The 72,089-nt window shown below is 43.3% G+C and overlaps 1 long non-coding RNA gene across 1 annotated transcript; it reads right to left on the bottom strand.

Moving 5' to 3' along the window:
• Nucleotides 1–43,224: 43,224 nt before the first annotated feature.
• On the bottom strand, nt 43,225–50,789 carry LOC122464802. The gene is made up of 3 exons (XR_006289191.1): nt 50,777–50,789; nt 47,461–47,462; nt 43,225–43,494 (listed from the first exon to the last, which is right to left on the bottom strand). It is a non-coding gene; the product is annotated as an uncharacterized LOC122464802 (long non-coding RNA).
• Nucleotides 50,790–72,089: the final 21,300 nt, after the last annotated feature.

Raw genomic sequence — 72,089 nt, 5'->3', positions numbered from 1 at the left:
ATAAGGCCTGAGACCTTGAACTTCACTACATATTTTATGGGAAGCCACTTTAGAGAGTGGAGGTCTGGTCTGATCTACTCCTGCTAGTGTGTGTGGCTGAGGAGACTTGCTGTAGCCTTCTGTACTAGTTAGCGTTTCATACACACAGAAGGCTTCTTGCTCAGGTGTATTATGTTGCTGCAGGCCAGATGGGTGGTGACAAAGTGTGAATTACTGAGGCCAAGTCAGCTAGTCTCCTAGCCAACTTGGTATGGTAAAAAGTATTATGGCAGATACGTAAAAATATGTTTAGCATGACAGCAAAAGTTTAATGTCTTTGTAACAATATGTTCACCTGAAGCATACAGTACAAACTCCTCAACTGCACTTCCTCTGTAGTTGAATTGTACACTAGATGCAATGTGTATGTAAAGATAATATTTATACCAAATCTGTGGCCATATTTATGCTTAATAAAACCTGATATAAATGTGAGTGTGGTCTCATATTCTTACTGTACACCAATACAAGTGACATCACTATTTCCATGGTAACTGATGAACTTCAAAGAGGGAAAACAGAGAGACTTTTTTAAAAAAAAGTCCCAAAGCAAATAAGACAAATATGTGGCATAAACAAAACATGTACAGAGGGGTTGCTATAAAGATTTTATAGCCACTTATTTGGGACAACTGCAGCACTCAACAGCCATTATATACCATAGGAGAGAAGCATGCAGCAGTTCTGCAGGAGTACCCAAACAAGTGGCAATAGAAACCTCATAGCACCTCATACCATCTCCTATTCTCTGTCTGTGGTCCTGCTCTTGAGAGGTACTGAAGTTGACAGCAATTGCGGGTGGGAGGCACTTCTCAGGATCTTGGCTGATATCCATGCAGTGGGCAACTGTAGTGAGTTCTACACATCAGAAGATGATAAATAGCATAAAAGGCACTACTGAATTATAGTAAAGGGTGGCTGGTTGATTCATTGAATAATAAGTACTTTTCAGATTTATTCTGAAGGCCTTTACTTTATTTTTATATTTTTTGGCAGACACTTTAATTTGCATAGTGAGCATTCTGTAGCTTGAATTAGTTTGTATATACACATAGTGATTTGATTGATTACATGCTTTAAATAAGAAAGTGCATTACCTTGTGCTCCTGTAGTATGTATTTCTTAAATATCAAACATCAAGGGACTGCAGTACAAGAAGACAGTGGCATTGAAGACATTGATCTGAGCATAAGTATCTCCCAGAGCAGTGTCTTTCGATACAAAAACAATCGAATATGTCAAATGTCTGCTGAAATGTTAATGTTAATGGCCAAAGTCACCTTTAAAGGGATGCACCAGTGCAGCTGTGCACTGTGCCCCAGGCAGGCCTTATTAGCACCTGCACTGACAGCATCCTCACTACCTTTCTCTTAGCTCTGCATTGAAAATTATTCCAGAGGCAACTGGCTCTCCCATCTGATGCTAAACAACTCTCCCCCTCCCAGCCAGCCGAGACTCAACTTTAATAAAAATCTTCATTAGTTGTCATCTAAATATCCAGGAGGCCTATGCCAAGCATTGCAGCTGACCCTGGGAAAACAAAGGCAGGTTCTAATTAGAGATGGGCCCAGACCACAGCCTTGGGTTTGAACTTAGCGGAGATTTGGATCTGGATCTGAATGTCAGAGGTCAGGGCTGTCTCTAGAACCAAGTCTTGTGTACTCACTGGCAAGCTGGACCGAAATACGTAGCAGGGTCCTTCGATTGAGCAGCGCTCTGTGACAGAATGTAGATTCCGTGGCAGCTTTATTTTAATTAAAGAATCAGGGTTTTTAAATGAATAACACACGGAATGAAAACACAATCAGTACAGTGGCCCCTGTTGTTGTTTATTTGACATTTTAATAATTTTTAAAATATTCTCATTTTTCAGTTTATGTAGATTGTTGTACTGAAAACCATATAACCGTATCATACAGATTGCCTGGAAGGAGCTGGGTGGGGGAATACAACCCAAATTTTTGGCACCTGTGGAGCCGTGGGACTCAGTTTGGGATTCTGGAATTAACCTATTAGCTGGATTTTTCTGCCAAACTGATCATTAGTGAATAGTGACATTTATAGGTTCTCTGGTTTCAGAGTGAACAACACATTGAGAAGTATGGGGCTGTTCACAACTCTCACAACTTGGGCTAGTGTTAGGACGAGAACACTGCATCAGTTTACATTCATTTCAAGTGTTCAAGGCTATCTTCACAACCAAGAGGGCTACACTATTACATCTAACTGACAGTTTAGCTTTGGAGCACAATTCTGCAGCAAAGATTGGATTTTCCAGTGCATTCTGGGGCTATGGGGTTGTGGAATACATGAGTATAAAAAGGAAATCCTAAATCCTAGCCAATTTCCCTGACTCACTGCCCTCATACTTTGGGGAAAGTGGGTTTGGTGCCTGATCCAAACTTTGCAACTCATATTGCTCCTAATATTGGCAATGAGCAGAGCTCAGCTTTAAATCCACGATTTAAACTGAGATGCTGTATTATCCTGTATCTGTTCACTAATGATTTGAAGTGGCAGGATTTCCATAGCAGCTACATTTTCTGTCGGATTCCAGAGTTCCAAGCCTCCACCAGCTCAGAAAGTGTGAGACACTAATGACAAGAACAGAACCTGGGTTTCTCATACAGCAGCATGGAACATTACCAATTGTCCCTAACCAGACGGATCCTTTTCAGGTTTTTCACTTTCTATTGACATTCCTCTCAGTGAAGCTTCATCTGGGAGGCAGGTGTAAACATGAGCATTACGGTCTTTGAGATCACCGGAGTTCTGATAGTCCATGGATACAATACAACTATTTTGGTTGGTAACTAATCATAATTTTGCAAGGGCAGACTACTGAGGCATGACCAGGGTACTAAGCTACAGGAACAAGCCATGACAGACATAACTCCTTTCTAGTGCATAACTGCTCTCCTTCTCCCTGCAATGAAAATGCTTCCACTTCTGCCCATTTCCCTTCCCTCCTCCACTATACAGGAAGACAACCACCTGACACATGCAGAAAGACAGCCCTATGACGCCTCCATCCACCAACTGCGCTCACGATAAGTGCTGATCCTGAGTGCCAGCAGGAAGTCCTGGTGAGTGCTGCTGGGACTTGTGGCTTTTGGGTGATGATGGGGGTGGGACTTAGGGGATCAAATATTTTTGTACTGATTACTAGTTCGGGACTAGTGCATAGAAACATTTACTCTCCTGAAAGTATTTTTACTAACCCTCTCCTGGAAAGACATGAAAGAATGAACCTTAAAGCATAGGTGTCACCTAGTGTAATACGTTCTTTTTTCAGTAGATTTGAAGGTGTTGAATATAATTACATAACACTTCAAAGGCGTCTCAAAACTTACAGCAAAGTTCATACCTGTCCCCAGCTGGTTCCCTCTCCCAGCAGAAACTGAGCAGCTGTTTGAATTCCATGCTGACATCACACACAAATCCTCTAGGTTTCTTCCATTTTCCACAACAAAGAAAAGTGTCAATGACCCAATGGCCTTAAACAGGCTTCATTATCTTTGATTTTTCTAAGTCTAATATTTTCTCCAAACGGGAAAGTTGTAGCTACTCGTGGTCATAGAAACAAGGAAACCATATGTCAGCAGCAGCATGGGACTCATACAGCCTTTCAGAAGTTGCTGAGATAAGGAATCATGGCTGAGGTACAAATATTAGCATTTCTTTCAGTTGTGTGAAATTCCTGCAAAGTTTTACATAATTAATCTTCAATAAAGAAACATTTACAATACAATTTAGTAATTGGGGTGACTTGCAGTTCATTCTGATTACCATCTTGCTTCACTTCCCATTGAATTCCAGCTCAATTTTAAAAGCCATTTCTCTCAAAGTCCTTGCTTTATGACACCACAAAGAGGGAATGGCAAGGTTGCAGGTGATGGATAGTCCAAAGGTTAGTGTGCTAGCTTGCGAGACACAGGTTCGATCCCCTGCTGTCCCACAGACTTCCAATGTGACCTTGGGCAAGTCACTTGGTCCCTCTGTGCCTCAGTTCCCCTTTTGTAAAATGGGGATAATAACATTGTCCTACCTTAAAAGGGTGTTGTAAGGCTGCATGCATTCAAGATTGTGAGGCACTCAGGTACTGTGGTAACGGGGACCACATAAATACCTTAAATAAGTATACAATATTTGTAACAGTTTTTGAGATAGTGAACACTAAAATCAGGATGGAACTGAAGTGTATTAGGGGATGGGAGACATAAGCATACTGAGCATAATCAGAAAAAAATATAAATTTAAATATAGATTTTAATAGGCTCTTATGAACTGCCAGGAATGGAATAAACTTGCTATACATCATTGGAAAGCTTCCATGGTGCAGATAGGGTTAGCTTCTGATTTTGGTAATCCATGAGATAGCTCATTGTGAAACAGTCACTGTCCTAGCAGACCAGGGATTAAAACTGTCCATATGTGACAGCCTCTCTCTATGGATTTGGTAGCTTCCTTTCCTAGCTTCCCATAGGCTTGTACATTCACTTTTTCTTCTGAAAGGTTTTGTAGGGGACCAATGAAATGTCTGTTGGCCAAATCCTGCTTGCCTTACTTGCACCTGTAACCTTAAGAATCCAGTAGCACTGCTTGCATATGTACTGGCCTGTCTTGGTACTTTATGGCCCCTATCACCCTGGCATCTATGCACAGTAAGGAGAGCAGGATTTCATCCTATAAGAACAAGCTCATTGGCATTGGGCCAAGTATTGTATAATGCTCTTGGGAGTGGGTTTTATTGTTGTTGTCACTTGAGGCTTCAGTATCTTAAGAGGATAAAAAAAATCAAAGGAGGGTCTAAATAAATAGAATTTCGGATCTTGCATAATATCGCTCAATGGCAACAGCAGGTGTTGGACAGTACTGCAAACTTCCTCAGAATGCGCTCCTGCCAACATGGCTGTGATTCAGTGGAATGATTCAATGACTGCAGGCCGGTATCCTGCCAACCAGCCTTCCAGCAGAAAACTGCAAACACGGCCAGTCCATTAACATTTAAGATTTAGTGGGTTAGTAAGAGGCCTGCGTCCCCTTCAGGTAATGGGGGAAACAATCCCTTTTCTTCTGGAGAAAAAAAGGCAGAGTATTGTCTATCAATTGCAATGGTATCTCTGAGAAAAGATTCAGGATGCAATTTCTTTGCAGCTCACCCTTTCTACAAAGTGAAAAATGCCTTCTCCCAACCATGAGCCTTGTTATAATGAGGCTAGGGCTACCCCTCAACTTTCTCTAATCCAAATGAGAGACAATGTCTTCTGAACTGTGCAAAAATGTCAGACACCATAAGTTTACCAAATGTTGTGGAAAAAAACCTCTCTGCTGTCATTAGGATCTGCTGAACAGGCACCATCTCTCTCTCAAATAAACCTTTCAGCTTATATGCTGCAGCTGGACAGCTAAGGATCCCCTCCCTTTTCTGTGAGCCTGCACATATGTGTATAGGCAGCATGCACGAGCACAAGGACATATCTTTCTAGAGCAATCACCACATGCATGCACACTGAAATTGGGGGAGGCTGCCTCATGACTCAGGGACGCATGCTGGGGATACAGAACAGGATGATCTTAGTACAGTCATGATCCTTCAGCTGTGTAACCCACTAACCTGGGCTAGAGCTATGTGAAATGAAATCTCCTTCAAGTAAACACCCAGTTAAGAATGAGACATGCCTGGAACAAGTACAATTTTGTTTAACTCTCTTTTTGCTCCATTATCCTTTTGTGTAGCTGAAGGAAAATCGAGACTGGAGCTGAGAAGCAATTCACGGTGTTGCTACTGTAATCTTTGTTACAACACAATGTGCACCTCCTTAACTGTTCACGCTTTTAAAACTTCTGTAATATGAATAATGAGCCACTGCGCTTACAGAGACTTTGTTAAATACTTGGCCTTTATCACAGGTGCCATGTAACCATCTAGGATCAAAACTGACTCCTTTAGAGTTGATTAAAGCAGGAGGGAATGGCTTAGTGGTCTAAGTACACATTTGTGATAATTAGACTCCCTGGAGTGACGGGTTCACATCCAAGCAGGAGTGATTCATCCTTTTGAGATAGATAAATTGAGTTTACTGTATTTGGGTCTTTTGGACAAGACTTTCAAAACCAAAGACCAAATTCATGGGAGTTTCACTCTCCTAATCTGGGCCTGAATTGTGTGCTACGGTTCTGCCTCCTGCACATGGAACTTGAAGACCTCAAAGCACTTTACATAAAAAGTGGCTGCTTGCCCCAGTGCCCATGGGTCAAACAGTCTCATCACTGTCACGCAGCATCTTGTGCTCCTGCCTGCCAATCTTCTCCCCAGATGTAGCTGGGTTGGAGCGGTGAAGTTATTCCAGTGTGCACAGGGTATAGCCTGTAAAGGCTTGGGGCTGAAAGGTGCTGTGTATCTGTGTCATGTCGCTAACAATAACCATCAGCCTTTCATTTTTAATTGCTTTTTCAAATTGAATATTTCCTACCATTCTTTGATATTACTGCAGTTTGGAGCCCGTATGTACATCGCTCACGCTGGACGGGTAGTGTGTTGGCCTGGCATTTGCAGCCACATACTGGCATTGATGGTCTTTCTCTGCCTCCCTAGGGAGCACTGCTGCTCTTCCATTAGGCTCTAGCTCTTGCACTAACAGAGCAAACCACCAGGCTGATAGAAAGAGGCCCTATATGCAACGTGCCTGGGAGTTGGATCACAAGCTGCAAGGAATGGGGCGGATTGATGGAAGGGTCTGTGCCCAAGATGCCACCTTGGCATATGGGCAGTTCCAGAGGATGGTGGCTGGCTTCAAAAGCCCGTGACTGGGAGCCTTCCCTAAAGCACTCAAGGAGGATCTAAGGGAGGAGAGTGAAGGAGACTTGGTTGGCAGGGATAGGCGGATGAGGTAAGGAAAGCAAGCTGTGCAGCAGCTAGCGGGGGGTGGGGGAGAGGGGTTTCAGGGGGCCAGGCAGAGAGGGGAAGGTAACTGAGAGAGGGGGTGGGAAGAGGAAACAAAGAGGTGAGAAAATAAATATGGGGGAGAAAAATAGACATGTAAAGTGTGGGGATAAAAGGGGGGGGGAGATAAAAAGGGAATAAAGAAATAAATTCCACAGACAAGAAAAAACATTCTGACCCTGAAGGATAGTAATTGTTACATGAATAAATGTATCTCCATTTTGTTTTCCCAGTTAAAAAAAATGGGGAGCTGAATGGTGGAGGATGGCCTGTCTGTGGCCCTGGGGGAAGGGGCTCTGGGTTTGACTACATGATGGAGGGAGGAAGAGCAGAGACCATACCAGGGCATCTATTTTTTCAACCTGAGCACCATATACATAACTCTTCACCAATAAGCTAGCTTTCTTCTTGCACAGAAAATCTTTGAAAAGGGGGGAAGGCACAAGTGAATAGCAGTGGAGCATGGCTAGCTAATTGCAGCTCCATGTAATCCTTTCACAGTCGTTATCATTACTGTATATATTTCCAGCCCAATTCGTCTATTTTTTCCGGCCTCCTGTCTTTGCAGCTGCCTCCTCTTCTCCCTTTCCTGATGGCTGCAAATCTCTGCTTATCACCCATTTTCATACTGTGTTTCGTCTGCCTCTTTGTGTTCATCTCTGAACAGTTTCTTGGCTGTATATGTATGGCAGCGTCTTACTTCCCAGACACTGTGAGTGATTCTACTGTGTGAGCTGCTTCTTTTAGTGAGACAGTGCAACCTTTTGTCTTATTTTGATTCCAGATGATGTAATTTCACACATGTTCAGACTCAGGACCTGTTTTTCAAACTAAGTGGCCAAAATGGATATTCTATTGTTTTATGAGACAGTGAGATTAATATGATTATTTATTTATTATACACTTTTTTGTACAAATGGATCCACTGCATGAATTTTTCATGGAAACACTCTTGAAAAAACCATCCCCCCCTCTCGGGAAGGATTTATGCTCTTTGGGGAATTTCCCCAAATTCTTGTGTTTTTTAATTGATGCCCATCATGTAAGAAGTGCTCCTGATTTCACAAAAACACACAGACCTGTCAGTCTCTCTTCTCCCAAGAGAAACTCTCTCATTGTCCCTCTCTGCCCAGCTATAATCTCCACAAAGACAGACTTCAAACAGTTAAGCCTCCTCCCATTGTATCGGGTCTATAAGTAGCGCACCACTTTATGCTCACATTTAACAGGTTTCAAGCTTCAGTGATAAACTGGAAACATTTTCCTCATGACAGCTGTTTGACAGCTTTTGAAAATGGATAAAAAATGGAAAATTATCCTACAGAGGAAACATATCCTTCTCTTCATAACTCAAGCTGTGACATGGCATGGATGAAATAACACACTTATTACATTCTGGGCACTGAACGTAAAATGCACTGCCTTCCACTATTCCACTTGATTTGATAATCTAGTACAATTTAGGCCCCTAATAAATTAAATTGTTCGGAAACTTGGTTCGCTGCCTAAAATCTGTGCAAGCCTGTGCTGTTTAATTATGTCTTTCTTTCTTCCAGTGTTTTATCTTCAGGATAAATAATTCAGCCTAATAAACCCTGTGATCTGTGGGGTTAATTGACACCCACAATAATTCTCGACTTGTGAACAGCACCCATATTCGTATGCCTTTCATCAAGTTCTGCAGTCGCACTTAATTTCCCTTCTTTAGCCTTGGTTTACCAATCAGGTTCATTGTGTTGCAAAAACACCTAATCGTTTCAAACATCAGTCCTAGACCTAAGCATACAAATGCCTAGGTTAAAGCGTTCTCTCTCTTTCTCAAGTGACTATAGTGCTAATCTCTATGAAATCATAGGGAAGCTGGGCCTGGAATGAAAAAAAGTATTTTTTTAAAAAATGGAATTGAAAAATATCATGAAAAAATCATTGAATAAATTATCTGCAGACATATTTGTAGATAAGAAGCCCAGCTCTGTAGCTGGATGAATAGTTTGTTTTTAGTTATTAAATAATTGATTTGAAAAAAGATCCTGAACTTCATTGACTATATTAATTGAACAGTATTTGATCAGCTGTACTCCAATATTCTTTGTAAAGCTCTTTGTTGTATAGCTCTTTCTCTCTCTCTCTCTCTCTCTCTGCTCTAAGGCTAACACACTGTCCATATTGGGCATCAATAAAACACCAGAATCACCCCTGCTATAACAAAAGCACCTGTTGTAACCTTCAGATGGTTTACCTCCCAGGACTAGTGTGCTAATGAGGGCGTTGTATTTTGGACAGATGCTGAAATGTTATGCTAGGCTGATAACATCTTGACTCAAACACAACATTGCAATGACTCATACATTTTACTAATTTATAGGAGTAGTGTTCCTTGAAATCCTAATCTAAAGACCACAGTCCTGCTCTCTGAAAGACAACATATCCTTGAAGTCAATAAAAGCAATAGGACTGTATACAGAATACAGAATCACCAGCTCGTTACTTTTGTTCTTTCACATCTTGCAAGGTTTCTTTTGTTTGTGTTTTACAGGAAGAATTTCAGGAATCCAAGAGTCAAGCAGCACAATTCTGACTACAGGATATTTTGCAGAACAATAACAATCAGCAGCAAATAAAAAAGGGGTTGAACAATGAGTATGTTAAGAAAGAGCAGTAAAAACTCCAGGGCTAGGTAATTGTACACTAGAGTCTAACTAGGCTAACCACAAACATAGCATTCTTGAATTCAAAACTAGGGTATATTCACATCTATAGTTTTGTTTGCAAAATGGCCCCTTAATGGGATGGAAGTCTGATGTGCACCGGCCAGCAGCAATTCACTGGAGGAAACAAGAGGATGTTAAAGGTCATGTGGGAATCAGTGTATTTCCTTTTCCAGTTGAATTGGAAAGGTGGTTGCATGTAAATATTTAAAACTTCCTGGCCATTGAAATGTGAATGTATTTTTAACTTCCCATTAACTAATCTATATAGGTATGTGTGTGTGTGTTGCCTTTCCTAGACAAAGAAAAAAAAAAAGATCAGATGTCCCTATGATATCTTAACCTACCGTGAAGGTCTTTTGTAGTTCTTTTGTTGTTGAAAATTCCTGCTTTATCATTGTTTTCTCTTCTACCCAGTCTTTAATTCACCATTTCTACTATACCTGAGGCTACAGCCCTGAGCCAAAGAGCAAACTCTTAGACTGTATTAGCAAAGCCATGCTCAAACCTGACATAGAGCATCACCATCATTTCAGGGATCGGAAGAGCTAAGGAATTCTGACATTCCCACCAAAAATGGGGTTCAAGCTTGATTTTTGAATAAGTGTTGTGGCACAGTTAAAAAAAAACCAAAATCAGCAAAATGGATATGTAAAGCATTCTGCGTACTTTTAAAGCTACACTTTGGCTCCCTCCGGCTGTGAAGCTGTTAGATCTCACAAGCTGAACAGAATTGGGCTGAGCCAGAATTTAGATGGGACAGGCTGGAAGGAAAACCCTTGCTGCAGCAGGAAGAATTGTTGTTTAGTCAGTAAGTGTCTCCCTTCCCCGAGTCAACAGTGACCCAGTTTGTTCGGGGCACTGAGTGCTGGAGGGTGCTAAGTTTCAGATAAAGACATAAAACCAAAGTCCTGGTGACCCCTTCTGGTCATTCACCACATGGACCATGAGACACAGCCTATTTTTTCTTAGTAAATTTCTGAGGTAAATTGGGACCCTTGTCCCCCAGCACTAGCAGTGCTTCCCTACTGTACAGTTCCTTCTTCCTCCTCCTTCCTTCCTCTCTAGCCCTTTCTTCACCACCATTATTGACATCAAAAGGACATCACTCTTCCCACAGGCCTACACTCAATGCCCTGTCTGCTCTTCCATAGGCAACACAAGGGCCACCTTGCTCTCTTCTGGGAAATCCCTTCCTGTGCTTACTGCTGCAGGTGCTTGCCAGCCATCCCCGGCTGCATCCTGAGCTCGGGTGAGGTGCTGGTGTTTGCAGGAGGCAGCTGTCCATTAAAGGAGCCAGCCAGGTCAAGAGGGATTGATCCCTGGCAAAGGAGAAGTGGAGCAAATCAGGGCTCAAAGCAACCTCAGGTGCCCTTACCCTCCTCTCAGCAGCCACAGAAGTTTCCTGCTCTTTGACAGTGCATCCCTTGTTAGTCTTGATTAAGTCTTGGAAATTATCCATGCTTTAGAGGACATCCCCTTAGGGACTGGCCAGTTTCCTAAGAGTTAAATATTCCCAGGCACTTCTATAGGTTTAGGGCATTAGCCAAAGCATCCTGGCCATTGTTCTAACGCGAATAACTACATTCTATCTATCCCCAGCAGTTTCCACTGGATATGGCATTCATTGCTGTGAAGTGAAGCTGTACACAGTTAAATAGTTGCAGCCTCTCACCACAGGGCTGGCTGAGTTGCATTGGTGGGCAAAGCTATTCTTGCATATCTGCAGTCTGTGCAATTAGTAAAGTTTGTAAAAAAATTTCATCTCTGTCTGTATGAAAAGCCCTCCCAACATAAGCCCTTGGGCATTGTCATAAACACATTCAGTAGTTTAAAATCGGAGCCTGGAATGATAGCCTGACCATCTGTAGGAAATGTTGCAAAACCTTCCTCTTTGAGGAAGTCTTTCCACCATGAGTGATGCTCACAATATGAAAAACCCCTTCGACTCCCAACTCCCTAGCCACTCCTTGCCCCCACCCCAGCCAGCAAATAAAATAATACAAAACAGCAAAATGAAAAATAGATAGAAGCCTCTACCCCAACTACAATTTTGTCCCCAAACAAGGGCAAGTGCCAGAGACACCATGAAATCCACTAGGGACGCTCAGATACTATGGTGATGGGCAGCAGTATAAAATCCTAAGACAGTTCATGATGGGATGGAAGTTAATGCTAGTTTCTTGTGTCCTACGTTTGTACGTGAAATCTGTTTCTATCACAGCTTTTAAAAGTAATAATGCTTTCCTGTTCCCTCAAATAATGTAGCAGTCTATCTGCCATCAGCATGCACATGTTGACTGAGACTATCAAAGCCTCTAAGGGGTTTAGCCATCCATTTCACAGTAAAGATAAATTGGAATCAGCCATTCAAATCCCCAGCGGCGGGGGAGTTGAAAATCTTAATGGCTGTGCTTGATTTTCAGTGGTGCTGAGCAATTACAAGTGTCACTGAAATCAATTGGACCTGTGAATGCTCTGCTTCTCTGAAAAATCAGACATACCATATGTGCACACACAAACATACATATACACACATATACTATGTTATTACTATTTTATTTAGTATTTGTTTCCAGTAGCCCTCGTAATGGGCTATGCACTGTACAAACACAAAAGAAGGCACAGTCCCTGCCCTGAAAAACTTAAACTAAAAATGCAAACAGACAGAGCAGAGGAAACGGTTACAACATAAAAGTAAAGTGCTCAGGGGATGATTGGTCGTGATCTGAACATTCAAAATGATCGTATTACTTTCAGCATATTTTTATTTGAATGTAAAGATAGAGCTGCCCTTGTTGTATCAACTAGTTAATCTTTTGTAGACAACATAGTAGAAGCGTGTCTTCAACAGGTACTTGAATGCCGAGAGGGGTGCACCCTTGCAGGCCACCTCAGAAGGAGGTATTCCACCTATGGAGTGATAAGGAGCACAGACCTATTTATGGGTTATGTAGACAAACAGATGTTGAGGCTTGTGTCATTAGTGGAGCAGGGGAGGACAGCATGTGAAAAGAGAGCACAGTCAATAAGTATATGCACATACATATGCACCTGTCTTTTTCTTTTCCTGATTTTTTTTTAATCGTTATTGAAAAGAAATCCACTCCAACAACCAGTAATAAGGTTTTTGTGTTCTGAATGACCAATGGTTTGGCGCTGCTTAAAATCATGAGAGCTGCATCCTTCTCTGAAAGCCACCACTCCTCCTGAGTGGCTATTTTCTGCTTTTATAAATAGAAACAGGTAAACTAATTTGACAAATTTTAAAGGTGTGGGGATAAAAATCTCTCTTAATAGGAAACAGTGCAGTGAAAGCAACCTTTTTAAGACACAAAGGAAGTCAGGTCAAAACACAGTTTTCGCTGGGCTTTTACTCATCTAATACTTTTCCTTCCATTTTTTTAAACTCCTTTTGTAATATAATGCTGTACACTGAGAAACCGCAGAATTATAGAGGTTAGAGATGGAAAAGACCCATTAGATCATCCACTCCATCTTTCTGCCAGTGTGGTATTGTTCCCTCTGGTACATTTTCCAGTGTTTTGCCCAGTCCAGTTTTAAAAATCATAAGTGACTGGGCTTTCTCCGTTTCCCTTGGGAGACTGTTCTGCAACTACACTCGTCTTTAGTTACCCTAGTGTATCACGTGTGGCAAATTGCCAGTACGATTATGATGGGTCCCATGCTTCCTCTTCCTCGGGGGTGGGGAGGTTCAGGGCAGTTTCCTGCCCCTGAATTAGGGTATCTACTGTCCCACTAGTAACCCAGAGAAGGGTAATGGAGAGGGAGGGACCTGGGCCCACCCTCTACTCCAGGTCCCAGCCCAGGGGCCCTAGGGATAGTGGTAAACCATTTGAACTAGTGCTTCCTTCCCCTGAGCTACTTCCCTTTCCTGCTCTTTAGCTTGTGGGGCTTCCTGCCCTCTCTCTCTGCACAAGCCAGGTGTCTCTCTACCTAAGGTCTTGGTCTTCTAGTCAGCCATGGCACTTCTCCAAACTCTCCTCTACTTCAGCTCCTCCCCCTGGCTGATTGAAGCAGGGGGGTTTTATCAAGTGACTAGCTTCAGGTGCTCTAATTGGCTTCAGGTGTTTTTAATTAATCTATAGAAACCTTTCTTCCCTCTACAGGGAATAAGGCTTCTCCTCATCCTGGGACTTACATATCTCTCCTATATCACTCTCCTGCTGCCTTCTGGCCATGCTGTATCACACACTCTAAATTATGCCTCTCCTTTCTTGGAGTCTACACCTTTCAAATATATACACATGCTGTTAGCATGTACTGCCATGAGTTTTGTTATATATATTGAGCTTTTTAAAGCTTCCCTTATAAGTCAGTCCCTCAGATACCTAATCATTTTTGTTGCTCTTTTCAGAACTTTTTTCCAGTGTGTTCTAGCAGACCAGAACTGATGAGCTATGTTTGAACTGGAGGTACATAGTGGGTAGACTTCTCTCTTCTGAGTCATAATGTCAAGGTGACCATATCCTAAAATCACATTAGCATTCTTAGTTATATTGTATTACACATCCATATAATTTGCAGTCCACTGTTACCACTGGGTCTCTTTCAGTAATTTCTACTAGTAGTTTCTCATTGAGTATATGAGGTTTGGATTATTTTTCCTTAGGTATATTTTCATATTTCCAAGTGGAAACACATTTTGTTGTTTTTCTGTCAGTGTTACTAATCTTAGTAGGTCACTTTGTATAATTTCTGTATCCTGATTTATGATTGCACCTCCTCCCAATTTAGAATAGTCTGTGTCATTCATGGGCTGCTTATTTTCTCTTACAGGTCATTAGTGAAGACATTAAAATAAACTGGTCCTCACACCAAGACAACTGCCTGCAGCCGACTCTGAATATTCTTGTTTGGTTTCCTAACCCTTCCCCTGTCCATATTTCTGGTTTAGGTTTTCTTTTATCCTGAGCTGTGGTGTAGGGGACATCATTTTGTTCTATAAAATGGTGTCCTCCATGCAGTGTGACCTCTCACATACGGTGCATGCAAGGTCCCACTAGGTGGAGGATATAATTTTGTTCTCCATGCACACTAAGGGGCCAGATGTAGAGGCAACATGGGATGGCACACAGGGTCATGTGCCCTCTGCCCCCCCGAGTTGCTGCTTGGCTTGTACTGAGCATGCTCACGCAGACTGAACATGCTCAGTAACATTTGCTGAAGCCACTGCCCTCACTCTGCCCTCTCCCCCCCCGCCCTGCCATCGGCAGGCATGCATTGTCTCTGGCCACATGGAATTGTGTCCCAGACTGGACCCAACTGGACAACACAAAACCAGTCGGGCATGCAATGCATACACAGATGGCACACCACTGGCATACAGGCTCCTACGGGAAGCAGTGTCTCCAGTCTGCTCAATGTCAGTACCAGGCCGGGGGCATTCATATTACCTAATATTTCTGGCAGGCTGCCTCCGCTCCTGCTCCAGCTGACCCTTGCTCCTGCTTCCTCTCCAGCTTCAGCCTACTCCTGCTCTAGCATGTGCCTGTTTCCATGTTAGCCAAGCCCTGCTTCAGGCTGCATTTGCTCCTGCCTCAGCTACCCCCCCTGGTGATTCTGACACACATCAGATTGTTGTGGTTGTCCTTTGTGATGATGGTTTTGTGTCTTGTGAGTACGGTTGTGGCTAAAAAGACTGATGTGCAGGTGGCAGTCCTTTCTGCAGGAAGTGCATAGGTGGCTCAATGCAGAGGAAGGGATTACAGTCTGTGCCGGCTGAATCTGCCACTGTTTATGACTCATCTTCTGTGCCTCAAGATCCATCGGCCAGTTAATCTCAAACATGATGACCCCATTATTGACTACTGTTTGCTAGCAGGATCTATCTGTTGCTGATGCTTCCTCGCTGTCAACGTTGTTGCACTGTTTCACGTTATGGTTCGGTGTGTCCTTGAAGTGTTTCTTCTGGCTGCCTTGTGAGTGGTTGCTCACTTTCAGTTTGCCGTACAGCAACTGCTTTGGCATTCTCAAACATCAACATGTGACCAGCCCTGCATAACTGTGATGCGATAAGTATGGCTTCAGTCCCCTATGTTCGAGAACTGTATTACTGGTAACTTTATCCTGCCATTTGATACAGAATATGGAATGCAGATGTCATAAATGGAACATACCTAGAAGCTTAACGGGATGACTGTAGCAGGTCCAGGTCTCACACCCATACACTAACAATCGCTTTATAGACTTTTAACTTGGTTTGAAGCTTAATACCATGTCGCTGCCAGACTCTGCCTGATAGTCTGCCAAATGATGAACTAGCTTTGTTGATATGACTTGTCAGCTCCTTGTCTATAGTAACAGCACTCTGTGACATATTACCAAGCTAGCAGATGTCTGAACAGCATTCAGCTGTATCTTGCTGATGCTGACTTTTGCTTTCATGTAGGGTTTCCCTGACACAAGTTGAGACATGACCTCTGTCTTTTTCAGATTGATTGTCACCCCATACGGTTCTGCAGGCTCTGCGAATCTGTCCATAATCAATTGTATCTCTTCTGGAGTATTTGCCTCTAGACCATGGTCATCAGCCTCCAGCAGCTCAGGAACAAGTGCCTTGAGGACCTTCTTGGAAGATTGCAGCCTGTTCAGATTAAATAATTAAGGGTAATTATTTTATTAATTCGGTTGTAAAACAAGGAAAAATACTAACATTAATTAGTTACATATCAATAGCTATCAAGTAGAGCTGGTCAGAAAAAGTTCAGTGAAACCATTTTCAGTTGGAGAATGCAGTGCCATTGAAGTCAAAATCCTTTGCAAAATCATGTTGATTTTTCCAAAATTTCGTTTTGGATATGGTCCCTCCCCTGAGCTGTGGCTTAAGCCTCCTCCCTTCTCTCTCTGGGGTGCTTGTTATCACCAATATTTGGAAAGGCTTCTCCCTTCTTCTCATGTGGGTTGGGACCTGGGTTCTTTTCTGGTGCCTGGTGTCTCCAGCCCTGGCATATCTTTACTGTGCCATATACACAGGGGTGCTGTCCCTTGAGAATATTAATACTACTAGCTGACAAGGGGTGTAAATCCCAGTATACAAGGGACAATAGAGTAAATAACTACCAGCAAAGGGATGACACACCTAAAATAACACTGTAACAAAGGGGGTGACTTTACAGGGAACAGGAAAATAGGATCTGGGTAAGCGAAGGGTTAAGGTTAACTAATACATTTATAAAGTTCTCCACTTCTCAACAACCCTCCAACCCCCAACTCCCCATGGTAGATGGTAGGCTGAGCTTTCAAGTGGAGTGTCATAGCACTCTGGCATTGGCTGACTTAAACAAAAGTCCCTTTACTTTCTCTTCACCCTGAATGCGGGAGGGTGTTCTCCTGACTCCAACCAGGCTTCCTGGTTCCCTGGTCTGGGATCCTCCTGGGGTTTTGGCTGGCTTTCGGTAACCATTGCCAGATTGGGTCTCTCTTTGCTGAATGCTGGTCACTGCAGTGCTGGAGCTGCCTGATCTATGCAGCTAGATCTTTCAGCTGTGCAAAACTCCTTTGGGGGGAGTGGGAGTTTAGCAGGGACTCCCTGAATTGTGCTGTTTCTTTCTCAGCTTTCACGTGAAAATCTGAAAGTAAACTCTCTCTGCTTAAAGTTAGGCTGTCCCCTTGCTGGGGTGGGGTGGCGGTTCTAGTTCCTTTTGTTCCCATCCCTAAACATCTTAGGAAAGGATGTTGGAGGGCTCTGGTAGCCATTAGAGTTGTAGGGCCCCCTACAAGTTCAGTATGGAGTTCCAGGATCTGGCATATTCCACATGGGGGTTACCCAGAGAGGGAAAAAAGAGTTCTGACAATGTCAAAACATCCCATTTTGACATTTTGGAAATGAAGCATTTCAATTTGTGTTTTGAAATGTCTGTTTCAAATCTGTTTTAGCTCGTTTTGGATTTTATATGATCATATAAAATAAAAAACTAAATTGAAATTAAACAGTTTTGTCAAAACAAAGCGTTTCCATCAACCCAGAATGATTTCCTTGTTGTGGAGAATTTCAGATTGTACAGGTTTAATTGCTAATTGGAACGAAGACAAATGCTGAAATCCTGAAATCCTTCACGAAATGGAATTTCTGCCCTCTGCACAGCTCTAATATTATCAACACATTAATCTTCAATTTCTCTGCATCACAGAGGAATTCAGCATAACCCCTAAGGGACAGTCCCTGGAGTGTAGTAGCTATTTCACACTTGAGGTTAAACACCAGAAAATGACATTGAAGTTTTTTCTGCCTATATAGCAAAACAGCTGCAGTTCTGTGACCCTGATATTGGTAAAGATTGTGCAACTATCCACAGCAGTCCTATAATGACTCAGACATTTCTTTTTCAAGATGAGCTGTCAACTATGTGTCCTTGTAAGACCCTCATTAACAAGTGCAGTAAGAGGCATGAGCAAAACTGGTTTGAAGTTAGGGGTTTGCCTCGTACAGCCTAATTCCCAGGGTAAAATTCACAATCTCTTCTTGCAAAAAGGTTGCCATCAGGCTCATTTCTGTCTCTACCCCATCAGTTCATGTATCAGCTCCTAGGAATCCAAGGCTTTCATTCCTGGCCCCAGAGTGCTTCCATGGAGGGGACTATTTGTAGAAGGCCTTGATGCTGGAAAGAAATCTAAAGCTTGACTGACGTTTGCAAAAGAGCCTTGAAAGTGTTTTCAAATGATATCCCGGCACGTAACAAAATTAGAGAGTTTCCAATAAAAACTGACAATGGGACTTTAAATAACAAATCCTTTTAAAGCCCCTCCAAAGAGAGAGAAATTAACCACATGCAAACATGAGTTCCCTTTTAAACAAAAGGCATGAGGAAAAGCTTTTCAGTATCTTTATCCCCTCGTCTCTTCTCTCTTTCACTCTGTCTCTCTTTATTTCTCTCATACATGCTCCCTTGTGTCACAAGAAAAGGCTCTTGGTCCCTTTATCTTTTTTATATTCTGTTTCATAGTAGGTTAAAGTTACAACAGACTAATTTGATCATTCTGGTTTAACAGTGACTTTTTTCAAACATTAAAAAAAAATATTAGTGCCATTGAAATAGTTTTATGCAATAGCAGTTTCTTTTCCCTGCATGGCAAGTGTGTCCACCCCAGACAGCTGGATTCAGTGGGAACAATAAAGAACTCATGACGCTATTTGGCGTCTCCATCCTTTCCCTATAACCATGTAAAACAAGTCCCTGAACTGCTGCAGGTGACTAGAACTGTCAGCCAGAGCAGAACCTGATTTGTGTTGCAACTTATTTTGTTACCCTGATTTACTCATTTCTCACATGGCCGGGCAGTAGGTCCAGGGGATAGAGCCCTGGTTTGAGACTCAGGAGACTACTGACTTGTTGTGTGACCTTTGGGTAAATCACTTCACCATTCTGTGCCTCTGTTTCCCCTCCCACGCTTTGTCTGTCTAGACTATCGACTCTTTGGGCCAGCAAGTGTCTCTTACTATATGTTTGTACAGTGCCCATTAGAATGAGGCCCTGATTTCTGCTATGGCCTTTAGACACCAGAGAAATACAAATAATATCAGGCCATTTTAAAACTATATATTCTCTAACTTTTGGACTTATTTTAAACAAATAAGACTGTTGGGAAAAATCACAGGAAGGAACTTGCTCAGATCTGAATTGAGCTGTCATGTGCACGCTGCAGCTCTCCTCAATCCCTGTTTGCATCTTGGATTCAACCCAACAGTTCACATTCATATCCCCGATGTTTTACTATTAACGACTTCGGGCCCAGTTCTGATCTCACTTACACTGGCTTCAAACCAGAGTAACTCAGCTGATTTCGGTGTCACTATTTCAGATTTTCACTGATGTGACTGAAAGCAGAATGTTCAGGGCCTTACTCATTCAGAGACTCGCATCTTGTCTTCATCACTGAAGAATGAGGCTACCTCCGAACAGTGGTTCCAGGTAATGCAGCTTTCAGTTATGGAGGATCATAGTGGGTATTAGGAATACATTTTTTAAAACATCTTGGCTGCTTTTGGGGCTCCTTTGCAAAGTTTGTCTGTTGTCTCAAATCCACTCTGTTCTTTCACTCACCCAGCAGGATTGTCTCTGGATGGTAGAAACGGCCTGCTGAACCTGCCTTCCAGCTCCATAAGGAGCACAGCCACGTCCAGGGGGAAAAAACCTCAGCCCTCACATAACTCAGGTCACTGCAAAGACAGACGCCAACCTGCCAGCCACATTTGTTATTCTGGCATAACATGCAGCATTGTATGCCTTGCAAATTAGCTATGAGCTATTTCCCATTTTACTCATTCATCTTCTACTTCTGTTGCGTGGTCCAAGATAGATGCCAAGTACATAATTTTACTGTACTGTACTCGGATCGTGCTCTGAGTTTGTAGGGGATGAGCCAGGGATTTTAATTGGATTAAAGATCAAGGATCAGTATCTGACATCATTCTTGCCATATCATCCTGCTGCCTGGAGTTGTTATATCTATAGACTGCTGCAGCTGAAATATACGGGACAAAATGTGTACGATTGAAGTCAATGAGGACACAGCAGGGATGGCTTTAGCCCAAGGAGTTATGCAAAACAGATTTGTAACACTGCAAATTCATATTTTTCTTTTCTGTTTTGAGGAAAAAATTGATACAGCCAAGTTGCAAAGTTAAACATAAAAGAATGAGAAAATACAAATTTCAGGTTCTGATAGCAATGCCTGATAGCTACTGGTCTGGCCCATTTTTTTTACTACAAAATATATTCCTTTAATATGCATTGTGTCTAATCCTGCAGTTCTATGGTAGGCAAAATGCCCAGTGAAGTCAGTGGGAATTTTTCTGGCATAAGAACTACAGGCCTGGTCCCATAATAAGAAACCAGCAACACTCAGAGAGTGGTGACAGGTAAATGTTCATCCTTCCCAAGAGGCTTCACCTATGAGGGCCCACAAGGATCTAGGTTATTGCCAACTCCCTACCAATATCCCGCTAAACAAACAAACAAACAAACAAAGAAACATAAACAAAACCCTTCCACAAGCAGAGTTTTGACCCCAAAAAGAAAGGGAGAAGTGCCAGAGTCTCCAGGCAGTCCACTAGGGACTTCACTATTGCTACTAATTTTCCATGGAAGGTGCTCAGACATTATTGTGATGAGTGGTAGTATAAAACCCAAAAACAGATAAATAGATATGTGCAATGTCAACATCACTGAGTGAATATTGCTATTGGAATCAAATGATTTGCATTTCCTGATGTGTTAAAATTTCTTGCTTCCTTAGTATTCTTAACCACAGACTTAGGCTTTTTGCACTTAATATATTTTTATGCATGATGTGTGGTAGGCCACATCCTGGCCCATGCTCGATTCCCTTTGCACAGGTCTGGCAATGCAAAAGAACCATTAACCTGTTGAGGGGGAATTACTGGCTGGCATAGATCCAGATTGTTCTTCTCCACCTCTTCCTGGCCCTCTTCCATGTAGGTGACATTCTGCGGAGCAGGGTATGGCCAGCACATTGGTGGACTTCAGTAGACATCATAATGCTCCCTTGATGGGGGAGAACAGAGCTTGGCTGGCCCAGAGATTGGGGCCTGTGTGTTTATGTATGCACACATATATATGTTTTATGTGCACTGCCATGTAGCCATGAAAAACAACTGTACTTAGACTCTTAACTACCACATTTCCTCTTATATTAATCCTTGTTATTTACCACATCCACAAGCCTGGCTTTTGCAAATGGTGTGATAATGAATGTCATAGAGGGTTAGAGTATAATGGTGTGAAGATAGTGATTCATCACTGGAAAAACAGTTTTCCTGGATAATATATTGCCTAGATGTTACTGGATATATAAACAAGCAGTTATGTATTGTTCCAATTCTAGACTAATATGATGAAGCTACGAGAGAGCAGAGACACTAAACTTCTGTGGAGGAATTCAAATGTGATGTGTGAAGTCTAGAATAATAACAGCATCTCTGCAATAGCAGAGGACCCTAAAAATATAACTCTACCAGTCACAACTTTGTTTTACTGAAGTTTACTGACAGTTCAGTGGTATTAAACTGTGGATAATTGCTTGGCCAGCTTTTTGATATGGACATGGAAACAATGAGACACAGTCTCTATAATATGGCTAAATGTGGAGGTTGGAATGTTATTTATAGATTATTACCTAACTGGGTTTCAGAGTAGCAGCCGTGTTAGTCTATATCCGCAAAAAGAAAAGGAGGACTTGTGGCACCTTAGAGACTAACAAATTTATTTGAGCATAAGCTTTCGTGAGCTACAGTTTTTATTATGCTCAAATAAATTTGTTAGTCACTAAGGTGCCACAAGTCCTCCTCTTCTTTTTACCTAACTGGGGTAACCACTCCAATCTACCCAGCAGAGTTATCCCAGTGCAGTTCACTGTGGGCACCATATAAACCTGAAGGTTGGACTGAAGGCCATGCTTCCTCTACAGCCTCAGGCTTGCAAAGGGGATCTGACTGGAAGCTATAGTCCCAATCCGCTCCCCTCCTTCATGCTGGAGATAGGGGAGAGATGAGTTGAGGGGAACCAGGTAGAGGCTTACCTATCTCACCAGGCATTGCTGTGCTTAGGACTAATAGGCAGCCCAATGGATTTACACGACCTCAGTCAGACCCTTTCTAACTCACCAGCGTCACCGGAACCTGCCCATGTTGCAACAATTTTAACAAACCCCAAATCCAAACCTCCTGGATGCTGACTGGAAGGTGAAAAAGCCCACAGAGCGGTTTGGCATTTTGCTCTATGGGAAAAATCCCCCTCAGGCCACAGAACTAGTGGCCAGCCTAGACCCCAGCATCACCAGAGAGCCAGCAGCTAGATTGAGAGGAAAGAGTGGGGCTGAAACAGAGACACCACAACAGCTCCCCTACCCAGGCAGTAAGTTGGTTCAACTCCCCTCATGCTTCACCACCCCCACACAGAAGCCAATCCCCCAATCCAGAACCATCCCTACAGCAGCAGAGGGGGTAACAGATCCCCCAAACCAGGGCCTAGAAGCAGCATGTGACCCTCTCCCCTCCACTCCCTGTAGCATGAGGAAGGTGGGAAGGGGGAAGAGAGAATAAACAGCCTCCAAGTGTTGAAGGCAAGGTTGGGGGGAAGAAAGAGAGGGGGCAGGTGGCACGCTGCTTCAGCTGTTCTCAGTTGAGTTCTCTCTCCCCCACTGCCCCTTGTCTTCACTGTTCTTGGCCTCACCAAAACCCACCCTGGCAATCAGGGTGAGCATTTAAATCATATGGCCCCAATTCCGCTACCAGAAACACACACCTTGGGTTGCCGATGAATTCAAGCCAAAACCATACCCAACAAAGTGCAAATCCCCCATGTACATGGCCAGCACAAGGCCTACTTAAAGCCAGCTAAAATGGTACATAGGTTTATTCTGACCATCTGCAGAGGGGTAGATTTTCCCTATCAAAAAGCAGAATCTGGCCCTATGGGACTTAAGTTTCTTACAGTTTCCACACTCCTCAGAGTTACACAGCTAAGCTGCTGCATGTTGGCAGGGTTTCCGATCATCACCAACAGAACTGGATAGCCTGTTGGCTAGCTGTCAGTCTCACCCTACAAGGTATGTGTTTATACTGGACACCCACTGGCCTTGGGTGTATTTGAAGGCATGAGGTGGCAGTTACGTGTACCTGGCATAACTGAACTTTTTGCAGAGCATTGTTGACTTAGTAAATATTCCATCCTTGTATCTGCAAAGGAAAGCAATACAAAAGTGTTTTTAAAAGGAGAGTGTCATGGGTGTGGCCCTTTCAGGGCATGAGGTACCAGCCTACCGGTGACAGGTGAATAAACCAAATCAGACCCACCTGGAAGTTATTAAATCCCTAGGTGGCTCATTGGCAGCTGCTCAGCTAATGCGCCTGATAAGGGATGCTAGGGCTCAGCTGAGGTAGTTCCTGGTGACAGGAGGCTCCTGAGGAGAGGAGCTATAGGAAAGGTCACCAATGTAAGGGGCTTGTAAGCTGCAGGGAGGGACAGGGAGGTCCCAAACAGTGGTAGAAAGCCCAGTGTGCCAGAACTACGTGCTGCCTCAGAGATGAGCTGCCACTGACAAATCTCTGCAGACCCCTGGTTCTGGAGAAGGATTCTTCCCAGGCAGAGGCAAGTGGCCTGATTGTAGGGAAGGGATCTGAGCTGAGAGAGCCCTCATGGAGGGGATGGTGGAGCCAAGTGGGAATGGATAAACTAAGACTGACCTGTCTCCCAGCTAAGATGAAAGCTTGCTTGTATTTTAACTGGGTCTTGGGTTAATAAACTAGACCTCTCAGAGGGGGCATTGCTTCCTACATAAAGTCTTGGTGAACTTATTGATGACATGAGGGGAAACTGAAGCAGGAAGTGCCTATAGTGTCACACTTGGCCAGAAGGGGGTGCTATAGAGCAGGTACATTCTGTGACAGTAAGTAATAGCACAAAGGAATTCTCTTAAATACATGCATAAGTACTCAATTCTTTACCTGTTTCAAAGTAGAAGCTCTACAGATTGATGGATCCAAAGGTTTGTTTGTCTCCTATGTAGAGAAGAGACAGGATTCCTGAATGAATATAAAGCAATTTTTTTTAATGAGGCTGTTTAATGTAGTTAGACCCTTCTCCCTGGTTCTAACTAACTGACTAACACAGCTGACTCTCACCATAATGGGTCTCCCTAGGTCCTGGCCAAGACTGAGTGGCCTGTTGTTGCTATTTGGAAAATGATCATTACAGCCACTTAAATTTAAAAGCTCTCTACTGCTGCTTCCATTCCCCACTCCATGGAAATACATGTTGCATTGTTAGAGCTGGGATCTGGAGTTTTAAAACAATCTCAGCTTGATTGGCATTATTTTAAAGGAACTTACTCTTATATATGATCTGATGTCCAGTCCTACTGGAATAAGAATGAAAGCAAGCATGGGTTATTTAGAACTCTTGTGAATTTCAGTGACTGGTGGCTGATACAGCAAAGGTCATGTTCCACACAGTAAAGAAATATTTATAGCTGCAAACTGTTGGCAAACAGAGAATGACTATTAAATGTAAATCATGTTTCTTAATAGATGGATTCCACTGAGGCTATAAGTAGGCCTCATAATAGCAGGTGAAGATCAGAAAAGTCTCTTACTTATCACTTCAAATTGCAAGGGGTGGGCAAATGCCTTTTGTCTAACTTTAAAGACTCCATGTGAACATCATGGATTTGAAAGTGTGACTTGAAACTGAAAGTGATCAGGTTTCCAGTCCACTCCGAAGCGACAATGAAATAGGGAGAGGGAAATTTTTGAATGAAAACGTAGTGAAACTGTAGCACTCACTCAAGGGACTGACTCAAAGAGGTATCTGAAGAAAGGTGGGTCTTAAAATATAAATGAATAATATAACTGAAACACAAATCAAAAGTAAAGTTTATTTTATTTACCTACTGCCTACTGTTTCAGTATAAAAACCCAAAGCAATACAGAAAATTATCCAGACTGCAGTCTTTCGGGCACTGAAATTCAAAGCAGGTCAGTTGCTGTTTTGGAGTGGCTGCTGATAGATGTGAGACTCATTCTGGGTGGTCACCAGTCAAAATGGAGAGAAGTTTATTTAGTCAACATGCCCTATAGTGATAGGCTTAAGGAGGTAATTCTATTTAGCTTAACAGAGAGACAATTAAAGGGCGACTTGATCATAATCTACAAGTACCTTCATGGGGAACAACAATTTGATAATAGGCTCCTCAGTCTGGCAGACAAAGGTATAACAAGATCTAATGGCTTGACGTAGTCAATTAAGATGGGAAATAAGGTAAAGTACACATTTTTAACAGTGAGGGTAGTTAACAATTGGAACCACTAACCAACAGTTGTAGTGGGTTCTCCATCCCTGAAAATTCAGTCCCTGCACAAATTGTGTGGAAACAGAAACCCTCACAGAGTCATGTGTCATGGAATTCTATAAAAGTGACTTAATTTTACCCATGATGTCATACAAAAGTCTACACATCTCTGTCAAAAAAGTACCAAGCAAAATCCCTCTGCCCACATGGCTCCATTTCTGTGGTGTCTACAGAATCAAAGAAATGTAGGGCTGGAAGAAACTTTGAAGTCATCCAGTCCAGCCCCTTGCACTGAGGACAAGACCAAGTAAACCCAGACCATCCGTGACAAGTGTTTGTCCAACATCATCTTAGAAACCTCCAGTGATAGAGATTTCACAACCTCCCTTGGAAGTCTATTCCAAAGTTTAACTACCCTTATAGTTAGAAAGTTTTTCCTAATATCCAACCTAAATCTCCCTTGCTGCAGATTAAACAACTTACTTCTTGTTCTACCTTCAGTAAGCATGGAGAACAAATGATCACCTTTCTCTTTATAACAGCCTTAACCAGTGATGAGCTGCCAAAATCTTAACAACCGGTTCACTCCTCACCCCACGAGGGGGTCGTGGCCTACCCCTGCCCCCCAGGACTCCTGCCCCATCCAACCCCCCGCGTTCCTTGATGCCCCCCGCGGTACCCCTGCCCCATCTACCCTCCTCCCCTGTCCCCTGACTTCCCCCAGAACCGGGCAGGAGGGTCTCGTGGGCAACTGTAGTGGGTGCCCACCCTGCCCCTAAGACCCAGAGGGACCTGCCGGGGTGAGGTGGGGAGTCCCGGTGGTGCTTACCTGGGGCAGCTCCAGGGAAGCATCTGGCAGGTCCCTCTGGCTCCTAAGGGTCGGGGAGCGTAGCTGGGGGGAAGCAGGGGGAGCGGCTGCTCCCCCACTGATCACATCAAAAATGGCACCTTAGGCACGGACTCCATGGGTGCTCTGGGGCTGGAGCACCCACGGGGAAAATTTGGTGGGTGCAGAGCACCCACCGGCAGCTCCCTGCCCTGCGCCCAGCCCCCGCTCACCTCACCTCTGCTCCGTCTCCTCCCCTGAACGCGCCGCCCTGCCCTGCTTCTCCCCCCACCCACCCCGGCTTCCCACGAATCAGCTGTTCGCACGGGAAGCCGGGGAGGGCTGAGAAGCAGGCGGCAGCTTCGCGCTCAGGCCCAGGGAGGCGGAGGTGAGCTGGGGCGGGGAGTGGTTCCCCTGCGCCCCCCCATCCCAGGTTACCTGCTGCGGCGCGGGCGGCCCTCCTCGTGCCGTCCCCCCGTCCCCCGCCCCAGCTCACCTCTGCTCTGCCTCCGCTTCCCTGGGCTTGAGTGCGAAGCCGCCGCTTGCTTCTCAGCTCTCCCAGGCTTCCCGCGTGAACAGCTGATTCGTGGGAAGCCGGGAGTGGAGGGGGCCGGAGAAGCAGAGCGGGGCGGCACGTTCAGGGGAGGAGGCGAAGGCGGGGAGGAGGTGAGCTGGAGCCGGGCGTGGGGCGGGGAGCTGCCAGGGGGTGCTCTGCACCCACCAAATTCTCCCCATCGGTGCTCCAGGGCTGGAGCACCCACGGAGTCGGTGCCTAAGGCACCACTTTTGGCCAGTTGTTAAATTTAGAAGCCCTTTTAGAACCGGTTGTCCCTTGCGGAACAACCGGTTCTAAAAGGGCTTCTAAATTTAACAACCGGTTCTAGCGAACCGGGTGCGAACCGGTTCCAGCTCACCACTGGCCTTAACATAATAGAAGATTTATCAGGTCCCCTCTCAGTCTTCTTTTCTCAAGACTAGCCATGCCCAGTTTTTTTATTAACCTTTCCTCGTAGGTCTAGTTTTCTCTGCTTTTTATAATTTGTGTTCCTCTTCTTTGGACTGTCTCCAATTTGTCCACATCTTCCCTAAAGTGTGGTATCCAGAACTGTATATGGTACTCAACCTGAGACCTCACCAGTGCCAAGCAGAGCAGGAATATTAGCTCCATGTCTTACATATGACACTCCTGTTAATATACCCCAGAATATTAGTCTCTTTCACGTCTGCATCACATTCAATGGGATCCTTTTCAGCCATACTACCACCTAGCCAGTTATTCCTTATTTTGGAGTTGTGCATGTGATTTTTTTCCTTGCTCAGTGATGACCTTTGCATTTGTCTTTATTGAATTTTATCTTTTTAATTTAGACCAATTCTCTAATTTGTCACGGTCACTTTGAATTCTAACCCTGTCCTTCAAAGTGCTTGCACCCCCTCCCAGCTGGGTGTCCTCCATACATGTTATAAAATAATCTCCACTCCACCATCCAAGTCATTAATGAAAATATTGACTAGCACCAGACCCAGGACTGAGCCTTGCAGGACCGCACTAGATACACCCTCCCAGTTTGACTGTGTACCATTGATAACTACACTTTGAGTCTTTCAACCAGTTGTGCACCCACCTCATAGTAATTTCGTCACATTTCCATAGTTTGCATACGAGAACATCATGTGGGACTGTGTCAAAAGCCTTGCTGATATCAAGGTATGTCCCATCTACTTCTTCCCCCCACTAGACAAGTAACCCTGTCAAGGAAAGAAATTAGGTTGGTTTGGAATGATTTGTTCTTGACAGATCCATACTGGCTATTCCTTATAATCCTATTATTCTCTAGATGCTTACAGACTGCTTGTTTAATAATTTGTTCCAGTATCTTTCCAGGTATTGAAGTTAGGCTGACTGGTCTATTATTTCCAGGACCTTACCACTCCCCTTTTTAATGAGAGGTACTATGTTTGCCCTTCTCCAGCCCTCTGGCACTCATCTATCCTCCATCAGTTCTTGAAGATAATTGCTAACAGTCCTGAGATTGCTTCAGCTAGCTTCTTAAGTACCCTAGGCTGAATTTCAACAGGCCCTGCTGACTTGAATGCATCAATTTATCTAAATATTCTTTAACTTATTATTTCCCTATTTTGGCTTGTGTTCCTTCCCTTTTGTTATTAATACTAATTGTACTGAGTATCTGGTCAGAATTAACCTATTTTTGTGAAGACTGATAATAGGCAAAATAGGCATTACACACCTCAGCCTGTTGATCAGTGATTAGCTCTCCTTCCCTGCTACATAGAGGACCTACACTGTCCTTCATCTTTCTCTTGCTCTTAATGTATTTAAAGAACTGCTTCTTATTGCCTCACTAGGTTTAACTCATTTTTGTGCCTTAGCCTTTCAGATTTTGTCCCTCCATGCTTGTGCTGTTCTTTTCTACTCATCCTTACCAATTCATCCATGTTTCCATTTTTTGTAGGATTACTTTTTGATTTTCTGGTCACTCAATTGCTCTTGATGGAGCCACACTGGCCTCTTACCATTCTTCCTATCTTTCCATCACCTTGTGGTGGGCAGTCACATAGATGTTTGTGTTTTGCATGGAAGTTCCTATTGTTTCTGCTACCTCGTTCCATAAAGGAGATTAATGGCTTCTTACAACTATCTTAAATGAAGGGTGGAGGTTATACCCTCCCCCCGAGTTTAAAAAAGATTTTACCCAACCCATAATAGTATCTTTCTCTCTGATCCAAAGCAGTTGTTTTTCTTCAGCAAGCTTTTAGCAGTCACTTGACTTGTGAAGCATTCATAATATTTCTGAACAGTTCAAAAATTCAGTGGCCTGATAGGCCTTACAATCCCCTAAATGCTTGCCATTCACAACTGTCATATGGCATGTGCAAAACAAATGAGTTTCTCAGCTTATCCTGTGAATGCACCTTTTTTTTTAACGTCTATTTGTTAATTTTCTTCTGACATTCTCAAATTAAGTGCAATACATTCCAGCCTTTTGAGAGTTTAACACCCACAGTCATTTAAGGAACGCACTGTGGTAAAAAGGTGTAACTATAAACAATTTAAATAACATGACCTTTCATTTGCCACATGGATGGAAGTTATAAAGCATTCAGATGTAAGAAGATCAAGAATTTTGTAGAGTCAGGTTTTTAAGAATAACTGTTCAGAGGAGAACAACTTCTGGAGCAGTGTAGGACAAAGTGCAGCCTCAATCATGGAGTTCAGCAATATGGCCAACAGCCACCCTCATATTTAATACAAAGACATGGCCCATTGAGACTGTGCATGACCAGATGGATCAACTGAGCACTGCATGCTGAGACTGTAGTCTCTGCAGAACTCTCATCTTTATTAAATATGAAGGAGGCTGGGTGTTGCTGGTTTCTGTTCCCAATGTGACCTTCTGTTGGACAAAGTTTGGATGCCACAGATGTTCATTAAATATAAAAGGCAAAAAAACTTCAGCACCTGAGATAACCGCATTTGTCAGTTACATTTACAGAGTGCTTAGCTCAGCTGAAGTAATGTCTGCCTACTTGGCAAACTCAAAAGATCTTTTCTTCCCATCTTCTTTAAAAGGCCTGTATCATTAGGCATTGGTGTAGAATCAGACAGAAAAGATCACCTTGGTCAGCCACTCTGACCTCCTGCATTTGCAGAATTCCTTATTAGATATTCCCACCAATGTCTCGTCTAACCTGGTCATGAATATTTACAGTTTTGGGATGTCTATTACTTCCCCTGGTGTTCCATATCACAGTCTAATTATTCTATTAACTTTTCCTGAATATCTAGCATCAGCTTTTACTCATGTAACTTAAGGCCACTGTTTCTGAAACTGCAGGGGGAATACAGGAAAGAGAAAGACAGCAATTTACCTAAGAAAAACCTTTAACAAGAGAATATGCCACCATTGTGGAAAAAAAGGGTTGAAGGCCAATTCTGCCTTGCTTAGTTAAGCAAAATTCCCATTGACTTCCTGAAACCGACGAGGTTCAGTTAAAATGTTGCTACGACTGAGTGTTATATAATCCTGATGTAGTCAAGCTTTGTAAATGAATAGGGAAAATTGCCAAGCACCTATTATTATGAAAAGGAAAAGCCAAAGTAGAGGAGAAATGTACTCTATGGTTTGGGGTTTCGTCAATCTACGTTAGTGGCACGCAGGTCAAGTAGATGACTCAGTCCAGTGTCTGTGCCACTTAGCTTAATATTTGTTTTAAAAAAGAAGAAACATAGGATCATTATTATTTATTGCCTATATAAATGTCCAATCTTTTCTGAAGCCTGCTAAATGCTTGGCCTCAATATCTTATGGGCTAATTAGGTGTTATGTGAAGTGGTATTTCCTGGTATCAATTTAAAATTTACTGTCCTTCAACTCTCACTTCTTTTGTGAGAGGAAATAGGCTTGCCAGGTCCACAGTTTTCTATGCTGTATGCTTTGATCGTGTCCCCTCTTATGTGTCTCTTCTCTGAAGACCATGGTCCCAGTCTTTTCAGTCTCTCTTCATATGAAAAGAGACTGTTCCTGCAAGGTGCTGGGTGCCTTCTGTGAGGTGCTGAGTGCCCTCAGCACTAATTGAAGTCAACGGGTGTACATGCTGCAATTTATTTGGCAGGATTAGGCCCTCACTCCTCTGTCCACTAGAGGCCTGATCCAAAGCCCGTTGAAGTCAGTGGAGAGCCTCCTATTGACTTTAGTAGGTGTTGGTTCAAGCCACAGATGCTCTCATTTTATTTTTGTTGAGGACGGGAAGAGCTGGCACAGAGCCCATTGTGCAGGATGTGTACACAGGACATCAAAGCATCACATCCTGCAATCTGTGATCTCTGACCTTTAGGGGGATGGCTTCTCATCAGTTAAAATCTTGGTGCTAAATTTTCACAGTAAGAAAAAACCCAGGTACCAGATACCTGTGTAACTAAAAAAAAATTTTTTTTAAAGATGCCTTTTAACAAGAAAGGCAATTCTTTTCCGACTGCTTGATTTGAAGAAAGTATAAAATGTAGCTTAAAGTGCTGTTATTGCTTGATCAAACAATGCAGTTGGATCAGGTATGTTTGTTGAGAAGTTTTTGTAAGGCACAAAAAAACGTATCCTTTTTTGATACTGTAATTCATCAAACAGTTTGACATTACATTATGTCAACTAACTCCCACTGTTCCAGCAGTGAAATTTGCTTGCATAGATAGTACAGATTTAATGACTCTCTTTAATACAGCATATATGAGGCAAAACCAGCCAATTTTACCTTTTCGCTGCTTGAAAGGGCAATTAAATCCACATTTATCTAATGCAATTTCATTCAAGTTCACCATAAACAAGAAGCACTTTTTAAAAAATAAAACTACTTTGTGCTTAATGAAAGCAGAATATAACAGTGTCTGTATCAGCAGAAATTATAGGGGAGAGGGAGGAAAAATGTGCGCACACAAGACAGGAATTGCCTGAGAAGAGGCGCAATATCTCTACTGCATGCTCTCCCCTGCCTCCAGTCTCATGGAGGCCTCAGCCTCCATTTGCAAGGTTAGGGCACTGCACCTTGGGGGTCAGTGCGTGCTTTCCAGCAATGGGAAGTAGCAGGGTGGAGGAGCAGCTTGGGAGCCAACAAATATCTGCATGGTAGTTAATGCTGTGATGTTTCTCACTGCCAGTGCTGCCACATTCATTCTTTCCTTGACTGACTCTCTGTAGTGCTTCCAAGGGACACTAGGGTTGTGAGGAACTTCACTACCACCTGCCCTTAGCATGGGGAAGCTTTGTCTGTGTCTGCCGTGGGTCAGCTCCCCAACTCCACCAGCCATGGGCAACACAAGAACTCTTCTCTAGGCCTCACAGATCCCACTGTTACTCTACAGGTTAGTAACTGGCACGCCCCAACCCTTTAGCCCTCTAAGCAGCACCCTGGAGTTAGGGTGACCAGACAGCAAGTGTGAAAAATTGGGACGGGGGTGGGGGATAATAGGAACCTATATAAGAAAAAGACCCACAAATCGGGACTGTCCCTATAAAATTGGGACATCTGGTCACCCTACCTGGAGTGTACAGCCCCTGGTCCGCTGGACATTCGCATCATTCTCTGAGTAGCTGCTTCCAAAGAAACAGCACACCCAAGCTTACCAGTCCCACCTCAGAGTACTGTCCCACTTAATACACAGCACTTCAATATCTGTTTATGGTGAAATCAAGTATAAGTTTATTTAACAAAGCACAGAGCTTCAAATAATAGCAACTATAAGTATCAGAAACAGGTGGTTAAATATAAAATAAAATCAAAATAAGCATCCTACAGCCTAGACTGTGGTAAGAAGATACTCTAATGTCTAACAAAATATTGTGCACCCAAAACCCTGACAGAGCTTCATAGCCAGGCTGGCTGTGACCCGCTTTACGTGAGACACATAGACTGTCCACTTGCCTTCCCAGTGTGTCGCTCTGCACTCCCAGAAATACCGGAACAATCCTTTATCTTTATTCATAAACAGGACACCCCCCTGTTGTTTGTTTATTCTTGTGGCTCAGTATGAAGAGGGTATATTGTGAGGCATACAGTGCACAAATGACCAGACAGGGAGATAGGTGTCTACTACCTTTAGCCTAAAAGGAATATTTCTGAGGTACATCGCCTGCCTTAACTCCAAGACCTTAACATAATATTCAGTGTGGATACGTAACTTCTTAAATACTATCCATCCACACATTTTGCAATGATTATCATGGCCAGGGGGGTACTGGCTCTCAGTAGTGATCTTACATGCCAGCCTTTGGTGAGCTATTGTGTATATATCTGACCAGGGGATCCTTGTAAAACCCTATGCATCCCCTGTGCCTGCTGTCTGTTAGCACCAAGAGGTCCCGGGGTCACACTCTCCCTATATATCTGTTTAGGTTTTTATGTAGTACCCATCATCCCTACAGTACTGAGCAGCACCATTTCCCATACTGCATATTGATTGCTTGCCATAAACTTACTGTACTAATTGCTTACTATTGTCCCATTCCTTTTTTACTATAACTTTACTGATCATATTGTTTGCCCCCACTCCCTCCAGGCTTTCTTTTAACCTCTCTCATTCCTTTCCTCCAGGCTTCTCCTTCCTACCATTGCAAACTAGAGAGTGATGAATGCTCAGTCATATTGGCCTCTAGTGGCTGGCCTACAGCTAGAAGAATGTCTCCTACTTCGTATCACTTAAAAGTGCTGTTCTTTAGTTCAAGTGGTAGAGGACTCTGTTGTGTAGCTGCAGAACCAGGGTTCTAGCCTCAGCTTCCCAGATGGGTAAATCATGCATATAAGTATTTAAACTTCATTCATTACTGTGTCAGTGTTTATTGTCTATGAATCCTGGATTTGTTACAGCTAGTCCACCTCATCTGCTCTCGCTCCCATCAGTACACATATACCCTTCTGCATCTACCACTTCTCCTACAAACTAGCCTACAAAAAAGAAGGGGATTGAGAAAGAGGCGAGGAAAACACTTCACCATTAGTTCATCATCAACCACAAACAAAGTCTAAAGATGTGTTTAAAAAACTGCTAAATATGGAAGCATGAAAATACAAGCAACATCGGAATTGCCCTAGTGGACCAGATCATCTAATATGGTATCCTATCTCTGGTAGTAGCCAGTACCAGATGCTTCAGAGGACAGTATAAGAAATGTAATAAAGCCTGCAGTGGACAATTTTTGAACAATCCACTCACTGGGGAAGTTTGTTCCTTAACCCCATCAGTTAGTGGTTAACATATGCCCCCGAAGTCCCTTCTAATATGTATTTATCCTATCTAATGTAAATGTGGATATTGTCATTATTTATAGTGTTAGCCTGAGAGGTTAGCCTATATTTGGGGCCTTGTGGGTTGTTTCCGTCAGGAGGAGAAACTGCTGATAGTCAGATATTTCTTGAATGCAATTCTGTACATAAAGTTCTATTTCCCTGAACACAAGAGGAATTAAACAATAAGAGACAGTTTCCTTGCTTACAATTTCAAGCCAGAACTCTGCTCCAAAAGCACTCTCTCGCTCTCGTTGGTTTTTCTCTCAAGGCCATGTGATGATTCACTTCACTTGTTGTCTCCTGGCTTTCTGTTTAGTTTCTTCTTGGCTTTCTGTTCTGACTGCTCCTCATGCAGCTCCACCAAAAAATACCCAGCCTCTGGGTTTGCGTTCAGACTCCAAGGGAAAACCCTCAGATCACATGACTCAGTTCCTGCTCCAGCCTTGCTATGCTGGTCCACGATTTGGGTGGTGTCTCTATTGTTTCAGCTGTATCCATTGTATTCACAAAACAAAGGAGCATTTAACTGCTCTGTCATTTAGCCCTAATAGAAGGCAACTGTTATGCCCACCAGCTTCAACTAGGTTTGACTGCCATAGTGCTAAGATACGCTTCCTGGGAACTGCCGATCTTCCAGCATAACAATCTTGTCTAACCCTTTTTTAAATCCCCCGAAGCCCTTGGCCTCAATATAATGCAGTATCCATAAAGATTTGTGACAAACCAAAGTAATTAGCTACTTATTTTTATAACCTTTGCCTCCCTTTCCACCAATTCCTCCATTGTTTGTTGTGACTACCTGTCTTGTGATGTCTAAAGTTAGAAAGGAACCTCTTTTGGGCAAGGGAGCTGTCATTTGGTAAATGTCTGCAGTGCCATGCACTCGCTCCTCTGGTGCCATATTAATAATTAATCATATCTGCTTTATGGACAAAAGCATTTGCTTGAGTTGTTCCCCCTACATATCAAGATGCGTGTAGGGGATGTCATGCAGCTAGAAGCAATAAGTACTGTTATGATGACAGCTTCAGCCATTGTAGTTTGCCAGTGACTGTAAGTGCAAGCCTCTGACCTCCCATCTATTAGCTAGAAGGATTTTTTGTAGCACTCGCTCCACTGCTGGGAAGCAAAATGAATTACTGAGCCATTAAGATGGACATTGGGCCCAGCAGTATCCAGTTTTACTGTAGTGGTAGTTACATAATCACATTTCCTTATATCAAAGGTTAAGCCTGGCAGTTAACAGCATGGATATTTTTCAAGACAACTCATATTCTGTTTTCTTCACTTATTGACTTTAAGGAATTCAAGCAAAAGCAGACGACAAAGACAGGTGAAAGAGGAAACAGGCAGGATATTGACTTTTAAAGTAACTGCTGCCAATATGGTATTCAGCTGGGTAGACGGTGATGTTGCACCCCTCATCTATTTCACCTTCTAACCAGCTACTATTTTTCCATTCATTTCAGTTTCTCTCCCCATATACCATCTGTCAGCCTCTTCAGAGGATGGTCCACTGACAACATGAGCATAACAGGAGAGGACGGAGTGGGCAGAATTATCCCAGAGGACGCTATTGGAGAGCACAGTTAAAGATACTCCTGCCCTTTCTCTACTGGTGTGTACAAATTCACCCACCGTGACTCTGCAGGTGAAGGATCAATGGTCAAAGTAATGTTCCCAGAATCCCAGTAATCTAGGCTTTGGGTTAGGAGTGTTACTTCAGGTTCCTAGATAATTTTTACTGCATCAGGAAGAGAGTACATGAGTATCTTACAATTGTTATAGATGAAAGGGACATGCAGCAGTGTTTGATCCACCACACATTGAAAGCTAACAGAGTTTTGCCATTGATTTTAGTAAGAGCAGAATACACCCCTGGCATTTTCTGGTAATCTGATATTTACAATATTTCTAGACCTATTTCTGTAGTTCCTTGTCTAACCATGACTTGGACATGTCCAGTGATTTTGATGCCAACAACACTTTTCTAAATTGTCCCAATGAAATTTCCCATTAAAAATATTGCTTCTAATTTGGCTTGAACCAAATCATTCTTGTTTCATATTGAATCTGTTATTTTTATTGTTGCTAACTAGAGAAAACAACTTCTACCCCTCTTTGGAGTATCTTTTGTGCACATATATGCCAGAATAACATTTTCCCCCATAGCATTGGTTGTGGCAGGCTGTACAGATTTATGCTAGGTTTTCCAAAGGAGCCTAAGGGAGTTAGGCAGCGGCACCCAGCCCCAAATGACTGTGGTAGTTGGGTGCTTAACTTCCTTAGGCTCTTTTGGAAATCACAGCCTTGATTCCTTGAATCTCTCTTCAAAGTTCTTTGCCTCAGATGGTTTATCATCTTAGCTGTTCTCACTCCAGCCTCTCTTTATGCTTTCTATAATGTAGTGGTTCCTGGATATAGAGCCATGATGCACCACACTGAAAACTCAAAAGTACTTGGCATACCACCTCTGTAATTGTAATCAGAGGAGTCATAATGGAGTCTTATTCTGACACTAGACTTCAAACCAACCCATGAACCATTGACTACAATGTATACTGCCAGTGTTACACCTACCATAGTAGTGCCAAGAAATGTCTGCAGTTCTTCTGCTGTGGGACTTTGTAAAGGGGAAATATCCCTTCCCTTTCCTTACATCCATCTGTGTTACAGCTTTTTCAGTGTATCTGTATGCCAGTCTCTCTAGGTGCTTTGACAATAGATTAAAAAAAAATACAGACATAATAAAAAGTGACAAAACTCCAACCTGAACCAGAAAAGAAAACCAATCCCTCCCGCTCTTCTCTGAAACAGCCTGAATAAACATTCACCTTTCAGTATACCTTGAAGGTTAAAAAACTCAGACTTATTTTGGACCAAGGAGGGGAGTGAGCTCCTCAGTCAAGGCTTTTCAACTGGGAACAACCTGGCCTCATCTTTCCAACGTTCTAAGCTCAGACTGCTGGCTTGAGCATTTCAGCTGATCGTAGTTGTTATGGTATTTTCCATGTGATTCTCCTTTTTATACATCCTAGGACTGTATTTGCTTTTTTAATTATGGCATTACATTAAACATTTATATTTAATTTTTCATCATTGATTATCCCAAGGTCTCCTCTTGTATTGCTGCTGTACAATCACTGGTTTCCCATTTTGTACTTCTATTTGTGACTTTGTGACTACTGCAGACTACATTGCATTTGTTACATTTCATTTCTCTTCTGATAGTTCTTCTGATTCATCCAGATCATTGCCATAGACTCTACATTATTAGCTATTCCCCCCCCCCACCACAAGTTTTGTGCCATCTATGTATTTAATCAATCTCCACTCTTTCCTGCAGATTACTGGTTGGTCGAAGTCTATTTATCAGGGCACATTTGAGGGCACAGGTTCCTAATCTCAGAGTTATTTATGAAATCCTTAAGAAGAAAACTACTCTACACAATGTCTGAGACCTGTGAACCTGGGCAAATAGCATATGTTGTAATATATTTAGCCAATAATAATGAAAACCATGCTCAGAAAATATAGGGAGGAGGAGACAAATGCATTCCTTGGTTGGGAAATTATTGAATGTTTAAAGCTAGGAACGCAGTGTATGTGGGGGAGAGGTTTCCCCAGCTTCCTCCTGGCCCTTCCACAATACATCAGTCCCTGACTTGAAAGCAAAGTTTGGAAGGGACATGGCTGGACTTTTCTTTTCTTCCTTCCTTAAAGAAATCAAAGTCTTTAAATAAAATAAGAGCTCAGATTGAGCTGATATAGGTGATTCTGATTTAGCATCCTAAAGGTGGATGGCGTTCCCTGAGGTAGGGGAATGGCCCAGACAGCCAGAGAATGCATTAATGATTCAGTGTGAATCCTGAACAACTTCATTCAGCAGCGTTCCTATTCTGCTTCAGCTGTAATTTAAAGCCATGCTTCATTGGCTGGACCTTCAACAAAGAGTTGCAGTGCAAATATCACCTGCCTTCCCCCACTGGGGTAAATGCCTCTGGAACAAAATGGGTTGTTAATACTGTATTAGATTCTGTGAACTATAAAGGGGATGATGAAAAACTGTAACAATTTAACTGTTGGTTGCACTGATGCACTATAAGAAGTAGCTGCATTATAAATGGGAAATTGCTGCAAAGCCTGTTTTGGAGAAGTGTGAGAGTAATTGAGCGCACTGGTTCACTGTGTGAATTCTGCGGAGTCAGAGTTATTTGTGCAATATTTGTTTCTCATCTTTAAAACGTATCGGTTGAAGCCTATTTGTTTGCAGAGCTATATGGCAGCTATTCCTTGTACTGAAACCTACAAATATTGTGTGCCACACCCTCAGGTAAGGCTAACTCTTGTGCTGCACTGATTCTAATTGTACTGAAAGTGTTTATGCCTTGCATCGTTCAGAGCTCAGTTGTAGATATCGGTGGCACCTTGGGAATGAGGGGTTAAATTTTGCCTTTACTTTCTTGAGTTATGCTGGTTAGGAATGAGGGGCAGAGTAGAGTAGTGTTCAGACGGTGGGGCCTAGAGTTGACTTTCTGAATAGGGTAAGATATTTCAGGGTGCCTGGAGTTGGGGAACACCTTGTGGATTTTACCCAACTGCATTCAGAAAAGGATTAGTCTACCTTGTGCTGAAGACCATGACATCCATGCTGAAAAGAAAGGAATCTGGCCATGCTTCTAACTGGCAGATCACATCACCTTGGGTTCATGGGATGCTGAAGAAAGAGATAGCTTAGCCCCCTCTCTAGTCCTCTCCTGAGTTCTAGAACATACTGTCCTTCTTTAGTGTTATTTATATTGTGGTAGAACCTAGAAGCCTCAGCCAGGTTGGGCCCTATTGTGCTATTTAGTTCTGGACAAATATGTACTAAATGCCAACTACTGTCTCAAACAGCTATGTAAGAACAATCATCTTGGTCATCACTAGGGCCCTCCAGAGTTAAGAGCATGCCATTTAACAGCTTGAGCTAAAGCCCTGGTTCAGCAAAATGCACAAGTACATGCTTAACTGTAAGTACATGTTTAAGTCCCATCAAAGCCAACTGCGAGCAAATCAGATCTGTGAAACTTTTCTTGTCCTCTTTTGGACAAGTAGCACTATATTTGGCTACTTACATGGTCTCCATATTTAGAAATAGCCTTGTTCTTTCCTGACTGAGGGAGAGAAAAAGATATGACACAGGCTGATTCCCTGTCTAGTAGACTTCACATTCAATTTCCTCTTTTCATATTCACGTAATAACTGTGTGTGTAAGTCCCTGCTTAGTTGTGAAGCTTGTGGCCAGGTGCTTGTCTGGCTCAGTTAAATGCCTGAATGGCGGGGCTGTGACCAAAGAACATGTTCCATTATCCCATCGAGACACTATACTATATCACGAACCTGTAAAGTGCATAGACTAAACCCCGGCATCTGCATTTCATATCATGCTGTCACTCACCATTCACCATGACCATTAACTATGTATATGAGCACAGTGTTATTTGCAAAGAGTCCATTTATGTCTCATTTAATTGAATTGTCTCAGTACCAGGGCTCTGGCCAGGGAGGTTCGGGGAGGTGCTGTTTGAGCTAGTGAACAGGAGTGGCTAACAGCGTAGTTTTGGGAGGGAGTTTTCCGGGAGAAGGAGGAGTGATTATGTGACCCTTGGGGTAAGTTTGTTGTCTGTACTGTGTGCATTTGTGTTGTGGTGTGCTTGCTGCCTGATTGAAATATATCATGTGGTCTGTTTGTTTGGGGGACCGTGTGCTGAGCCTAGCAGCCTGCTAGACAAGGCTGAGAGCTTCTTAACGAGGCTTTGATCCCTAAACCCTTTAGCACCCATCAACCCTTAACCAGGGGGTGGGGCTACTCAGGTAGACCAGGGCTTTAAAAAGTCCGCTCCTCAGCAACCAGAGGAGCTAGTGAACAGGAGTAGCTAACGGGAGTTTTTCAAGGAAGTTAACAGGGTGAGTGTGACGGGGGGCTAGATATTCTTAACATTCTTTAAACTTAAAGCCAAAAATACCCCCGATAAAAATAAAATATCAACAAAGGAACAAGCTGCAGGAGCAAAAAGATAGTGCAGGCAGAAGTCCAGCAACAAAGTCATAGAATCATAGAATATCAGGGTTGGAAGGGACCTCAGGAGGTCATCTAGTCCAACCCCCTGCTCAAAGCAGGACCAATCCCCAATTAAATCATCCCAGCCAGGGCTTTGTCAACCTAAACCTCCCCCACTGCAACTAGAGACCATCACTCCTTGTCCTGTCCTCTTCTACCACTGAGAATAGTCTAGAACCATCCTCTCTGGAACCACCTCTCAGGTAGTTGAAAGCAGCTATCAAATCCCCCCTCATTCTTCTCTTCTGCAGACTAAGTCAGGGCTATCTAGTTTATTGCACACAATGCAGCATTTATGATTACCTCAGCTATAGGCAGATGGTGTATGTGTACATTCGGTGCAAGCAACTCATGGCCCTCAGAGACCGTGTATGGGTTTAGGAGCCCAGAGTGGCTGAACTGGAGGAGCTACGGGAGAGAGAGAGGTACACAGATGAGATTTTCCGGGACACACTAGAATGGTCCCACTCCTGGTCCGACATCCTCTGTGCTGTTGAGGAGGATGAACGTCTCAGGGAAGGAGAACATCCAACTGGAGCAGAGGAAAATGATCCCATAGTTGTGACTCTCCTTCCAGATGATGTTGTAGTATCCTCTTGCACTGAGGATACTTCTCCCGGGGAGGGAACTCCAGTTATTAGGAAGAGACGGGTATTAGTAATGGGCGATTCAATCATTAGAAACATACATAGCTGGGTTTGCAAGGACCAGGAGAACTGCATGGTGACTTGCCTGCCTGGTGTGAAGGTTGCAGATCTCTCGAGACATCTAGATAGACTTATGTGTAGTGCTGGGGAGGAGCCGGTGGTCGTGGTACATGTAGGTACCAATGACATAGGGAACGATAGGAGAGATGTCTGGGAGGCCAAATTTAGGCTGCTAGGTAAGTGATTGAAGTCCAGGACCTCCATGGTAGCAATCTCTTCCAGTTCCATGTACAGGACCAGTTAGATAGGCAGAACTGCAGGGACTCAATGCATGGATGAGACGATGGTGTAGGAAGAAGGCGTTTAGATTTATTAGAAACTGGGAGAATTTTGGGAAAGGGGGAGCCTATACAGGAAGGATGGGCACCACCTAAACCAAAATGGAACCAGATTGCTGGTACTTAACATTAAAAAGGTCATAGAGCAGTTTTTAAACTAAGAGTTGGGGGAAAGCCGATAGATGTGGAGGAGCACATGGTTTGGACAGAGACATCCCTTAGGGGAGGATCTATTAATGGAGATTCTCTATGTTCTAGTAAGGAGGGGAAGATGGAAGATGATAAAATATGGGTAGGATCTGATAAGAAATAGTCAAAAGAAAAACAACAAGGAGTGCGGTGGCACCTTAAAACCACTTCTTCAGATGCATCTGAAGAAGTGGTTTTTTACCCACGAAAGCTTATGCCCAAATAAATCTGTTAGTCTTTAAGGTGTCACCGGACTCCTTGTTGTCTTTGTGGACACAGACTAACACGGCTACTCCCCGATACTTGACATCAAATGAAAAAGAGTCCCATTCAGTTACATCATGTAATGGCAGACAGCTAAAAAGTGACAAGTTTTTAAAATGCTTATTTACAAATGATAGAAGACTAAATAATTAGATGGATGAACTAGAGTGCCTCGTATTAAATGAGGATACTGATATAATAGGCATCACAGAAACTTGGTGGAATGAGGATAATCAATGGGACACAGTATACCAGGATATTATGTACAAAATATATGGGAACAACAGAACAGGTCATGTTGGTGGGGGAGTGGCATTGTATGTGAAAGAAAACGTAGAATCAAATGACATAAAAATCTTAAATGAACCAAACTGTACCATAGAATCTCTATGGATAGTAATAATAAGAATATAGCAGAAGGAATATATTACCGACCACCTGACCAGAATGGTGATAGTGACTGAAATGCAAGAGGAGCTATAAAAATAAAAAACTCAATAATAATGGGGGATTTCAACTACCCCCATGTCAGCTCAGGATGCGATGCAGAGAGAGAAAGTTTCTTGACACCTTAAATGACTGCTTCTTGGAGCAGCTAGTCCTGGAACCCACCAGAGGAGAGGCAATTCTTGATTTAGTCCTAAGTGGAGCACAGGATCTGGTCCAAGAGGTGAATATAGCTGGACCACTTGCTAATAGTGACAATAATATAATTAAATTTAACCTCCCTGTGGTGGGGAAAATACCACAGCAGCCCGACACTGTAGCATTTAATTTCAGAAAGGGGGATTACACAAAAATGAGGAAGTTAGTTAAACGGAAATTAAAAGGTACAGTGCCAAAAGTGAAATCCCTGCAAACTGCATGGAAACTTTTTAAAGACACAATAATACAGGCTCAACTTAAATGTATACCCCAAATTAAAAAACATAGAAAGAGAACCAAAAAAGTGCCACCATGGCTAAACAACAAAGTAAAAGAAGCAGTGAGAGGCAAAAAGGCATCCTTTAAAAAGTTGAAGTTAAATCCTAGTGAGGAAAATAGAAAGGAACATAAACTCTGGCAAATGAAGTATAAAATAGTTAGGAAGGCCAAAAAAGAATTTGAGGAACAGTTAGCCAAAGACTCAAAAAGTAATAGCAATCTTTTAAAAGTAAATCAGAAGCAGGAAGCCTGCGAAATAACCAGTGGGACCAGTGGACGATTGAGATGTTGAAGGAGCACTCAAGGACGATAAGGCCATTGCGAAGAAACTAAATGAATTTTTTGCATTGGTCTTCACGGCTGAGAATGAGAGGGAGCCATTCTTTTTAGGTGACAAATCTGAGGAACTGTTGCAGATTGAGGTGTTATTAGAGGAGGTTTTGGAATAAACTGATAATTTAAACAGTAATAAGTCACCAAAACCAGATGCTATTCACACAAGAGTTCTGAAGGAACTCAAATGTGAAATTGCAGTACTACGAACTGTAGTCTGTAACCTATCATTTAAATCAGCTTCTGTACCAAATGACTGGAGATGTTCTCCAGAGGTGATTCTGGCAATTACAGGCCAGTAAGCCTGACTTCAGTACTGGGCAAACTGGTTGAAATTATAGTAAAGACTAAACTTGTCAGACACAAAAATGAACATAATTTGTTGGGGAAGAGTCAACATCATTCTTGTAAAGGGAAATCATGCCTCACCAATCTACTAGAATTCTTTGAGAGGGTCAACAAGCATGTGGAACAGGGGGAACCAGTGGATATACTGCACTTAGATTTTCAGAAAGCCTTTGACAAGGTTCCTCACCAAAGGCTCTTAAGCTGTCCTAAGTGTAGGAATAAATGGTCAGTTTTCAGAATGGGGAGAGGTAAATAGTGGTATCCCCAGGGGCCTGTACTGGGAACAGTCCTATTCAACATATTCATAAATCATCTGGAAAAAGGGGTAAAGAGTGAGGTGGCAACATTTGCAGATGATACAAAACTACTCAAGATAGTTAAATCCCAAGCAGACTGTGAAGAGCTACAAAAGCATCTCACAAAACTGGGTTACTGGGCAACAAAATGGCAGATGAAATTCAGTGTTGATAAATGCAAAGTAATGCACATTAGAAAACATAATCCCAGGTATAGGTATAAAATGATGGGGTCTAAATTAGCTGTTACCACTCAAGAAAGAAATCTTGGGGTCATTGTGGATAGTTCACTGAAAACATTCACTCAAAGTGCACTGGCAGTCAAAAAAGTGAACACAGTGTTGGGAATCATTAAAAAACGGATGGATGATAAGACAGAAAATATCATATTGCCACTATATAAATCCGTGGTATGCCCACATATTGAATACTGCATGCAGATGTGGTCGCCCCACCTCAATAAAGATACGTTGAAAAAGGAAAAGGTTCAGAAAAGGGCAACAAAAATGATTAGGGGTATGGAATGGCTGCCATATGAGGAGAGATTAATAAGACCGGGAGTTTCATCTTGGAAGAGAGACAACAAAGGGGGGATATGATAGAGGTCTATAAAATCATGACTGGTGTGGAGAAATTAAATAAGGAAGTATTATTTACTCCTTCTCATAACACAAGAACTAGGGGCCACCAAATGAAATTAATGTGCAGCAGGTTTAAAACAAACAAAAGGAAGTATTTTTTTCACACAACACACAGTCAACCTGTGGAACTCCTTGCCAGAGGATGTTGTGAAGGCCAAGACTATAGGTCCATCAATAGCTATTAGCCAGGATGGGCAAGGATGGTGTCCTGAGTCTGTGTTTGCCAGAAGCTGGGAATGGGCGACAGGGAATGAATCACTTGATGATTACCTGTTCTGTTCATTCCCTCTGAAGCACCTGGCATTGGCCACTGTTGAAAGACATGATACTGGGCTAGATTAACCTTTGGATTGACTCTGTATGGCGGTTCTTATGTTCTGTGTTTGACCATTTACCAGTCTTCCACTTCCTGTCACCATTCATAAAGATTACGAGTGGATGTGTGCGTGCGCACATATAGTAAAGGGGCAGGACCTATTTTAGTCTATAGTGCTCACTGTAGTATCTGAGAACCTTCCAGTAGTGCAGTAACCAACAGGACTACACGTCGGTCATGTGCTGTTTGTTCTCTTATCCTCTCCCCAGAGGGAGAAGCATGTGCAGGGGAGTGACTGGTCTGGGTAGGGTTTTGTGTTTGTGCTTGATAAAAAATACCTGTTGCTGTGTGCATGTTAGAGGCGGCAAGATCAAAGAAATGCTTCTTGCACTTGGATTGGAGAGCGGTGGTGAGGTTTGTTGTGGCCCTTCGTTCCTGTGGGAGAACATGCCGCGCTTTCAGCCTCCTCACGAGAATGTTCCACCTCCGCTGCAGACAAGCTTCACTCTTGCTGGGAGTTCTGCTGTGCCAGAGGGGCAAAGTTATTGACCACGGTCTTCATCCCAGATGTCTGTATGGTCCTGTTGGTATCCTGGGCCCAAGCCATGGAGGGCTTTGAAGAAAAGGACTGAGACCTTGGACTTTGTTCAGAATTCTAGGGGAAGCCAGCATGGAGAGTGGAGAACCGATGTGATGTGCTCACAGTAGCCGGTGTGGCTGAGGAGCGGTGCTGCAGCATTTTGTACTAGTTGGAGTTTTGCCAGTGCTGAAGGTTTAGGCCCAAGGATATCTCATTGCTATAGTCCAGCCAAGAGGTGACTGAGGCATGAATAACTGAGGCCAGGTCTCCTTCTCTCATGATGGGATGGAGTCTCCTAGCCAACCAGAGATGGTAAAAAGCATTACTTTTGGCTGTTGCTATGTGAGAGCTCAGTGTCCTCAAGGAAACCAAGACTACTACTATGGACTAAATTGACCCATTCCAGATTTGAACTTTCAGCCATCAAAGACTACACTGTGACTGCAAACACTTCAAAATACTTTCCTCCGCCATCACCTCTCATACATTTGTAGACTTTAAGGTCATAAGGTACCATTGTAATCATCTGACCTCCTGCACATTGCAGAGGGAGATTAGGTTGCTCTGCCATGATCTACTTTTTGTAAAACCATGTTGCATTTTATCCCGATTACCACTTACCTCTATGCCCTTAACTACTTTCTCTTTCAAAATTTGTTCCAAGACCTTGAATACAATTGAGGTCAAACTAACAGGCCTGTGGTTTCCTGGATCACGTTTTTCCCTTTCTTAAAAATAGGATCTATATTAGCAATTCTCCAATCATAGGGTATGACCCCTGAGTTTACAGATTCATTAAAAATCCTTTCTATTAAAAATTCTTGTCTTGCTTGGGCTCAGCTCAGCCAGCTGTTCTCCATCCAAGAGCTGATTTCAGCCAAGTATTGGGCTGCCTTGGTGTGAGTGGCATGGTTGTATGCGGGAAAGGACAGGTAGAGCTTAAAATACCCGATAAGGGAGCAATGCTAGGAGATGCAAGGTTTGGGCTGGACTAATTGTGAGGAGAGAGACAGGGGCAGACTGGTATCAAAGAAATGCAGTGGAGAGAAAGGATTAAGGGAGAGAAAGGAGGAAAGGAAGAGCCTGGGCCATTGAAAGAAAATAGGGAGTGGGGAGGAAGCAAAGAAAAGGATGAGGTTGTGTGGACAAAGAGAGAGAACAGTGGGAAAGGGGAGGAAAAAAAGATGGGAAAGATAGTGAAAGGAAAGAGAGGAAAACAGTGAAGGCTAGATCCTCCCATATGCTGGGGCTCCTTTGCACTGCCCCAGCAGCACAAAGTTGCCCTGCAAGCCACCTGGCAATTATCCCTGCATAGGAGAATCTGCAGATGCTATAGCATTGCCGTAGCGGTGTCTAAACCTCCCCACTCTAAACCTCCACTGGTTCAGGGGGCATGGCCAGGGTGTCCCTGTGCCCTGGTGATTCCTGGCAACCAGAACAGCCCTTTGAGGCCATGGGGAGCCAGTGTAAAATATAGCAGTGCTAGGTCTGCTTTAATTTACACCACAGCCTAGCCAAGTGGCTGGCTGGCCCCAGGACTGAGCAAGCCTGTAATGGGGTGTGCTCCTCTTCTTGTGACTCAGCCCACCAGCCAGCGCACTGTATAGTCCGCCCCTTCTGAGTTATCAGAGTCCCACTGGATAAGCTGTCCACATGCCATTCCAGACAGTCTTCCAGTCAAAGACCAGGTCCTGTGCCACTTTCTCAGCAGCTGGTAGGGGAACGCAGGTTTGCCCACAACTCCGCGTTCCAGTCCAGAATCCCTATGTTTAGCAACTATGGTCTGCTTTCACCCAGCCCCTGTCGCAGTTTCCCTAGACTCCTTCCTATTTCCCTTCTCTATCATCTGCCCCCCACCTCTGGGTTTACCAGCCCAAACTCCCTCCTCCCAGAGAGTGACTGAGAACTACTTCCCCTCTCTGACTTCTTGTCAGATGCGATTGCCCCAAACAAACCTTCCTTCTCTTAGGGAGTGACTGCAGTCTACTAACCCTGCAGCCCCTGTCTGTTCTCCGCTTCATCCCTTTAAACAGGCCCAGCATGCTCCTTCCCATCATCTTCCATTAGACTTCCATTATCCCTGACTCTCCTTCAGGTGCAGTCGATAAGGTTAAATGCCTTAAGTTAACCTACTGTGCCTTGTGTGGGGTGAACACCCAGTCACAGAGTCCCAAAGGGAACCTTTACACCTCCCTCTTCAGATATGCCAAGTCTTGGTCAGCTGCCGATGAGGATCTAGCTGTATAGGTACAAATAATGGAAGGATGATCTTTTGATTAATGTACAGTTCTGGGCATCCTCACTCACTGCATTACCTTTGGCAAGTCATTTCACCACTCCGTGCATCAGTTTTCCCTTCTGTAACATAGAGGTAATAATACTTGCCAACCTCACAGGTAGGCAGATGCATCTTAAGATCCTCAGATAGAAGGTGTTATACGTGTCATATCTAATACACAAGCAAAATCACAACAAGCTTGCTCACTTCATTTGTTCATGCTGTGCAAAAATGTCACTCAGAGTTAGACGTAGGATTTGGCATCTCTGCTACTCATCCCCTCTGAATTACAGACATGAGGGTGGGGGGCAGAGTCCACCTTCAGTTACAACCCTGCAACTATGCTGATTTCATTTGGTTGCACAAGTGCAAATGAGGGCAAGATTCAGCACAGGGAGTTCAACCGTCAATAAAAGAGTAGAAGGAAAAGGAAGGAGGATAGTTTCACAGGACCGCTAATAAGCAGGACCTGGTCGGTGGATAATGAGTTGTCAGGATTATATGTGGCAGCAGTACTACTAAGTTTGAAATGGAATTATTGAACTGATTACGAGAAAGTTCTTGTATCTACATTCTCCCAGAGTCCAAATAACGAGCAGCAAGCGAGCGGAATGTATGGCTCAGACAGGAGAACAGGGAAAAGACTATTATCTGTCAGGGAGAGACACAAATTGAAAAAAGGGAGTCATTAACAGGAGGAAATAAATCTGTGGAGAGGAAAGAATGACAAGAAAGTGAGAGATTTTTCCTTTATAATGGAAAGTTCTTGTTTTCGAATACAATGGATCCCCAAAGGAAAGTGTGAAGACACTTGATTGTTATGGCATATGTGAGACATCATGTGTCCTATCATCAGCAATGACAGTGCTACAAGTAACTTTGCTGCTCTAAACAGAAAGAGATTGAGAGAGAGCGAAAGAGAGAGAGAGTGATGAACTACTTTCATCAGCCCACATTAAATGCTGGGAATTAGCTTAGCTATAAACCATATTTCATGTTAGCTTACAAAGGAAAAACACTAGGAGATAGGATTTATGTTCTTTGTATAAATGAACTTCATAAGCTTGTCTTCACTGGGGAAAAAGAAAGCAGGTCTGAAAGTTCTACCCCAAAAAAGCACATTTCTAAGTGAAAAAAAAACAACTTACATTATTGCTGATGATAAATTGAATTGATGCTGAATCAGTGTTGCAGAATGCTGGAGATTAAAAACACTGATAGCATCCGCCCCCATGGTCCCAATTCTGCTCTTATCCTCAAATTACAGTCCAAAACAAACTTGGACTCGTGTGCCCAACAAATTCATAATAATCTTTCCACCCGTCTCCTTTTGATTGATTCAATAACCTTCCTTAATGGAATTTCTCTCTCTCTCTCTCTTTTTTTTTTTTTTGGTCCACACATTTATTATTTCCACCCACTCCTTTTTGTGGGATGACAGGCTCTCTGACTAAACATCCATGTTGTAATCTGTACAGGAGTTTACTGATGGTGCATGACAGAAGGGACTTAAAAAAAATTATGCATTTCTCTGATATACCCTAGGGCACACAAATCAAAGTCTCTCCTGAACACTACATAGTAAAATGGAAAGTAGCTACACTTTATATGGAAATTAGATGCTCCTGGAATGTAATATAGCTAAGTATATATCAAAAACCAAAGAAAATGAACATAGAAACTGTATTTCTTTAGTGGTGATATAAACATCTACTTTTCTTTATTTCTTACAAGTTGCCTAATGTATGGTATTTCTTTGGATGATGAAATATGCCAGAAAGATGATAGTTTTACTGATATATTACAACAGTGTGTGACTTTCTAAAACAATTTTTATTTTAGAAACTTGGCAACTTTTATCTTTCACTGTACATTTATGCCATTTCTAGGAGTTGATTCAGAATGGATCAGGCATTTGTAAATACTCTGTTATCATCTGTCCAATTGGGTTAGTTGGAAAGGGAAAAGCATAACTCAGGAAAGGTTCCATAGTGCTACATCTGGTAAGGTATTATGCAGAAGAAAATGTACTTTTATCTTCATCTTGATTACTTTCTTGCGTTTTTTTTAATAACAAAAGGCAAGCTAAAATATGGCAATTTGACATCTTGAATTTAACACATGCTGTTTGTACTCACAGTATTCGTGTGTTTCCTTCCTGGATGAGTTTGCCATTAGCAGCAAAGCCTTTCCAGATGTTATTGTCTAGGACTGTGCAAATGGCAGCTGCCACATGCAGGTTTGTTGCATCTGGGAGAAAGAGCCCACAACATCTGCAATTCTGTCATCTCCATCCCAGGTTTCTGCAGATTTTCCTACTCCATTTTTTTAGAGATGTATAGCTGAGGCTGTAAGGATATAGGTAAAACTGTAACAGGAAACAGACAGAAGGCGGTGGATATGGTTCTAGGGTGAAACAAATGGAGAGGCACAGTAGCTTTAGAGATAATCTTGTTTTCTTTAATCAAATTCCTTGTTCGGTATTAGAAGAAATTGGGTCTTTCTGTGATTCTTTACCATTGTCATATGGCAGAGTGTCAGAAGCTGGCTCATCTTGAAGCAGCGTAAATCTGAGAGGAAAAGCAAATGCCAAAGTGCAGCTTTCCATAAGACCCTCAGTTTTGATAAGCTCATGGAATGGCCTGATCCACTTCATTCTTCTCTAGAAGCACTTCAGCAGACTCTAAACTGCAATGCAGCTAGACTGAGAGAGCAAAGTACAGGTCAGCTCATTAATGAATGCAGTAGGGAAGGAAGGTGAAAACAGCAAGGAAGGATAGACCAGTGGTTAGGGTGCTAGCCCCCTCCCTCAAGCAAGCTGGGTTTAATTCCCAGAGGTTTCCTCTGTGACATTGGGCAAGTCAGTACTTCAGCTCCCCATTTGTAAAATGGGAACAATAGCACTTTTCTACCTCATGGGGGTGTTGTGAGGATAAATGCATTAATGATTGGGAGGTCCTCAGATATTATAGTAATGTGGTGGTGGGGGGGCATACAAGTACCTAAAATACATAGGTTTTTCTAAAGTGATTTGCGTTTGTGGAGGAAGAAGATCAGACTATGATACAATGTGCCTTTTATTCCAAAAGCATAATAAACAAAGAGTTGTGCTTTCACCAAATGGAGGCCTGGAGAAATCATAGAAGCCTGCCTAAGCCTTGAATGAGCAGAATGCTGTAACCGTGGTATCCTTTCTGGACTGGCAAATCGGTGTCCTCAGGGTACCTATTATGGAAAAACTGGGCATATGTGTATCTCCATAGGCATACAGAAGCAGTAAGGAGGGAGAGAGATTTTCCCCCACTTTGTGGAAGGTATATATAATCGTCACACAGCAAAGGCTCATACCAGGTATTGCCATTAAAGATTCACAGGTAAGAAACCAATTCTATTGGGTGTCTCTTTTAGATTTTTCAGCAAATATTATCTCCTGCTGCATAGATTCTAAGGCCAGAAGGGACCACTGTGATCATCTAACCTGAGCTCCTGTATAACACAGACCATAGACATTCCCCAAAATAATTCCTGGAACATATCTTTAGAAAAACATCCAATCTTGATTTTAAAATGGTCAGTGATGGAGAATACACCACGAGCCTGGGGAAATTGTGCCAATGGTTAATCACTCTCACAGTTAAAAATTTACACCTTATTTACACTCTGAATTGGTCTAGCTTCAACTTCCAGTCACTGGACTGTGTTATACCTTTCTCTGTTAGATTGAAGAGCCCATTATTCCATATTTGTTCCCTAGGTAGACACTTATAGACCAGTTTCAGAGTAGCAGCCGTGTTAGTCTGTATTCACAAAAAGAAAAGGAGTACTAGTGGCACCTTAGAGACTAACCAATTTATTTGAGCATAAGCTTTCGTATGATAACACCCATTTTTTCATGTTCTGTGTGTATATAAATCTCCTCACTGTATTTTCCACTGAATGCATCCGATGAAGTGAGCTGTAGCTTACGAAAGCTTATGCTCAAATAAATTGGTTAGTCTCTAAGGTGCCACTAGTACTCCACATCTTTTTACTTATAGACCAGTGGCTCTCAAACTTTTTTACTGGTGACCCCTTTCACACAGCAAGCCTCTGTGTGCGACCCCCCCCTTATAAATTAAAAACACTTTTTAATATATTTAACACCACTATAAATGCTGGAGGCAAAGCAGGGTTTGGGGTGGAGGTTGACAGCTCACGACCACCCATGTAATAACCTTGCGACCCCCTGAGGGGTCCTGACCCCCAGTTTGAGAATCCCTGTTATAGACTGTAATCAAGTAGCCCCTTAGCATTCTCTTTGTTAAGACAGACTCATAGAGCTCACTTTATTTATCACTACAATGCATTTTTCTAGTCCTTAAATCATTCTTGTGGCTCTTCTCTGAACCTTCTCCAATTTATCAGCATCCTGCCAGATGTTCTGGGACCCCAGGAGGGGCGTGTCACAGAGCTCAGGCTGCAGCCCAAGCCTGAACGTCTGCACCACAATTAAACATCCCCTTAGCCCGAGCACCACGAGCCCAAGTCAGCTGGCATGGGCCAGTGGCGGGTGTTTTATTGTAGTATAGACATACCCATGGTGAATCCCTGCCCTTCTCTGCAGTTCCTCCTGAGGGGCAAGGGTACCTAGTGATATTGCATAAATATATCCTGCGCACTGTTTGCATGAATGGGGTGTGCTAATCCCAGTATTCTGGAAAAAAATCCATTTAAATGCATTAAATTCTGCTGTCTACATTTCCGTGGCCTGGTGCTGCAGCAACCAACTATTAAGCAGGGCTTGGTTCTGACACTGACTGTGGCCTTAGGCAAATCATTTAACCTTGTGGTGCCTCAGTTTACCCATCAGTGTATCTATAATCATTCCCAACCCACAGGGGCCTTGACAGGATTAATTAATGGACTGTTGTTAAGAGCGTTCAGAATTTAGGATACATGCAAAGCATTATTATTTGTTACTTCCCCTCAGGAAAGGTGTTGTGTCGTGGCGCTGACCCAGAACGGTTGCTGCAGTTCCACCTCAGAGCTGACTGCATTTCGGTGATGGCTGATGTGATCCTACATATAACACTCTATAAACTTTTTAGGATCCTTCGGATAAAAGGTACGAGATAGCTGGAAGGTGGGATTGTGATGTTCTTCGTTGGGCCAGAAAATGTACCAGAATGCTGCTGTAAATGCTGCTTTGTGGACCTGTTAAAAGGCGCACGGCTAGTGTAATGCAGCCAGCTGTTCCCCAGAGAATGGGTGAGAACCTGTCAGCTGCCTTCAAGCTCATGTAAGCCATGAGTAGGCGGACCGTGCTCCTATTTGGCCAACATTATAAAACTGTTCTTATTTATTGGAAAAGTAAGAGCTTAGGACTAGATTGTCACAGCCCTCACTCTGCTGCTCAGGATGGCAATTGCCACCACCCCCCGCTTTACTCCTCTGTTGGACTGCAACTCAGGCTACTCTGACACCCTTTCCAGTGAGCAAGTGGGTGATGAGGGAGAGGAGCCTGGCTCTGCCCTGTAGCTCACCAGCTCAATCTTGTTCCATTGAGAGCTGACTTGATTGCCGTGTATAAGCACTGTCGCTGGATGTGAACGGGATCCTTAACCTAGAGGAGAAAGGCAGAACAAGAACTAATGGCTGGAAACTGAAGCCAGACAAATCCAAATTAGAAATAAGCTGTCATTTTTTTAAAATAATGAGGGTGATTAACATTTGGAAAAAACTACCAAGAGAAGTGGTGGATGCTCCGTCTCTTGATGTCTTCAGATCAAGACTGGATGCTTTTCTGTAAGGTGTGCTTTAGCCAAACACTAGTTATTGGGCTCAATACACAGGTAACTGGGTGGAATTTAATGGCCTCTGAGTTACAGGTAGTCAGAGTAGGTGATCTAATTGTCCCTTCCGGTCTTAAACTCTATGAATCTATGAAGAGCAGCTTGCCAGGTGCACAAGGGTGAGTAGGCTACTCCATGAAAAGTGGTGAAATACAGGAGGGATTGTGAGTTGGAGTCACAGTTAGTTCTCTGGTCCGCACGTGGGGTGGTGCAGCTATGCATGTCTCATTCCTGGGGGCAGGTTATAAAGTTGTAGTCCAGCCCTTAGTTATTCTTATTATTTTATTATTTTTGGTAATAATCATATAGCATTGTAAATGTACACAGTGCTTTATGTGCCTATGGTAAGGCATGCTCCCTGTTCCAAGAGTTTATAATCTTAGATGGAAAAGACCCAGGACAACAGATCAGGAAAGGAACAAAAGGAGAAGAAGAAAAGATTGAAGGAGAAATAGAAAGGGGCAGGTGGAGAGAAAGAGGAAGACTGCTCCAAGAACAGAGAGCAGCATGATGTTGTGAAGGCCAAGACTATAACAGTGTTCAAAAAAGACTATAAGTTGATGGAGGATAGGTCTATCAATGGCTATGAGCCAGGATGGGCTGGAATGGTGTCCCTAGCCTCTGTTTGCCAGAAGCTGGGAATGGGCAACAGGGGACGGATCACTTGATGATTACCTGTTCTGTTCATTCCCTCTGGGGCACCAGGCACTGGCCACTGTCAGAAGACAGGATACTAGGCTAGATGGACCTTTGGTCTGACCCCGAATGGTCGTTCTTAGGTTCTATGAAGGCATGTGGGCACAATGAGAGTGGGGAAAAACGGAGTAGTAAAGTAAGAATAAGGAGCAGGAAGGAATGGAATCAGAGATATAGGTGTAGGCTAGATTATACAGTGTCTTAAAAGTGAGAATAAGGCAATTAACTTTTAGTCTAGTGAATTATGAGATGGAAAACCTCTCCATAGCTTAGGGCTCAAATACTCCCCTTAGAAGTGTAAACTCAGCTTCCACTGAAAACTGTAGTGCTGCATTCATGTATCTCTAGGGAAAAAAATTGATCCTAAAAGTCTATACAGTCCATTGCCACTGACTGATAGCTTTTGTGTTCCTATTCTTGCAGACATATGGCCAGATTTATACTAATACACTTTTCATTGTTCAAAAGACCTTCTGCCATGTTTAAAAAGAGAGCCTGGTGTTTGGTCCTATGACCCTCTTTGGCGTGGGAATAAAGTTTCACCATGTCTAGATCTCTGAAACATCTGTATACTGTAACTTTCCACAATGTTCTACTTTCTCCTCTTCTTTGGACGGTATTACAGGACCCCAAGAGCCAAGCCACAGAAGATAATTGTCTAGTTAGGGTGACATCTGGTTCATTTGGCAAGGTTTCCTGGGTTTGTTTTGTTTTGTTTTTTTGCAGTGCATAAATTATCTCATAATGCCATTGGTGTGTTTGGGACAGGTTTATCTCAAAGTCATCTGCTGCTGCAAAGGGAACTGTATGAACTCTTGATGACCGTGGGGACCTGCATTCATGAAAGAAAGTTCTGCAGCCCATGTATTGTTATCTTGATGGGATTTTAAGATAGAAGGGTCATTTTATAATTTTTGGCAAGAAATAAACATTTACAACTACACAGCTTGATTCTGATCACGCTTATGCTGGTTTTACACCTAACTTCACTGGGGCAGATTCTGCATTGTCTCTCACAGAAGGCACAGACCAGGTGGAGGGGAAGATGCGGGGGAGGGGGACAAAGGTGGCTTTAAGGCAACTTGACACTTCCCGGATTTAGGTCTGCTCCCTGGGCCAATGTTGCCCCTGGAATCAGTCAGAGAAGTGCTGGGGGCAGTTTTACCACTTCAGCCATTCTCCCTCCTGCCCCGATACAACTCCTCTCACCCAAACTGCCCCCTCCCCATCTCACACTGGGGACTATGAGGAGATCCTCCAAAGAGAGTCATATCCCAACCCTGTGATGTCTCTGCAGTGGGGGAATTCCCAAGGGAGCTGTTCCATCTTTTTTTACAGGTCCTATACGCTGCTGGAGAGCCATAATCTGGCACACAGACGGGAAATGACTCTTGGTTTACACAGGTGTAAGAGAGCAGATTCAGGCCCATCGCTGTTATTCACAAGTATGGAAAAGGGGTGGTTTTTATGCAGCTGTCATAAGAAGTCAAACTAATAGACACAGTGCTAGTTATATCAATATAAAAACTTAAGCACAGTGGGTGAAAAGTATCCATTCAGAGTATATCTACACTGGAGAAAATTCAGACGTGTAATTCTCCATATCTATGCCTTGTCTACCTTGTAACTTCCTTCACTTGTTATCACTAGTGTAGTTCTACCAGTGTGAAATTATGGGTTCACATATTCCAAGTGTGTAGACTAGTCCTGAGAATTTGATTTGGGAGATGTGCTATATTCTGATTTGTGGCATAATTTGAGGATGTCTTCTCCTCAGCTTCAGAACCCATATCTTACCTCAGGGTGTTTAATGTGCAACCCAAGGACTTGACTCTGTTCACATGAGGGATTTATGTGGCCCATATGACACATTCAGATTCCGCAGAGCCAAAGAAATAGATTTCTAGCCCCCATGGTTGTGAAGAAAACCTTTGAAATTTGAACCAGGTGTAAACTGATGCAGCAATGTCATCTTGAGACAGGGAAGAGGGAGAGAAACAGAGAAAGGAGCATGGGGAAGTAAGGGATACTAAGGGCAGCAACAAAAGTGGTCCTAAAGCTGAGAATATTTTCCAATGAATGACGCTGAATGTGACAATAAGCTACTGAAATAATGGTAATACTTAAAAGTTCAGTTACTATATAAAGACCAGATTCTACCCTTAATCTTTGGGCAAACTTCCCATTGACATAAATAGGAGTTCTGCCATGGACTGGGGGAATTATACAATCCTAAATATATTCTCCCATCTATGGATCATAATTTAAAAAGGTAGGGATTTAGTGAAGACCTGTTGGGAGCGCTTGAGAAATTTTGTTAACTATTTATGAAAAAGTGTTAAAACTTTTCTGAAATATAAAAACTGAAGCTGAAGAAGAATTTATCAGTGAAATAAGCCATATTTTTATGACAAATACCCAAAACCACGAGAGTCTGCCCTCATCCTGCCTAAAAATTGATCTAGAGCAGTGGTTTTCATACTGTGGGTCATGACCCAGTACTGAGTCACGGAATGTAAGGCACTCGGTCGCGGTGGCTCTGGTCAGCACTGCCGACTGGGCCGTTAAAAGTCCCGTCGGCAGTGCTGCCTGGCTAAGACAGGCTAATCCCTATTTGTTGTGACACCGCACTGCACCCCGGAAGCAGCCAGCAGCAGGTCTGGCTCCTAGGCGGGGGCAGTGGGGGGTCCCAGCCAATGGGAGCTGGGGGAGGAAGTGCCTGCGGGCAAGAGCTGCGTGGAGCCACTTACATGCCTCTGCCTAGGAGCCGGACCTGCTGCTGGCCGCTTCTGGGGCACAGCACAGTCCACAGAGACAGGACAGGCAGGAAGCCTGCCTCTGCACCCCGGCTGCGCCACTGGCCGGGAGCCACCGGAGGTAAGCCTGCACCCCAATCCCCTGCACCAGCCCTGAGCTTCCCCCTCAAACCCGGAGCCCCTTCCTGCACCCCAAACCCCTCATCCCTGGCCCCACCCCAGAGCCTGTACCCCCCCAGCCCAGAGCCCTGACCCCCTCCCACACCCCAACCCCCTGCCCCAGTCCAGAGCCCCCTCCCACACCCTGAACCCCTCATTCACAGCCCTCACCCCCACATTCCAACCCTCTGCCCCAGCCCTGAGCCCCTCGCACAGCCCAAACCCTTCATCCCAAGCTCTGTGGGGTGGCGGGCATCTACAATTTTCTTCAACTGGGTCGCCAGAAAAACGTTTTAAAACCATTCATCTAGAGGCTCCTTTCTTTACATGTTTTCCCCTGCAGAGTATATACGTCTTGTGAATGTTCACTGTTTTCTTTGTTTTGTATTTATAGAGGGGGAACATGCCTGATAATATTTCTCTGCAGAACATTGCTAAAGGCTTTTAAAGGAAATAAAACAACCCAAGTCAGGATAGGCACAGTTCTTCCAGAAGTAGAGTCCAAGCGGTAGTTATTACAGCTGGATAAATAATGCAAAACGTTGTCAGCAAATGTTATTTAAGACGCTGATCTTACAAAGACTTATGCACAGGCTTAACTTTAAGTGCATGAATAATCCCACTGTATTAACCAAAGTAGCCCACATTGTTTAAAGTTAAGCCGATGCATAAGTCATCTTTGCAGCATCAAGTCCTACATTTGTAAATGAATTTGTTCCAGCCATGTTTACATTCCTTTTATGTTTATTTTCTATGAATGTTTGAGTGATCAAACAGTACTGATTTGAAAAAAAGTTTGTGGACAGTGGTTTTTCAAAGTCACATGCACATGTAGTCATGAAAACCAAAATGTAAATTTGCACATGTAAGCATTCATACCAGAGGTTCTAGTGCAATGTTCCTGTCATGAGTCAAGAACAATACTGTATGACTTATCTGATCAATAACAGCTAAGCAACATAGCTTGAATTTTGAATATTTGCTTTCAATACAGAGAATTAAAGATTAGACAAGATATATTTTGAATACACATGAATAATAGATTCAAGGAAATCACAATCTTCTCATGGATATTCCACGGACAAAAACTAATTCCTTAAATAAATTATTCTCTTAGTGATAGTAATTATTAGAACTGAATTAATAATTCAGAATCAGTTTATCTGAGGAATTTTGCCTTTGTTTCTGTTTGCAAAACTTTCAAATGTATTTGCTGTTGAAAATTAGCTACAGACTGCTCAGTGTTTAATTTCTGGTCTATAGGTCATTCATAAACCGGTCATAATCAATTTGTATAAGTTGCCATTCACACTCTGATCCCTGCTCCTACAAGCATCTCTGTATGTACTTAGTTACCTTGATTATGGTGGGCAGGCAATTAAGCCAATAGGACTATTTTGAGTAAAGTTAAGCACACACATGTGTTTATAGGATCAGGGCTTGGCGTAGTTACATAATTCATACAACATTATTTTTGATCCGTGGTGGTAATTAACTGGTACAGCATAACCTGTAAAACTTACAATCAGATATATCACCTGAAGACTGTTTTAGCTCAGATATTCAAATAATTGTTTCAACATTTGCTTTTCAGAGTATATGCGGGGGGAAAAGCTTGAACACTTGAGTGGGGAGAGCAGAAATGAAAAGGCTGCAAGTAAAGCTGGTCAGAAAAATTGGGATGTAACTGTTTTTTGTCTGAATTTGCTGATTCATTACAATCAAAACATTCTGCGAGATGGTCTGGTTTGGACAAAATTTCTACCAGAAACCATGCAGCGTTTCAGAACTCCCAGGTTTCCTGCCAGCTCATCTGCCCAGCTCCTCAGTGGGTGCCTGGAAGTCCTGCGAGTCCTGGCTCCCAGACTTCTGACTTCTGGACCGCCTGGACTCCCAAGGCTTCCTTAGAGTCAGGGTTCCCAGGGCTTCCAGGCTCTCTGACTTTGGGACAGCCCTCCAGGAGAACGGTTGTGGATCCAGGGCTCCTAACTGAGCTCTGTGAAGAACAGTAATCCCGTTTCACGGAGAATTACAAAGTTTTTGGTTTTCTTTCCAAATTGGAGTGAAACCCAATGCTGAAATCAGGAAATCCTCTGTGAAAGGGAATTACTCTCCCTGCCCAGCTGCAGGTACCTGCCTGGTCAAATAGAGATTTGTTTACATATTCAAATTAATGTGTGTGTGTGTGTGTGGGGGGGAAATGTTCCACATGTGGTTCAGCTTTAGTAACCAGTGTCTGGATTTATGCAGCAAAATAGACAAGATAAAGTTGTGCAATGTGTGGTCACAGGGAAAAGAGGAGTTAACAAAGATGGCAGGTTGCCAGTTTGTACCCATTAGATTAGTCTGCTCCTTTCTCCACCCACTCATTCACTCCTTCTGTCCAGTGAAACTACCACCTCTTGCTCACATCTCAGGGGGTGGAGTTAGACCAGCAACTGACACCTTATAATAATGCTTTCATCAACACATAGTACTAGCATAGGCAGAGACTAGCACAGGCATCACACCATTGATCATCATCCTGTGAGTCAGGCGTCTGCAAGCCCTTTCTCCAGGCTGTCATCTTGCCACTCTGAAATCAAAATCTGAGTCAGACCCCAAATTAAACTGCTATTATTATCATCCCTAATTTAACTAAATCTAGCCATTTACCATTCTGTATTATTTGCATAAATCTGGAAATCTGTCACTTTGGCATATTCCTTTGTTCTGCACCTTCAGTTACACATCCAATCCCTCAGTGGTTTTTACGTTCTCTGCATAACATAGTCTAACAGGATTCTAGCAATGAATCTTGTGCCTTCACTGATCCAATTTATTGCCAAATAGCTAAGCACCAATTGTGACAGATGAGAAACTGTTGTGTATTAATCTATGACTTTAACAGAGGGCTAGAAGTTGGCGGTGCGGGGGAAAAGGGGAAGGGAAGAGGGAAGAGGAAGGAAAATTACAGTAGGGTCCTAGGAACAACAAGAGGGGGAGAAAAAGTGGGGGAATCTGCTCAACCTCTTAGATATCTATACACAAATGCAAGGAGTACTGGAAGTCTTAGTACATAAGCTAAACTGTGACTTAACTGGCATCATTGAGACTTGGTGGGATAAATCTTATGATTGGAATATTGGTATAGAGGGGTATTGATATAGCTAGTTCAGGAAGGAGAGGCAGGGAAGAAAGGGAGGAAGTATTGCATTGTACATCAAGAATACATACACTTGGTTTGAGGTCCAGAAGGAGGTTAGGGGCAGACCAGTTGAAAGTTTCTGGGTGAAGATAAAAGGGGGAGAAACAGGGGTGATGTCAGGTTTACTATGGACCACCAGATCAGGAGGAGGAGATGGATGAGGCATTTCTAGAACAAATAAGAGAAATATACAAAACAGAAGACCTGTTAGTAATGAGGGACGTTAACTACCCAGACAACTGTTGGAAAAGTAATATGAAAAAAACCCCACAAAATCTCCAGTAAGTTCTTGAAATGTATTTGGAAAATGTCTTGTTTCAGAAGTTGGAGGAGGTGATCAGGGAAGTTGGTGTGTGTGTGTGTGTATTAACAGGAGTGTTGCATGTAAGATATGGGAGCTAACTGTCCTGCTCTACCCAGGACTGGTGAGGCCTCAGTTGGAGAACCATCCCCCGTCCTGGGCGCTGCACTTTAAAAGAGATGTGGACAAACTGGAGAGAGATCAGAGGAGAGTGACAAAAATGACAAAAGGTTTAGAAAACCTGCCCTATGAGGAAAGGTTTAAAAAAAATGAGCATGTTTCGTATTGAGGAAAGATGACTGAGGGGAGACCTGATAACAGTTTTCCAATATGTTAAGGGCTGTTACAAAGAGGACGGTGATCAATTGTTCTCCATGTCCACTGAAGGTAGAGCAAGAAGTAATGGACCTAATCTGCAACAAGGGAGATTTTGATTAGATATTAGGAAGAACTTTCTAACTACAATGACAGTTAAGCTCTGGAATAGGCTTCCAAGGGAGGTTGTGTAATCTCCATCATTGTAGGTTTTTAAGAACAGGTTAGATCAACACCTGTCAGGGATGGTCTAGGTATTCTGCTTGAGCATGAGGGGGACCTAGGTGATCCTTTATGGTCCCTTCGAGTCCTACATTTCTATGAATCTATGATAGTCTGTTTTATTGTTTTAACACCTATTTTCTCTGAAAGGCTTTTGTTCTAAATAAATACTTTGCTTTAAGGAGGCTGTTGCTTGATGATGGATTTATTTCTTGAAAGTTTAATGCAGTTCTCAATTTATCTCTGGAATCTGAGCTAGTGTATACAATAATTCCTTGGTGAGGCCTTAGTAGCTGCAAATTCAGGAGTTAGATGGCTAAATGCTATTATTTGCATCCACAAGCGATTGTGCACACAAAATTGTGGATGGAATATGTTTTTGAAAATATGACTTTTAAAGTTTTAGAATATTACATTTCTACCACTTCTTTCCCTTTCTCTTCTTGTCCTGTACTGCCCTTCCACTCTCTTGTACCCAATATGAACTATGAGATTAGTCCTTTATGTTCCATTATTATTATTTGTTTGCATTACAATAGTGCTGAGAGGCCATAATTAAGATCAGCACTACATTGTGCTAGGTGCTGTACAAACATAGACTGGAAGACAGTCCCTGCCCGGAAGGGCTTACAGTCTCAATAGACAAAGCATGGGAGGGCAAAAAGAGCTGAAGTGACTTACCCAAGTTCATATAGCAAGTCAGCAGTCAAGTTGGGACCAGACCTAAGGTCTCCTGACTCTTTGGGTATGTCTATATCTGAACTGGGAGGTGTGATTACCAGCTGATGTAGATGTACTCACACTAACTAGAGCAGAGATAACGTGCTAAAAATAGCTGTGTAGCTGGGGTAGTGGCTCAGACTAGCTACGTAAGTACTAACCCACCCGGACCCTCTGCATACATACTGAGGTGGCTAGCCCAAGCCAGTGCCCATGCTACCCCAGCTATAGTGCTATTTTTAGCATGCTAGCTCAAGCAGAGCTAGTGTGGGTATGTCTACATGAGCTGGAAATCACATTTTGCAGCTCAAATGTAGACATAACCCTAGTCTGATGTCTTATCTAGAACATCATAACACTTCTGCTGTCCCAGAACTACTGCTCCTGATTCCCTTCCTTCTAATAGCCTCCTGTACGGTCCTATGGTGTACACTGTTCTCCTAAGACAACAAAGTTTGTACAGTATCAGAGGGATAGCCATGTTAGTCTGGATCTGTAGAAGCGGCAAAGAGTCCTGTGGCACCTTATAGACTAACAGACATATTGGAGCATAAGCTTTCATGGGTGAATACCGACTTTGTCAGATGCAAGTTTGTACAATGGCTTTAATATAAAGCTCTATTCTCTCAAAAACCAGAGAGGTGTTTTTTTGAGAAACTATAAAAGTCATGACTCTCATTCATTCATAATATTGATGTCCCTGTTTGTACCCTTTTCATGGTATGCTTTTTTACTATTTTAGCATCAATTCTACATTGTTGTATAGATGATCTCTATATCTGTTGAGAGAGATGAATGATGTTGAATCACATATCTACACTACGAAATTAGGTCGAATTTCTAGAATTCGGTTTTGTAGAAAGTGTTTTTATACAGTCGATTGTGTGTGTCCCCACACAAATGCTCTAAGTGCATTTAGTCGTTGGAGTGCGTCCACAGTACCAAGGCAACTATCGACTTCCGGAGAGTTGCACTGTGGGTAGCTATCCCACAGTTCCCGCAGTCTCCGCCACCCATTTGAATTCTGGGTAGAAATCCCAATGCCTGATGGGGCAAAAACATTGCATGGGTGGTTCTGGGTACATATCGTCAGGCCCCCCTTCCCTCCCTCGCTCCCTCCATGAAAGCAACGGCAGACAATTGTTTCATGCCTTTTCTCCTGGGTTACCAGAGCAGACGCCATACCACAGCAAGCATGGAGCCCGCTCAGCTCACTGTCACTGTACGTCTCCTGGGTGCTGGCAGACACGGTACTGCATTGTTACACAGCAGCCGCTCATTGCCTTTTGGCAGCAGACAGCGCAGTATGACTGGTAGCCATCATTGACGTACTCCAGGGTGCTCTTTTAACTGACCTCAATGAGGTCGGGGCACCTGGGCAAACATGGGAGTGACTCAGCCAGGTCATTACCCTTTGAAGTTTCATCTCATGGCGATTAAGTCCTGCTGCACCGTCTTTTAATGAGCAGCCAGGAGACGACGATGGCCAGCAGTCATACTACACCGTCTTCTGCCGAGCACCCAGGAGATGACGATGGCCAGCAGTCGTACTGCACAGTCTGCTGCCAGCAAGATGTATAAAGATAGATGAAGTGGATCAAAACAAGAAATAGACCAGATTTGTTTTGTATTCATTTTCTCCTCCCTCCCTCCGTGAAATCAACGGCCTGCTAAACCCAGGGATTTGAGTTCTATCCTTGAGGGGGCCATTCTGTTTCTCCTTGATGCAAAGCCACCCCCTTTGTTGATTTTAATTCCCTGTAAGTCAACCCTGTGAGCCATGTTGTCAGTCACCCCTCCCTCCATCAGAGCAACGGTAGACAATCGTTTCACACCCTTTTCCCTGGATTGCCCGAGCAGATGCCATAGCACAGCAAGCATGGAGCCCGTTCAGCTCACGGCAGCAGTTATGACCATTGTAAACACCTCGCACATTATCGTTCAGTTTATGCAGAACCAGCACCTGAGAAACCAGGTGAGGAGGCGACGGCAGCACGGTGATGAGGACATGAACAAAGAATTCTCTAAAACCGCGGTCCCCAGCAATTTGGAGATCATGGTGTTACTGGGGCAGGCTCATGCTGTGGAACGCCGATCTTGGACCTGGGAAACAAGCACAGAGTGATGGGACCGCATAGTGTTGCAGGTTTGTGATGATTCCCAGTGGCTCCGAAACTTTCGCATGCATAAGGGCACTTCTATGGAACTTTGTGACTTGCTTTCCCCTGCCCTGAAGCGCAAGAATACCAAGATGAGAGCAGCTCTCACAGTTCACAAGCGAGTGGCAATAGCCCTCTGGAAGCTTGCAATGCCAGACAGCTACCGGTCAGTCGGTAATCAATTTGGAGTGGGCAAATCTATTGTGGGGGTTGCTGTGATGCAAGTAGCCAACGCAGTCACTGAGCTGCTGCTATCAAAGGTAATGACTCTGGGAAATGTGCAGGTCATACTAGATGGCTTTGCTTCAATGGGATTCCCTAACTGTGGTGGAGCTATAGACAGAACACATATCCCTATCTTGGGACTGGACCACCAGGGCAGCCAGTACATAAACCGCAAGGGGTACTTTTCAATGGTGCCGCAAGCACTGATGGATCACAAGGGACGTTTCACCAACATCGATGTGGGATGGCCGGGAAAGGTTCATGATGCTCGCGTCTTCAGGAACTCTGGTCTGTTTAAACGGCTGCAGGAAGGGATTTACTTCCCAGACCAGAAAATAACTGTTGGGGATTTTGAAATGCCTATAGTTATCCTTGGGGACCCAGCCTACCCCTTAATGCCCTGGCTCATGAAGCCGTACACAAGCACCCTGGACAGTAGTCAGGAGCTGTTCAACTATAGGCTGAGCAAGTGCAGAATGGTGCTAGAGTGTGCATTTGGACATTTAAAGGGTCGCTGGTGCAGTTTACTGACTCGGTCAGACCTCAGCGAAACCAATATTCCCATTGTTATTGCTGCTTGCTGTGTGCTCCACAATCTCTGTGAGAGTAAGAAGGAGACATTTATGGCGGGGTGGGAGGTTGATGCAAATTGCCTGGCCGCTGAATACACGCAGCCAGACACCAGGGCGGTTAGAAGAGCATAGCAGGAAGCGCTGAGCATCAGAGAAGCTTTGAAAACCAGTTTCATGACTGGCCAGGGTACTGTGTGACACTTCTGTTTGTTTCTCTGTGATGAAAACCTGCTCCCTTAGTTGCCTCTAAATTCCCTGTAAGCCACCTACCCCCCCCCCCCCCCGATCACAGATTGCTTGCAAAGGAAATAAAGTCACTATCGTTTAAAAAACATGTATTCTTTATTAATTGATTATAAAAATAGGGAGATAACTCACAAGGTAGCCTGGGTGGGGTGTGGGAGGAGGGGAGGACGGAAGGAAAAGGCCACTTTAAAACTTCTTGAATGACAGCTTTCTGTTGCTTGGGCTGTCCACTGGGGTGGAGTGGTTGGGCGCCTGGAGCCTCCCCACCCGTGTTCTTGGGCTCCTGGGTGAGGAGGCTATGGAACTTGGGGAGGAGGGAGGGCGGTTAAACAGGGGCTGCAGTGGCAGTCTGTGATCCTGCTGCCGTTCATGAACCTCCACCAGACGCCAGAGCATGTCCGTTTGATCCTGCAGTAGCTCCAGCATTGCCTCATGCCTCCTCTGATCTTCCTGCCGCCACCTCTCCTCACGTTCGTTGGCCACTTTCCTGTACTCTGCTATTGTGTCCCTCCACACAGCTCTGTCAGTGCAGAAGACTGCATGAGCTCGGAGAACATTTCATCGTGTGTGCATTTTTTTTGCAGATTTATCTGAGATAGCCTTTGGGATGGAGGAGGGAGGCTGGAAATATTTGCAGCTGCTGAAGGGAAAAAAAGGGAGTGAACTATTTTAAAAGATACATTTTACAGAACAATGGCTACACTCTTTCACGGTGAACAACACTATTCACATTACATAGCACATGTGATTTTGGTACAAGGTCGCATTTTGCATTTATATTGAGTGTCTGCGGCTTTGGTGTTAGAGATCACACACGCAGTGCCGGGCAACAGAATTCGGCTTGCAGGAGGACATGGTAAGCCATAGTCTTTCGGCTTCTGCAACCTTCATAACAGCAATGCCCTCCTCTCCCATACCAAGCAAAGCATGTTGAGTTGGCCATTTAGTGCTGCGGTTTTCCTGTTAATGTGCAGCTGCAGAAACCATACTAACCCCCCCACCATCCAATTCTCTGGGATGATCGCTTTACCCCTTCCCCCCACCGTGTGGCTGGCATGAGGGAAGATCCCTGCTAGCCAAATGCGAACAGCTCAGCGCCAATGCCCTCCCCCCTCAACCGCGTGGCTAACTGCAGGGAGGATTTCTTTTCAGGCACAGGCGAACAGCCAAGTAGGAATGGCCACCTCTGAATATCCCCTTAATTAAATTCCCCTATTTCAGCCAGGTTACCATGAACGATATAACTCTCCTGAGGATAGCACAGAGAGATAAAGAACGGATGTTGCTTGAATGCCAGCAAACACCGGGACCATATGCTGCCATACTTTGTTATGCAATGATTCCAGACTACGTGCTGCTGGCCTGGCGTGGCAAAGTGTCCTACCATGGAGGACAGAATAAGGCTGCCCTCCCCAGAAACCTTCTGCAAAGACTTTTAGAGTACCTCCAGGAGAGCTTCATGGAGATGTCCCTGGAGGATTTCTGCTCCATCCCCAGACACGTTAATAGACTTTTCCAGTAGCTGTACTGGCCACGAATGCATCCCAATTGTTCAGGGCTACTTAATCATTAAAAAATGCTTGCTTTTATAACGTATTATATTTTAAAAGGTACACTCACCAGAGGTCCCTTCTCCGGCTTGGTTGGGTTGGGAGGGTATTTCAGTCAGGGTAAGAAAAAGATCCTGGCTGTCGGGGAGAACAGTGTGCTGTGTGCTCTCCTCAGGCTCTTCCTCCTCCTCCTCATCTTCCCCATCCGCAAAATCCTCAGGCATGGCAGAGAGTACCCCATCATCGGAGTCCACGGACAGAGGTGGGGTAGTGGTGGTGACCCCCCCTAGAATTGCATGCAGCTCAGCGTAGAAGCGGCATGTCTGGGGCTCTGTCCTGGAGCGTCCGTTTGATTCTTTGGTTTTCTGGTATGCTTGTCTGAGCTCCTTAAATTTCACGCAGCACTGTGTTGCGTCCCTGCTGTAGCCTCTGTCCCTCATGGCCTCAGAGATTTTTTGAAATGTTTTGGCAATTCGTCTTTTGGAACGTAGTTCTGAAAGCATGGATTCCTCTCCCCATACAGCGATCAGATCCAGTACCTCCCGTTTGGTCCATGCTGGAGCTCTTTTTCGATTCTGGGACTGCATAGTCACCTGTGCTGATGAGCTTACCTGGCCAAACAGGAAATGAGATTCAAAAGTTCCCGGGGCTTTTCCTGTACACCTGGCCAGTGCATCCGCGTTCAGAGTGCTGTCCAGAGCTGTCACAATGGTGCACTGTGGGATAGCTCCCGGAGGCCAATACCTTCCAATTGCGTCCACACTAACCCTAATTCGAAATGGCGATGTCGATTTCAGTGCTAATCCCCTCATTGGGGAGGAGTACAGAAATCAGTTTTAAGAGCCCTTTATGTCGAAAGAAATGGCTTTGTTGTGTGGACGGGTGCAGGGTTAATTCGATGTAATGCTGCTAAATCCGACATAAAATCGTAGTGCAGACCAGGCAGAAGCACGCAGTTAGCTCTCTTTTCAAGTCATTAATTTTTATTCTTCATTGGTCATAGTGTATATATATATATATATATTTACATTTCAAATGGATTTTTAAATTATACTTTTAATGGTCAGCTTATTAAATGTGGTAAAGGATCCTTCCTTGTTAAAACTACTTCTGCTAAGTAACTATTTTTTATTGATGCTGTTAACATTAATTTTAAATCTAAAGAGACTTTGATTAAAGGTGCCAATTCTGAAGAAAAAATGAGTTGGTCAACTGTCTTGTTATTATACAAATCAAATTTCTCTCAAATGGCAGGAAATATAATTTGAACAAAGATTAATTACATAAACATTATACTGGAGAAATATATTGTTTAACATAATTTGTTAAATGGAGGAATTTAATATGAAATAGTAGATTCCCAAATTTCTACAAATAACCAGATGGTGAGCAGATAGTTTTAATTAAATAATGTTTGATAATTATAGCTGATTAATTTTAGGTTTGACTCAGATTAGAAAGAATGTATTATTTTCCTGGAAATGTATTTTTAGTTTCCTTACAATGATGCAAATATTGAATTTGTTGCTGAGGTCTGGAATCCCAAAGAACTGTGATCAGAATTATGAAGTCTCAGTTCTGTTTCACTTGGTAAGACAATAGATACAGCTAAGGACACCCCAGCACGTTTGTTTGGTTTAGTACTATTATTGGTATCTCAGGGCAGGTCTAAAGTGAATCTGAATTTAAAATGTGCTGTACTGGGCCTGCATCACTGAGATTTCTCTATAGGTGCCGGAATAGCTTTCTACAACAGCCCTGAAGTATGCAGGGGTGTCATTTGCTATGGGGCAAGAGGAGCAGTTGCCTCCCCATACCTTGATGTGCCCCACCAAAGACTTTTCATAGGTTTGTCTGTATGCTCCACTTTGTCTTCCTCTCTCCCTCCCCTTTCCTCCACCTTGTCTAGTTTTTCTTTGTTTTTTAAAAGAGCAAGTATCTTAATGAGAGTGATGCCCTTCCAATTTCCCCTATTATCTCCAATCTGAATTATATGAAGGAAGCTCCTTGAATGTATATACTGTGTATTTACTCACACACTGGCTTCGAGCCCCGAACAGTCTAACATATAAGAATATTTGAGGACTAAAGCCTAGCCACCTATACAAAATGATAAAGGGCCCAATTCTATCAGCCTTCCTAAAGTTAAGTATACCTTATTACAAGGGCTGTCAAGCGATTAAAAAAATTAATCGCGCTGATAAATAATAATAGAATACGATTTTATTTAAATATTTTTGGATGTTTTCTACATTTTCAAATATATTGATTTCAATTTCAACACAGAATACAAAGAGTACAGTGCTCACTTTATATTTATTTTTGATTACAAATATTTGCACTGTAAAAAACAAAAGAAATAGTATTTTCAATTCACCTAATAAAAGTACTGTAGTGCAGTCTCTTTACCATGAAAGTTGAACTCACAAATGTAGAATTATGTACAAAAAACTGCATTCAAAAATAAAACAATGTAAAATTTTAGAGCTTACAAGTCCACTCAGTCCTAACCTCGTCCCTTTCAGATTTTGGAAGACACTTCAGATTCTTAAACCTTGGGTCGAGTGCTGTAGCTATCTTTAGAAATCTCACATTGATACCTTCTTTGCGTTTTGTCAGATCAGCTGTGAAAGTGTTCTTAAAATAAACAACATGTGCTGGGTCATCATCCGAGACTGCTATAACATGAAATATATGGCAGAATGCGGGTAAAACATAGAGCAGGAGACATACAATACTTCCCCAAGAAGTTCGGTCACAAATTTAATTAACGCACTATTTTTTTAACGAACATCATCAGCATGGAAGTATGTCCTCCGGAATGGTGGCTGAAGCATGAAGGGGCATATGAATGTTTAGCATATCTGGCACATAAATACCTTGCAACGCCGGCTACAAAAGTGCCATGTGAACGCCTCGTCTCACTTTCAGGTGACATTGTAAATAAGAAGCAGGCAGCAGTATCTCCCATAAACATAAACAAACTTGTTTGTCTTAGCGATTGGCTGAACAAGAAGTAGAACTGAGTGGACTTGTAGGCTCCAAAGTTTTACATTGTTTTGTTTTTGAGTGCAGTTATATAACAAAAAACATCTACATTTGTAAGTTACTCTTTCGTGATAGAGATTGCACTATAGTACTTGTATGAGGTGAATTGAAAACTACTGTTTCTTTTGTTTATCATTTTTACAGTGCAAATATTTGTAATAAAAATATAAAGTGAGCACTGTATACATTGTGTTCTGTGTTATAATAGAAATCAATATATTTGAAAATGGACAAAAACATCCAAAAATATTCAATAAATTTCAATTGGTATTCTATTGTTTAACAGTGCGATTAATCATGATTATTTTTTTAATCACAGTTACTTTTTTTTAGTTAATTGCGAGAGTTAACTGTGATTAATCAACAGCCCTACTTATTACATTGTAGTCCCATTCTAATCAATGGGACTACTCAATCAGGGCCCAATTCTGTGAGGTGATGATCCCTCTGGCCCCACTTAAGCAAAGCACATAATATGTGCTTATTCCCATTGACTTCAGTGAGTCTTATGCATGTGCTTAAAGTTAAGCACATGCCTAATTGCTTTGTGGATGAAGCCACAGTGCTCTCCCCCTTGCAGGATCTAGTCTACGCTACTGTGATACTCAAAGGACCTAATCCAATGGCAGTCTCTTTGACTTCAGTGATCTTTGGATCAGGCCCACTGTGCATAAAGGTGGTGGGATTAGGCCCAAAGTGTTTAGGTGATTTTTTCATTTATTATTTTTGCAGCTTCAATGACATGCCTACTTGAATGTTCTGATCCCCTGTTTTGGGCCATGCCGACAAAGTAGGTGGGAGTTTGAGAGCTTGCAAGAGGCGCTTCTCACTCTGCAGGGTTGGGAGACATGTTAGCATCTTTCATAGAAGAACAAGCATGAGACATTTAATCAGGGGTGAAAGTAAGTTAGAGGATTTACCGGTACGCCGGAGTCCTGAGCAGGGGGCGTGGCCTCAACCAGAAGAGGCGTGGCCTTAACCGGAAGAGGCAGGGCCTTAAATCCCTGGGCCCTTTAAATCACCTCTGTGGTAGTGGTGGCTGGGAGCCCGGGTCCCTTTAAATCACCGCGAGCTACCAGCTGCAGAGGCGGCTGGGAACCCCGGGGCTCGGGGGCGATTTAAAGGGCCCAGGGCTCCAGTTGCCACTACCGCAGTGGAGCCCCGGGCCCTTTAAATCACTGAGGAGCCCTGGGGGCTCCCGGATGCTGCCGCTACCCCAGGGCTCTGGGCTCTGGCAGAGCTTTAAAGGGCCTGGGGCTCCGCTGTGGTAGCGGCTGCCGGAGCCCCGAGCCCTTTAAATCCCCGCCTAAGCCCTGCTGCCCGAGCCCTGGGGTAGTGGCGGCTGGGCTCCGTCGGGGTTTTAAAGGGCCCTGGGGGGTAGTGGGGGCTGGAGCTCCGGGGCCCTTTAAATCCCTGCCTGAGCCCCGCCACCGCTGCTACCCCAGGGCTCGGGCAGCAGGGCTCAGGCATGGATGTAAAGGGCCCCGGGGAGGGTACTGGGGGCTGGAGCTCCGGGGCCCTTTAAATCCCTGCCTGAGCCCCGCCGCCACTACCCCAGGGCTTCGGCAGCAGGGCTCAGGTGGAGATTTAAAGAGCTGGGGCGGTAGCAGCAGCTGGAGCTCCAGGGCCCTTTAAATCTCCACCGCAGCCCTGCCGCCGCTACCCCAGGGCTTTAAATTGCCGTCTGGGAAAGCCGGTCCCGGTACGGCGCACTGGCTCTTATCGGTACGCTGTACCAGGGCGTACCGGCTTACTTTCACCTCTGCATTTAATACTTATTGCCTACCTGAAGCATGGCAAGAGACTGTATCAGTCTGACTCTGCTTATGGTGTTTGTTTCAGTTGCCTGTCCATTTATCTATTCCCTAAACACTGTAAACAGAAAATAAATGGAATGAACAGGTTGAAATTGTATCAGAACATCACAGTTCAAAGGCACTAATATTAATAAAGAGAACCTTTCAGAAACTGGCCATACCAGCTACTATGGGAACTGAAAATGGCCCAACATTTAGGCCGTCTGGCAAATACGATTCTGGATAGAAAGAAGTGGCTTTGAAGGTTGGCAGTCCACTTTGGATGCCATTATCAAACATAAAAGAATTCTTAAACCACCTTTCTGACTGCAGCTTTCTTAGAGATAGCTCTCTAGATAAAGTGCTGGTGGCCTGCATCATCCTTCTAAATGCCATTTTCCTTTATCTCGGCTTTCAGTCTGCAAAATCCTTTCTCCATTATCTGCCTGGTGCGAATCCTTGTCCTCTGTCTGCCTTTTTATGTTGAAGTGTTCTCCCTGAATTTCCATTATTTCTGCTATGTAAATCAGCACATTTCCTGCAGATTGATTTTTTTCCTCTTTGTGAATCAGAAGTATAATTTGCCATCTTCTACCTGAGAATTGGGAGTATAATTTGAGCTGCTTCTTTGTGGAGTCTTCAGTGACTATTTAATTTCCACATATGAGTTGTGGTTTTAGTTGTCTCAGATCTGAATCTTTCTCAACAAAAGGATTGATTCTGTGGTAGATAATAGCATCACTTACAGTATATTCTGGGCCTTGCAATGCAGGTGCTAGTGAGTCTGAAATTCATCTACAATATGACAATTTTTGCAACATCTCTGCAAAAGACATAATGCTATAACTATCAACTCGACAATAAAATTGTCTGTCTGAAAGGGGAAACTGAGGACTTAACAA

Source organism: Chelonia mydas, chromosome 3, assembly GCF_015237465.2.
Source record: "Chelonia mydas isolate rCheMyd1 chromosome 3, rCheMyd1.pri.v2, whole genome shotgun sequence".
Lineage (NCBI taxonomy): Eukaryota > Metazoa > Chordata > Testudines > Cheloniidae > Chelonia > Chelonia mydas.
Note: the sequence above shows the minus strand (reverse complement) of the source record. Positions and strands in the feature narration are given on the sequence as shown.